This window comes from Trichomycterus rosablanca, chromosome 20, assembly GCF_030014385.1.
Source record: "Trichomycterus rosablanca isolate fTriRos1 chromosome 20, fTriRos1.hap1, whole genome shotgun sequence".
NCBI classification, from domain to species: Eukaryota; Metazoa; Chordata; class Actinopteri; order Siluriformes; family Trichomycteridae; genus Trichomycterus; species Trichomycterus rosablanca.
The window spans coordinates 11,148,455-11,210,759 of NC_086007.1; the positions used below are offsets into that span (position 1 = coordinate 11,148,455).

General features: G+C 41.9%; 1 protein-coding gene across 1 annotated transcript; it reads left to right on the forward strand.

The window, feature by feature from the left end:
- Positions 1-29,680: 29,680 nt before the first annotated feature.
- On the forward strand, positions 29,681-58,651 carry ssh2a (slingshot protein phosphatase 2a). The gene is made up of 14 exons (XM_063016721.1): positions 29,681-29,811; positions 43,426-43,538; positions 44,614-44,678; positions 44,764-44,885; positions 44,972-45,040; positions 45,141-45,206; positions 46,895-47,089; positions 50,640-50,733; positions 51,449-51,577; positions 51,704-51,750; positions 51,847-51,993; positions 52,107-52,307; positions 53,805-54,645; positions 57,029-58,651. Exons 1-14 carry the CDS (start codon positions 29,681-29,683, stop codon positions 58,169-58,171), a joined length of 3,363 nt encoding a protein of 1,120 aa, XP_062872791.1. The 3' UTR covers positions 58,172-58,651.
- Positions 58,652-62,305: the final 3,654 nt, after the last annotated feature.

Genomic DNA, 62,305 nt, shown 5'->3' on the forward strand with positions numbered 1-62,305 from the left:
TTTTGGTGTCTACTCTTTGCTCATATAAAAAGGGCTAGTTTGACTGCAGTCATTAAACAGTACAGTGGTATTCCTCAGGAAAATCAGAAATAAAGCATTATATACTTTATATTGAAGCAACTTTGTCCTTATGGTCAGATGTAATCCAAGAACCGACCACCAAAAACCTCTGACCATCTAGGCAATCTGTCCTCACAGCATCAAGGATTTGGGTTTTCTACCCAACCTTGGCGAGACCCCGCCGTTTAATGTACTTTTTTTTCTATTTTATTTATGCATTTTCTCCCATTTTGCAGTCGCCTCACCATCTGCTAATCAGGGTCCTTACACAGCGTTTGAAGACCCCGCCCACATAGTCTGGTCATCCCGCCCTGCAGGCACTGCCAATTATGCCCGCTAGATGGCGCCCAGCCGACCGGTGGCAGTGCCGAGTTTCGAAATCTCGGCGCTGGTGTGCAAGCGGAATATCCACCCATGCTGTTGGGTGGCACTGTGGCCTCACAACAAGAAGGTCCTGGGTTCGATCCCAAGGTGGGACAGACTGGGTCCTTTCTGTGTAAAGTTAGCATGTTCTCCCCGTGTCTGTGTGGGTTTCCTTCGGGAGCTCCGGTTTCCTCCCACAGTCCAAAGACTCTTTTTGGTTGGTGGACTATTCTCAGTCCAGCAGTGACAGTGAGGTGGTTAAAAACTCCAGCAGCACTGCTGTGTCCGATCCACTCATACCAGCACAACACACACTAACACACCACCACCATGTCGGTGTCACTGCAGTGCTGAGAATGACCCACCACCCAAATAATACCTGCTCTGTAGTGGTCCTGTGGGGGTCCTGACCATTGAAGAACAGCATGAAAGGGCTAACAAAGCATGCAGAGAAACAGATGGACTACAGTCAGTAATTGTAGAACTACAAAGTGCTTCTATATGGTAAGTGGAGCTGATAAAATGGACAGTGCGTGTAGAAACAAGGAGGTGGTTTTAATGTTATGGCTGATTGGTGTATGTAACATGATTGTAAACATGAGGTCAGGCATTGGTGTTGGATGAAAGGTAGTGATAAAAATGTTGACAATTTTTTTGAACCGTTAACCGCCCATCATTAGTCAACAGTTAATCGATTACAGCATCCGATTTCAAGTAAAACAGGTCAGTGAGTTTCATATCAACACACCTTTATGTAATAAAAAAGGCAGTCATGTAGAACAGTCAGATGAAAACAAACACCATGAGCAAAACCGGTTTAGCTTTCAGTATGTAGGTTTTATTAAGTAGCCGGTAGTAAACAGTTCATTACCAACTGAATATACGACTTATAAATAATTAAGATGTAGTCTGTACAATAAAGTTCAACCTTATTGTAGTTATTATTAGATTAAAAGCCAAACCAAACCCAACCTGAACAATCCAGATGTATGAGTTTAACATGCAGAGCTTCTGTTTGGGATTTTACTGTGAAATAATTTTGACGTTCATGATTTCAATACGTGCATTATAATTTTTTTCTGCTTAGGTTAGAACAGCAGTGCAATTTCCGGTGCAAGTTCACTGATAGCAAGTCTCAACTGACACTAGCGCCACTCTCTCAGTTCAAATAAAGCGTCAGCTGTGAATTTAAATGACTTTTTTAACCGACAACGTTAATCAAACAATCAGGTGGTGCAGTAAAACACACTAGCACACCAGAGCTGACATTTTAAACTCATCAGTTTGAAACTCAGCTTTGCCATCCGGCTGGTCTGGGTGCCTACATGAACAACGATTGGCTGCTTGTTCATACAGGGTGGGAAGCCGGATAGGGACTCTCTCATGGCTGATGCAGTTGCGACCTCTGCTGGCAGATTGGCTCTCCGTATACAAAGCTGATTCGTATATGAACTCGGCTAGCGCAGGTGAAAAAGATGCACACGTGTCGGAGGGGGCATGTGTTAGTTTCGTTCTCCTCAATCAGAGCAGGGATCAGCATCAGTAGAGAGGAAGCATAATGTAATCGGGCAATTGGATACGCTAAAGTCAGGAGAAAATAGGGATAAAATGCATAAACAAACAATAACTTTGTGGTATCAGTTAACCAGTTAATCATCCACATATTCATTTTATTTAATGTAATAAATGTTCATTAATTTTTATTTTGCTTCAGTGAGACATAGACATTCCAAAACAGGGCTGGGGCTGCTAGGTAAATCAAAGCTGACCATATCATTAAACATAGCAGGAATTGCAAAGGAAGAGGTTTGGGGTTTTAATTTAACGACTGGTGCGCTCACATTGTTTAATTACATCATTACTTGCTTGCTCGCATGTTGGCATCTGTTACACATTTTACTTCCTCATAAAGTTTGTTGCGTAACATGCAGCAGATTTTGCCTGTACAGATATTGGCCGCCTATATGCAACTTCTAGGCTTTGAAGTATATGTTTCAATATGGGACAGGGGAATCGGCCCCTCCCAGCTTTTTAAGAAGACTTAATTGGGCATTGGCTTTTAAGGCTGCGTCTCTCAGACGTAGGTCAAACTTTAGTACAAGTGCATCTTCATATTAGTACAGTGTACCTTTAATTTGGCTGTGATAGGAAATGTTTAAAGAACAGTTGATAGATAAAAAAGATAAGCTCCGGGTTTAAGGCTGTGGTTTCCAAAGTGAGAGGGGCTACTCAAGGGGGGCACAGCAAGGCAAATGACTGAGGCATGTTTAAGCACTGCTGGCAATGAATGCTGAAAATTTAAGATACTTAGTGTGCGTCACTTGTAACAATTTTTGACTGAATACAGTTGAGGGTTAGGGGCCTTGCTCAGTGATCCAACAGTGGCAACTTGGTGGTGGTAAGGCTTAAACATGCAACCTTTTGATTACTAGTCCAGTACCTTAACCACTGAGCTACCACTGCTCTTTTATTTAATTCCACTGTAAAGGTAGCAAGGTAGCAAAAGATGTACGTGTGTGTTAGGGGGGTGCAATGCTGAAAAAGTGGGAACCATTGCTTTAAGAGATGTTCACAAGTCACAAAAAACGAGTCCGAGTCAAGTCACGAGTCTTTAGGCTAGAGTCCGAGTCAAGTCACGAGTCAATATAATATATATAAAACACATATTGTAAATGTAGCTTAGAAATAAACAAATAACATGTAAGTTCAGATAAAAAACAACAACAGATTAGCAACTGTATTTTGCTGTTTTACTTAGTGCCTTAGTTCCTAGGTACCAGTTAAAAGCTCAAACTGATTCGTTTTGTTTTCATTGCAAAACAAAAGCACGCGATAAATCACGGCACAGTGGCCAAAATCCAAAACACAGCAAAAAAAAATCCATAACCACTGCTTAACTTAGCTTATGTTCTTCCAGATGCTATTAAATTTATAATCGTGTGTCCCATCAGTAATATAATCTGTTATTTTGTAAATGTGTGCTTATAAGTAAAAACCTCCAAACTTTTCTCGGTTGTGAAGTAAAACACGAACTCGTTAGAAAGCCAATCAAGCGTTTCATTGACACTCATCTGTGTGACGCTGCAAACTAAATAAATAAAAATAACAGCATTTCTTACTAACAATTAAAATCAGGTCTGATTGGTTCAGAAAGCGGTCTTCCAATCATTAGCGCCAATTTTGTAGGAGTGTTTCATTCACACCAGCTGTTCCAGTGAAGTGCACTACGTAGGGTATTGCACCATTTTAAGTGAGATTCATATTTAAAGGAGGGAGTAGGGAGTGACGCTGGAAGCTGGCTGGGACATTTACCCATTGCGTGCATTGCGGGTTAAGACGGCCGGAACGTTATTAGATGTCGGATCGGATGGATGGATATACACTGCCTGGCCAAAAAAAAGGTCACCACCTGGATTTAACTAAGCAAATAGGTAAGAGCCTCCCATGGATAATTACTGGATGGGTGATTATGTTTCAGCTGGCAACAAGTTATTTAACTCTAACTGATGCAGTGAGTAGCTTCTCATTTGTTAAACAACCATGTCGAATTGTCACATGTAACTAATGTTAACACATGCTGACTTTTATTGTATACAAGTCATTTTTTACGAGTCATGAGTCGAGTCCGAGTCATTTGAAACGAGTCAGAGTCGAGTCTGAAGTCACTGCGTGCGAGTCACAAACTCAAGTCCTCATCTCTGCTTTAAAACATGTGACTCCAGTCGTCACCTTTTTTAAAACTCCAGCTTATGTGACATCATTAGGTACCTTGTGGTTGCAGAAGGGCACAATATGCCATCCTCAGTACAAATGAGTTCATAGACACAAAAATGCTTGCGTTGCTTTTTTGATAGGGGACACAGGAATGCCATCCCTCTCCCCCAGAAAGTTTGGACTCAGGGTCATACATTGCTATTGCGTCATTGGTTATGGAACTCACAGTTGTAAGGCGAAGACTTTTAAGCCACTCTTTCTTCTGTGCTTTCTCTGGTACCTGTGACCAGGGAACAAATTCTACGAGATCTACGCTACCATATAAACGAATAGAGCTCAATACCCCAAAAAACGATGGGAACAAATTATATACACAAGATGCCGCCTAGGACACATCAAACTCACCCATACCTACCTACTAAGAGGAGACCAGGCCCCCACTTGCCCACTCTGTCAGACACATCCTCTATTCATGCCTAAAGATGAATAACACCAGAATAAAATTCTACCATACAACAACTACAGGGAAATCTTCGCCTTAGCCCCCACCCCCAAATTCTTAGAAGCACTAGCACTTAAAAACACCATATTAGTTATGAAGAAACAATTAAATTCTACACCCTCCTCATAGTCTAAACACTCTAACCACTATACACACACAAGTAAAGAAAGCAAATCGACCCCCTACTTTGATGTTTAAAGAATGAATTTATTATTCAGCCATGATAATAGCCATAGCAGCTGACATGGCTGTATTCTATTCAGGATCTTGGCTGGTACAATTCACCGGGCAAAAGGTGGGAAACACATCAGACACTTAACCAGTCCATCACAGTGCAGACACACACACACTGTTAGTATCTCCAATTAACCTGACTGCATGTCTTTGGACTGTGGGAGGAAACCTGAGCTCCCCACACAGACACGGGTAGAACATGCAAACTTCACTTCCAAGAACCTGGACTGCCCCACCAAGATATTGAACCCCCGACCTTCTTGCTGTGAGGTGACAGTGCTACCCACCGAGCCACTGTGCTTCCCTGACCTGGTTAATAAACATTATATAATAACTCAGACATCCATACAGAAACAGTCAGTTTACACTAGCTTATACTGCTTCTGCTGTGTGGTCAAGGCTCCTGTTCTAGCAGTGGATGATCTGGAGTGGTTAGCAGGTCTCTCCAAACGCGGTGCAGCTCTCTGAGACTCCGGCAACTATGCACATGTGGAATTGGCTGCATGATAGTCTCAGTTGTAATCAGGAGAAATTGGATACGACTAGATTGGGGAGAAATGGGTGGAAATTAATAAGTAAATAATTGAATTAAACAAATCACTATAGATGTTTTATTAGTGGAACAGAAGAGCGTACAGCAATGCCCAACAAAAACTAAACACAGCTATAAGGTTAATTAAAAATAGTTTTTGGACAGTCTGGAGAATGATTTTGCTAAGCAAAAACCACAACGTAGCTGACGAAGACGGACGGTAATCCATACCATCCCCCGGTCGTGCTAACCAGCCAAATGAATTTTACACCCACTTTAAAAGACAAAAGCCTCCACCCCTCCTTACTTGGTCTGACTAAAGACCGCGTTATGCTCGCTCCTCTCCCCTCGCCTCATGAAGCAATTACTGAGTGCAGCCAGGCCTATTGTCAAACAACTTCCCTCATAATCGAAAAGAACAATGTTTGCAGGCTATTCATGGCCAGAACACAAGAAAACAATAGGCCGAGATGGAATTTTGAAATTGCAATTCAAGATACTATGAGTCTGTCTGAAAACCTAGTGAGCTGCCTTGTTGCCTGCTGCCTAAGTAGAGAGGATTCTAATAAGACATAGACTTATAAGGCAGATTATTTGGATACACTACTTAGACAGTGATTAAGTCTCTGCAGTTTTGCTTACTAAGCTAACACAGTTAGCCTCGGGCTATTCAAACCAATGGGCTGAGGCGGCACAACCCGCTAGCATGCCAGCTAACATCTCCCTTTGGTACTGTCACTGACAAGCCCGAATTTGCAACTAAATCACACTTGTGCACCTTTGTACAAATTAAAAATCAATGAGAATTTATTTACAGTACATTCGTAAAGAACTTGTTTGTTGCTTTGCATTCGTTCACCATATTTCTAAATTTTTGAGAGGAAAGTTGTGCCGCAATGAATCCTGGGATTGCCTTCACCGCGAAGGAATCATCGGATGCTCCCTCATTATTCAGTCAGATTATAGCTTCGAAATAAGGCACCTCAATAGGCAGCATTTTAGGGCATCTAAGAATTCCTCTAAGAATTCTTCTTGCGTAAGATGATGTAAAATGCCGTCTGTGTAGAATGCTCACTAGGTTTGCATAACCTTTATTACATAATAAAAAACTGATTTTTATTAATAACTTAAATAGCATTTAAAGTATTCATCATATTAATAACTTCAATAGCTTTTAAAGTATTCATCATATTGCTCCAAAACAAGTTGTATTTTATTAAGTGTAACCCACATTACATACTACAACTCTTATACTGACACGTTTACCCTTTATTACATAATAAAAAACAGATCCAATGACTACCAGCCAAAATGACCAAAATGTAAAACCACATGAGGTACCACCACACTTAATGATTTAGGACAGTTTGTAGACAGTTAACCTCAGCACTATCAGTATCAATTTCTAGTCAATGACTAGAATAGAATTGACTTGTCTGGTTTTAGATAGATAGATGGATGGATGGATGGATTTAACTTTATTGGCATTGCTCAGTACAAGGCATCGAAATGCAGGTAGCATCTACCAGAAGTGCAAATAGTAGCATTGTGCACTACACTTACATATTTATAATTAATATAATAATTATAACTATAGCTGTTTACGTATATAGCATTACAGTGGCTCAGTGTGTAACACTGTTGCCTCACAGCAAGAAGCTCCTGGGTTTGATCCCCAAGTGGGGTGGTCTGGTTTTTTTTCTGTGTGGAGTTTGCATGTTCTCCCTGTGTCTGCGTGGGTTTCCTCTGGGAGCTCCAGTTTCCTCCCATAGTCCAAAGACATGCAAGTGAGGTGAATTGGAGATACAAAATTGTCCATGACTATGTTTGACATTAAAGACTTAAACAGATGAACGAGTAACTAACTACCTGTCCTGTCATGAATGTAACCATGTAGTGTAAAACATGACGTTAAAATCCTAATAAATAAATAAATCACTATATACATTATAGCAATAAGAATAAGAATGGGATCAGAATGTATGTATTACAATAATAATAATAATAATAGTAATAATAATAATAAAGATGTGCAAAATAAATAACGATACAACTATAACTATATAAAGACGCTGCTAAATGACTATACATATGTGGGTAAAGAATTGTGCAGATATGCACATGTATGACAGTTAAATAATAATAAATAATAGGTCCAGTGTGTAGTCCAGGGTGTTGGTGGTGTTAACGATGTAGTGTGGTGTTCAGTAAAGTAATTGAGGTATTTTAATTTAAGGTAATGTATGGTGCTCAAAATATTAGCAGTCAACACAGTCATGTGATTTCATTTTGCAGGGACCACTCGACCCCCCTCCTTATCAGTAACACAACTGATGTGGGGGCAACTCCATCCGAACAAGTGCCACCTGACTCCTAAAATAATCTTTTTCTGTATAGCAAACAACCAGGCAATGACATTATGTTTATGCTCTCTTTAGAACAGGCTTCAGAAGTGTTCAAGTAGTATAAATGCTTTGGGTGTTGGAAGTGGGGCAGTTTGGTAAAGTCACTCTCCAAAACAAAAGCATGCATTCAAACCTCCCACCCACCTTCACAGTAAATGGCTGGTAAAGATATGTGGAGGCGGGTTTGACCCTCTTTCTGTGATGGGTTAAATATTTCTAGGACATACAGTCCTTCAAACGGCCAAATACCTTCCTCTAAACAATACGATCATTGATAAAACCAGGCTATTCTGCTACCATTGCATTCAATATCTTTTTAATATATTTTGATAGACCTGTTTGTTGTCTGTGTGGCCAGACGGGATCTAGTAGCACAAATTTATGTCTGAGAAAAGTCCATAAAGATGTTGAGACTTCTCAACCTTTCCTGTTGTTATTCTAACAAACAATGGTTGTAGTAGCTCTGTGGTTAAGCTACTGGACTAGTGATCAGAAGGTTGCTGGATCCAGCTCTACCACCAAGTTAGGGGGTGGCATGGTGGCACGGTGGGTAGCACTGTTGCCTCACAGCAAGAAGGTCCTGGGTTCAGTTCCCAGATGGAACAGTCCGGGTCCTTTCTGTATGGAGTTTACACGTTCTTCCCGTGTCTCTGTGGGTTTTCTCTGGGAGCTCTGGTTTCCTCCCACAGTCCAAATACATGCAAGTGAGGTGAATTGGAGATACTAAATTGTCCATGACTGTGTTTGACTTTAAAGACTTAAACTGATGAATCTTGGGTAACCAGAAACTACATGTCATGTCATGAATGTAACCAAAGCACATAAAACATGACGTTAAAATACTAATAAGTGAATTTAAATTTGTAATAGTTCTGATGTTCATTATTTAAATAATATATAAAGCATTAAAAGTTTTCCTGTTGGGGTTAGAACTGTAGCGCTCTTCACATTTGTACTCACACGTAGCACATGCCATCGAGGCTGGGTGCAGGTGAGTCTCTAGATACGCTGTCATTTCAATTTCAAGTCTCAGCTGTTAGGAATGAATTTAAATGACACTTTTAACTGACAGCGTTAACTGAACAATGAATTCTTTGGCGGTTATCAGTTATCATTAACATTCCTAGTTTGCACTGACTTTAAGCATAATACATTTACATTTTCAGCATTTAGCAGACGCTTTTATCCAAAGCGACTTACACAATGAGCGGAACACGATGAGCAATTGAGAGTTAAGGGCCTTGCTCAGGGACCCAACAGTGGCAACTTGATGGTGGCGGGGCTTGAACCGGCAACCTTCTGTTTACTAGTCCAGGACCTTAACCACTGAGCTATCACTGGCCCTGATACTCTGACATGTTTTTCCAGACGCCTACACTGTGTAGCAGAGCAGGTTTGGCTTTGCAAAATTAGCTTATTTATAACGTACAGTAGTTTAACTCCACGCTGTTTATTACCTACCAATGTGTTTCAGAACCATGTGCCTTTAAAGGAGTCTCCTCTTTTTGCCCCTGCATTCTGCACAGGCGTCTCTTCCACCAATCAGGGTCCTTACACAGCGTATGAAGATCCCACCCCACACATAGTCCGGTCGTCCCGCCCTAGCAGATACGGCAGGCCAATTAGTATCTGCTGCAGGTACTGCCAATTATACCCGCCAGATGGCGCTCAGCCGACCGGTGGCAACGCTGAGTTTCGAACTGAGGAGTTCAGAATCTCGGCGCTGGTGTACTAGCAGAATATCCGCCATATGAGACCTATTTTGTCCACCATATGCGGCAATACTGCTTTTGCACTGGCTGTAATAATGTTTCTGATGAAGTGTTATGCACTGCACAGATTTGCCACACTGCTGTTCATTTTTTGTCAAATTCATTATATGACATAGTCAAACTAAAGCACAGACATGGTGGACAGATAGAGAATATACAGTGTATCACAAAAGTGAGTACACCCCTCACATTTCTGCAAATATTTCATTATATCTTTTCATGGGACAACACTATAGACATGAAACTTGGATATAACTTAGAGTAGTCAGTGTACAGCTTGTATAGCAGTGTAGATTTACTGTCTTCTGAAAATAACTCAACACACAGCCATTAATGTCTAAATAGCTGGCAACATAAGTGAGTACACCCCACAGTGAACATGTCCAAATTGTGCCCAAATGTGTCGTTGTCCCTCCCTGGTGTCATGTGTCAAGGTCCCAGGTGTAAATGGGGAGCAGGGCTGTTAAATTTGGTGTTTTCTCTCATACTGGCCACTGTATATCCAACATGGCACCTCATGGCAAAGAACTCTCTGAGGATGTGAGAAATAGAATTGTTGCTCTCCACAAAGATGGCCTGGGCTATAAGAAGATTGCTAACACCCTGAAACTGAGCTACAGCATGGTGGCCAAGGTCATACAGCGGTTTTCCAGGACAGGTTCCACTCGGAACAGGCTTCGCCAGGGTCGACCAAAGAAGTTGAGTCCACGTGTTCGGCGTCATATCCAGAGGTTGGCTTTAAAAAATAGACACATGAGTGCTGCCAGCATTGCTGCAGAGGTTGAAGACGTGGGAGGTCAGCCTGTCAGTACAAGCACAAGAAAGCCCGCAAACAGTTTGCTGAAGACAAGCAGTCCAAGAACATGGATTTCTGGAATGCCCTGTGGTCTGACGAGACCAAGATAAACTTGTTTGGCTCAGATGGTGTCCAGCATGTGTGGCGGCGCCCTGGTGAGAAGTACCAAGACAACTGTATCTTGCCTACAGTCAAGCATGGTGGTGGTAGCATCATGGTCTTGGGCTGCATAAGTGTTGCTGGCACTGGGGAGCTGCAGTTCATTGAGGGAAACATGAATTCCAACATGTACTGTGACATTCTGAAACAGAGCATGATCCCCTCCCTTCGAAAACTGGGCCTCATGGCAGTTTTCCAACAGGATAACGACCCCAAACACAAGCTCCAAGATGACAACTGCCTTGCTGAGGAAGCTGAAGGTAAAGGTGATGGACTAAACCCAATTGAGCACCTGTGGCGCATCCTCAAGTGGAAGGTGGAGGAGTTCAAGGTGTCTAACATCCACCAGCTCCGTGATGTCATCATGGAGGAGTGGAAGAGGATTCCAGTAGCAACCTGAGCAGCTCTGGTGAATTCCATGCCCAGGAGGGTTAAGGCAGTGCTAGATAATAATGGTGGTCACACAAAATATTGACACTTTGGGCACAATTTGGACATGTTCACTGTGGGGTGTACTCACTTACAGGGGTTGGACAATGAAACTGAAACACCTGGTTTTAGACCACAATAATTTATTAGTATGGTGTAGGACCTCCTTTTGCGGCCAATACAGCGTCAATTCGTCTTGGAAATGACATATACAAGTCCTGCACAGTGGTCAGAGGGATTTTAAGCCATTCTTCTTGCAGGATAGTGGCCAGGTCACTACGTGATGCTGGTGGAGGAAAACGTTTCCTGACTCGCTTCTCCAAAACACCCCAAAGTGGCTCAATAATATTTAGATCTGGTGACTGTGCAGGCCATGGGAGATGTTCAACTTCACTTTCATGTTCATCAAACCAATCTTTCACCAGTCTTGCTGTGTGTATTGGTGCATTGTCATCCTGATACACGGCACCGCCTTCAGGATACAATGTTTGAACCATTGGATGCACATGGTCCTCCAGAATGGTTCGGTAGTCCTTGGCAGTGACGCGCCCATCTAGCACAAGTATTGGGCCAAGGGAATGCCATGATATGGCAGCCCAAACCATCACTGATCCATCCCCATGCTTCACTCTGGGTATGCAACAGTCTGGGTGGTACGCTTCTTTGGGGCTTCTCCACACCGTAACTCTCCCGGATGTGGGGAAAACAGTAAAGGTGGACTCATCAGAGAACAATACATGTTTCACATTGTCCACAGCCCAAGATTTGCGCTCCTTGCAGCATTGAGACGTTTGGCATTGGCACGAGTGACCAAAGGTTTGGCTATAGCAGCCCGGCCGTGTATATCGACCCTGTGGAGCTCCCGACGGACAGTTCTGGTGGAAACAGGAGAGTTGAGGTGCACATTTAATTCTGCCGTGATTTGGGCAGCCGTGGTTTTATGTTTTTTGGATACAATCCGGGTTAGCACCCGAACATCCCTTTCAGACAGCTTCCTCTTGCGTCCACAGTTAATCCTGTTGGATGTGGTTTGTCCTTCTTGGTGGTATGCTGACATTACCCTGGATACCGTGGCTCTTGATACATCACAAAGACTTGCTGTCTTGGTCACAGATGCGCCAGCAAGACGTGCACCAACAATTTGTCCTCTTTTGAACTCTGGTATGTCACCCATAATGTTGTGTGCATTGCAATATTTTGAGCAAAACTGTGCTCTTACCCTGCTAATTGAACCTTCACACTCTGCTCTTACTGGTGCAATGTGCAATTAATGAAGATTGGCCACCAGACTGGTCCAATTTAGCCATGAAACCTCCCACACTAAAATGACAGGTGTTTCAGTTTCATTGTCCAACCCCTGTATGTTGCCAGCCATTTAGACATTAATGGCTGTGTGTTGAGTTATTTTCAGAAGACAGTAAATCTACACTGCTATACAAGCTGTACACGGACTACTCTAGGTTATATCCAAGTTTTATTTCTATAGTGTTGTCCCATGAAAAGATATAATACAATATTTGCAGAAATGTGAGGGGTGTTTTATTTCTGTTACAATTTCACCAGTTAGTCACAGAAAAATTTATGTGTAATATTTCCATGTTTACAGTAGTGCAGTTTGCATTATTAGTTACAGCCTGGGGAAATTTATTAGTAATGTTACCACCTCACCTTTATACTTCTAGTTTGTCATTTGTGTGTAAAGTTAGATTCAGACTATAAATCTGAATAAAAAATGTTTTGATTTAGAAACCTGCGCCTACTGATTATTTATTTATTAGGATTTTAACGTCATGTTTTACACTTTGGTTACACTCATGACAGAAACGTTACAGTTACTCATTACACAAGATTCATCAGGTCACAATTTTAATATTAAACACAGTCATGGACAATTTTGTATCTACAATTCATCTGACTGCATGTCTTTGGACTGTGGGAGGAAACCCGAGCTCCCGGAGGAAACCCACACAGACACGGGGAGAACATGCAAACTCCACACAGAAAGGAATGTTGAATGTTTGTGCTGGTTTCTATTGACTGTCCTAGTGATTATTATTTTGAAGACGGACACATATCTGTTCTTTCCCCGACTTTGTTCCAGCTGACACTAAATTTGAGGCCAGAGAAAACAAAAAGCCATGAGTTAGAAAGTGGAATCTGAGAGAAAATGAGCAGCGAGCGAGACCCGTTTTAAAAGGTTAGAAGTCAATATTAGAAATAGAGATGTCAGTTATTATGGCGTGTGGCTGAGCAGGTTCTTCTGGACCTTTGTGTATGAATGAGTCTCTGGCTCAGATAGCTCCTCGTTCTCCCAGGGCTGGGCATGGTAGCCAAAACAAGCTGGTTCATGCCGGGCTGTTTTCTAATTTCAACCCTGTTCTTGCACCTGGCAGGTGCTTTTCTTAGACTCTCATCGCCAAACCCTGTAGTGACCGTTCACATGAGCTTTGGGGTGCGTTGAAGTTAGGAATGGTGTAAGGGAATAGTTCAACACAGATGTATTTCGATTAGATGTGATTAGCTCTAGTGCAAAACTAAATGTTTGAGTTTATAGTTCTTGAATCTTTTAGACCAATAAAACCAAAACCTCACCTGTAATGCCTTGTTCACACTACACAATGTTTGCCCAGATTTTCATAATATCATTAAACGATTTGAGGAATCGGGAGGAATTTCAGTGCGTAAAGTCCAAGGGCACAGGCTTAAGCTGAACGTCCGTGATCTTCGATCCCTCAGACGGCGCTGCCTCAAGAACCGCCACTCAACAATAGCTGATATAACCACATGGGCAAGGGATTACTTTGGCAAACCTTTGTCAAGCACTACAATACAGAGTTACATGCACAATTAAACATGCACTTAAAACTTTCGGTAAGGTAGGACAACTCGACAGAGCACCGGCTCCGAGGCAAATCGGCATTCGCTTGGGGCTCGAAAATCGGCTCTCGATCAGTATGTGTGATCTTTTCAACAACTCGATCGCTCGCAGACTTAAGAAATATCTAGCCTGCTAAATATCTGGACCTGTCAGCGATTCAAAATCCTATAGTGTGAAAAGTGTTGCGATCAGGTTGTGACCGTTGTGAACGCAAGATACAGAAGGGAAACATGGGGAGGAGATGTAAATATGTGGAACAGTGGTATAATATAGTTTCTATCAGAATACATCAGCACACACACAAGCTTTACACTATTTGTGACTTATCGTCCACATCAAACCATAGTACCAACAATGCATTGCAAAAAAATACTTAACTCCAACTCTCTGCAGAATAGACAATCACTGCTGGCCACGTAGCCAAATCCATTCCTTCACCCAGATGAATATATTTTTTGCTCTTACATACCATATCTTGCATGTCAGCGCTTAAACAACTTTGATCGCTCGCTTCTTGTTGACGTGCATTTTTGGACATGGTATTTTTACCCCACTTTTTACCTCTCGTGTGTATTTCCATGACGAAAGGTAGTTTATGCCAAGTTCACACTACATGACTTTCAAGTTGTTCAGATGGCTGTACAGTTCACACTACACAACTGGATCTCTTGTAATCGGGAGTCTTTTAAGTCGTTGTTTTTTTCACACTACATGACTGATCGGCGATAGGGGGTCACATACTACACCATCTATCTTGTTTCCCAAACTACATTTTTGTCTCAAAAACACACATGAGAAGTGACAAGGGGTTTAGTGATGCCATCCAAAAGTGCATGTCAACAATAAGCGAGCGATTTATGTGTTAACAGACAGGATGATAACAGAAGACTTTCGGTTGGAAATTGGAACTTGGCTGTCAGTTTTTTTATTACATTTTCCATGTTTAAGGTAGAACATCAGAAAACCTGGGTCAAAAATGTACATACTAAAATGGATAAGGGCAGTTGTAGCTTAGTGGTTAAGGTACTGGATTAGTAATCAGAGGGCTGCTGGTTCAAGACCCACCACTGCCAGGTTGCCATTGTTGGGCCCTTAAGCAAGGTCCTTAATTGCTTAGATTGTATACTGTCACATCACTGTAAGTTAGGGATGTAACCATGCACCACGAGACAGTTAAAAATCGGTGCACGTGCCACGATTCGAATCGGTTATTCATTTAAAATTAATTGATATTCACTTTAAACTGCAGAGGGCACTGGCGCTATTCACCTCGCCTGGTTGACGGCACTTCACAAAGTTGCCAGGTAGGGGATTTTCCAGCCAAATGTATTTATGTGAGGATACTTTCTTTATTTGTACTATTCATTTATTTATATAATGTTGGATTTGTTTTAAAATTTCATTTCAGTTTTTTTACACAATAAGCATTATTTGGCATAGTTTGTACCTACCTCCGAAATAAAAGGGCATTCATTATTTAGATACATAAAAGATAAGCACAAATACAGTATTTTATTTATTTTTTAAAAGAGAAATAATACAAGGAAACTTTGTCATCATTTGTCTTCAATTTCATTTTGTTTAAAAAAAAAATTATATTGTGAACCCAGTATCGTGAATCGTATCAAATCGTGGGTGGAGTGTATCGTTACATCCCTACTGTAAGTTGCTTTGGATAAAAGTGTCTGCTAAATGCCATAAATGTAAATGGATAAAGATATAAAGAAATCTTAGCAATAAGTGAAAGCACATGTTTTATAATGTATTCACACAAATCTCTAAACACCAGTTCTACTAGAAAAAGCACCAATGAACTAAATAAAAACAAGACAAAAACATAGAAATCTTGATCTGTTCAATTTTCTCTCAAAGCTGTTTCGCTATTCTGACCGTGAGAGTAGTTACAAAGCTAGTCTTTCACTGTGGGTTCAACCAAGGACACGAGCGCCGACTTAATACCATCAAGTCTTTCAGTTTAGTCTCGTTGACACAGCATTATGGATGGTGTGCTGGATCCTTTCTCCAGTTTCATTCCTACCCGGAGATCAGCCGGGCTGATAACTGTTACGATCCGTTAGTGGGCGACTTTCCAAACTACTTCTAGAATGTTGCATTGATAAAATCTTCAACTAAGGGTTTAATGAAATGGAATAACAGTCAAAAATACAGAAAGAAAGCTGTCGTACTGGGGCTGAACATAAACCCTGGTGTTGCATAGAAAGTGCCTAAATCATCATGTGATGTCCCCAGTTTATTAAGTCTTGTATAGCAGGTTTTTTTTCAAGCGACCCACATTTTGTCCATGAATTTTACCATGACCCAGGCAACACAAACAATACATCAATATAAAACACAAAACTAAATATACTTTATGAATGAAAATTGTGGCAATCTGGTCCCACAGTGGTTTACAACAGTAATCCCCAACTTTTTATGCCCCATGGACCGGTTTCATATAAGATATAATTTCACGGGCCGGCGGGGGCAGGAGGATTTAAAATAAAATTATATGACCAGCACAATAAAAAAAACACAAAGTGCATAACAATACTACTCACCAATGATGGAAAATCAGTGGGAACCCTGAGCTTTTTTCGACGCAACGAAACGCTCCTACGTAGGGGCTTTAACATCCGAAGTCTACTCCGTAACTTTGTTTTAGTTGCCGTCACTGCAGAAAATCCCGCTTCACAAAGATTGGATGTGGAAATGGTGTTTTCATTGCTTTTATAGCGATCTCTAATTTGTTCTTTCTGTGAGGCCCGGTAATAAATGACCGGTCCGTGGCCCGGTGGTTGGGGACCACTGGTTTACAAGATGTAATGTAAAGCCTCCACAAGGGGGCATTCATGGACAAGGTTATTTTGTTTTCATGTACCTTATAAAATTAGTTAATTTTTCTTATTACTTTTTTCTGTTACCCATTTCATTTGGGTCGGGACCCGGTCGGGACCCACCCAAGGGTCATGGCCCAGAGTTTGAAAAACCCTATTGTATAGGATCATTAAGCAGCTCCAACATTAGGAGAAAATCAGTTCTTTTTCCAGTTATGCAATATTTAAACTAGAACCTTACACATGTCAATGCCAAAACAAATCTTAAGGGTCCCAACCATTCACTCATTCAGTTTCAAGACAGCAGAATCAAAACTCCATCAAACCCATTCACACATCTTTAATGCTTAATTACTTAAGACATAGCAAGAGCGTCATGTATGTAACCATTTTATGGCTATGAAAGCCCTTTCAGAATTAAGCCTTTACCTAGGCTGAGATTTTTAGCGTAACTAAGCGTAACTTTCGCACGTTGTTCTAGTGACCACCTGTAAATGAGCCCACCATAAATAAACACAGCACTCGGTTGGGAGTTTTCCAGACTCAGTTACCTGTGTCGTGTTTTTAGCTGCATTAGACTTCGACATCTTGGACATTTTGTCTAACCGATTGCTAGTGTAACCGAGCGTCTTTAGAGTTTGCTGAGTTTATAAAGTAAAAAATAAACTGTACATAAACATACTGTGTGGAGCATAATACTTTACTGGCTTGTTCTTTTGAGGCGCAGCACAGAGATGATCACGTGTGTAGAGAAGCAAACTTTTCTATTGATTATAGAATCCCCAAAGGGACAAAATGCACTTAATACATAAACACATACGTCAAACATTGTCAGCAGAAGAGTCTGTTACACTAACTTAATTGCTGCATGATTGCTAGGACCACCTTATATTGCCTATTGCGCCTCATATTTCATGTTAAACGCTAAACACAAACCTTTAACAGCAAATTGCAAATTTCGCTCTTTTTTTTATGCACATTTTCCTCCCGATTTAGCTCACTCAGTTTTGTCTTCCGCTGCTGAGAGATATCAGATTGCATCCGAGTAGAGCACGTCGCTGTACACGCCTCTTCCAACACGTGCACAGCCCTGCTCTTCTCGCCCGTGCATTCTGCACAGGCTTCTCTTTCGCCAATCAGGGTCCTTACACAGCGTATGAAGACCCTCCCACCCACACATAGTCCGGCCCCCACACTGCAGATACGGTGGCCAATTAGTATCTGCTGCAGGCACTGCTAATTATGCCCGCTAGATGGCGCCCAGCCGACCGGTGGCAACACCGAGTTTCGAACTGAGGATTTCAGAAACTCGGTGCTGGTGTGCAAGCGGAATATCCCACTGCACCACCTGGGCGCCATGGAAACGGCTCATTTCACTGTCCGTGACACGATTTTCACAGTCGTGAATTAGGTAGGTATTAAGAAATACCAACAGACGTGCTACCTGGGGCAGCAGGGTAATGCAGCTGGTGGAGTAGGTGCGGCACAGCAATGTAAGTCCTGGTGACATGGGTTTAAGCCTCGCTTCAGGTCATTGTCTGTAAGGAGTGGTGCATATTTTCCTGTGTCTGTGTGGGTTTACTCCATGTACTCCTTATTTAACCTCCCAAACATTGATTGGTCATCCTAAATTGTGCCTAGCCTGAATGGGCAAGTGAATAGTGTCCTGTCCAGGGTGCATTCCAGCCTTGCAACCAGTATTAGCACTTGACCCACTATGACATTGACCATTATCAGGCGGGAAGTAAAAATAAATGCCTGCTTACTACCTACTATAATATTAAAGTTTCAGATGTGAAATTAACCTAACAGAACGGTCCAGTCCTGTGACTAAATCTGCTGTGACTGGACCTGTGTCTCTGTTGTTGTATGTCGCTGTTTAGACTAGGTTTCCTGCTCCAAGTTTAGGAAACAGCTGGCCCTTCAGTGCAGGATGGTCGTGTGTATGGAGCAATTTGGGGAGTATCCAGAATCTAGAAAGAGTTCACGACCTTGCCCAAGCCCTCACATGCGATCTCAAAACTGTTGCACAACATGGACGAGCAGTTTGTAAACACAACATGACAACAGCACGGCTTACATTACACACCAGGAAGAGAAAAGTCTTGATGGAAAATGTCAGATATAAACATGTGCACGCTAAAGATTACACAAGAGTTGTTATACGTGAGTGTTGACTGATAAATAAGCAGGTCATGCACGGAATCTGGTAAGATATAGAACTTCTTGTGCTCGAAGAGAAGGAGCTGGCTATGTCTAAACAACTGGGTGTGATGAAATCAGCTATGTAGACTTCTTCCACCAATACCTACATATTCAAGTCTGCCTGGTAACTATATATATATTAAAACCACCTCCTTGTTTCTACACTCACTGTCCATTTCACCAGCTCCATTTATCATATAGAAGCACTTTGTAGTGCTACAATTACTGACTGTAGTCCATCTGGTTCTCTGCATGCTTTGTTAGCCCCCTTTCATGCTGTTCTTCAATGGTCAGGACCACTACAGAGTAGGTATTATTTAGGTGGTGGATGATTCTCAGCACTGCAGTGACACTGACATGGTGGTGGTGTGTTAGTGTGTGTGGTGCTGGTATGAGTGGATCAGACACAGCAATGCTGCTGGAGTTTTTAAACACCTCACTGTCACTGCTGGACTGAGAATAGTCCACCAACCAAAAATATCCAGCCAACAGCGCCCCATGGACAGCGTCCTGTGACCACTGATGAAGGTCTAGAAGATGACCAACTCAAACAGCAGCAATAGATGAGCGATCGTCTCTGACTTTACATCTACAAGGTGGACCAACTAGGTAGGAGTGTCTAATGGAGTGGACAGTGAGTGGACACGGTATTTAAAAACTCCAGCAGCGCTGCTGTGTCTGATCCACTCATACCAGCACAACACACACTAACACACCACCACCATGTCAGTGTCACTGCAGTAGTGCTGGGAATGATCCACCACCTAAATAATACCTGCTCTGTGGTGGTCCTGTAGGGGTCCTGACCATTAAAGAACAGAGTGAAAGCAGGTTAAATAAGCATGCAGAGAAACTGATGGACTACAGTCAGTAATTGTAGAACTACAAAGTGCTTCTATATGGTAAGTGGAGCTGATAAAATGAACAGTGATGTAAAAACAAGGAGGTGGTTTTAATGTATTATTTATTTTTATATTAATAACTATATTATATGGGGTTTTTTTAACGCCAGATGCCCTTCTTGATGCAGCAATCCTATTTTTCCCTGGGCTAGTGTAATTTATTGCTGCACCACCCCAGCACCTTGTTTGTTTATGTTGCAGCTATTTAAGTATTTAATAACACTGAAAATGTGTTATTTTAAATGTTAAATGCAACAAAGGAAGAGAGCTAAAAAAATTATAATTTGCTGAAAAATAATTAATATAATTCAAATTTTAAGTTGACGGTTATAAATTAGGCCCTACCTAATTCACGGCCATAAAAATCATGTCACAGACTGTAAAATGAGCCGTTTCTCATGTAATATGCTATTTGCTGTGAAATCCAAAATTTAAGGTTTGTGTTTGTGTTAAATATGCAATATGAGGCGGTCCTATCAATCACACAGCAATCAAGTTAGTTTAACTTTTCTGTGGTGTAATGTGCTGACAATGTTTGATGAATGTGTTTAATTATTCAGTGCATTTTGTCCCTTTGGAGATTCCATAATCAATGAAAAAGTGTGCTTCTCTACACACGTGATCATCTCTATGTAGTCTGTGCTGCTCCTCAAAAGAACAAGCCAGTAAAGTATTATGCTCCCCATAGTTTGTTTATGTACAGTTTATTTCTTTCTTTATAAACTCAGCAAACTCTAAAGATGGTTTCATTAGCAATCTGTATGTCTAAGAATGTCGAAGTGTAAAGCAGCTAAACACACAACTCAGATAACTAAGTGGAAAACTCCCAACCAATTCTGTGGATGTGGGGGGAAAACTGTGGACATGAACAAAAACTGACAGCACTAAAATAAAATGACATTTTGAAGAGAATTGCACTGTTTAGAAACCCTGTTTTGGGGTCTTTATCACATAGCAGCTAAATGATAAGTGCAGCGTCATTCTCCCTCAGTCCTGACTGATATCCATCAGAGCCAGACTCCGCACTGAGCTAAAACACAAGATAGTAACTACACATTTCACCCCATCTGGGAAATCGTTTAATTAACACTCCAGCTCCTTATTAAACAGGCGACATTTGGAGAGGTCCCTTAAGATAGAAATTAGCCATAGTTACTGTTCGTCAACAGTGCCAAATTAAGTGTTCCGGGATCAGGGGGTAAATACACTGATCAGCCATAACATTAAAACCACCTCCTTGTTTCTACACTCACTGTCCATTTTATCAGCTCCACTTACCATATAGAAGCACTTTGAAGTTCTACAATTACTGACTGTACTCCATCTGTTTCTCTACATACTTTTTAGCCTGCTTTCATGCTGTTCTTCAATGGTCAGGACCCCCACAGAGCAGGTATAATTTAGGTGGTGGATCATTCTCAGCACTGTAGTGACAATGACATGGTGGTGGTGTGTTAGTGTGTGTTGTGCTGGTGTGATTGGATGAGACACAGCAGCGCTGCTGGAGTTTTTAAATACCGTGTCCACTCACTGTCCACTCTATTAGACACTCCTACCTAGTTGGTCCACCTTGTAGATGTAAACTCAGAGATGATCGCTCATCTATCGCTGCTGTTTGAGTTGGTCATCTTCTAGACCTTCATCAGTAATCACAGGACGCTGACCACTACTACCGCTGCACTATTCTCAATCCAGCAGTGACAGTGAGGTGTTTAAAAACTCCATCAGCATTGCTGTGTCTTATCCACTCATACCAGCACAACACACACTAACACACCACCACCATGTCAGTGTCACTGCAGTGCTGAGAATGATCCACCACCTAAATAATACCTGCTCTGTGGTGGTCCTGTGGGGGTCCTGACCATTGAAGAACAGCATGGAAGGGGGCTAACAAAGCATGCAGAGAAATAGATGGACTACAGTCAGTAATTGTAGAACTACAAAGTGCTCCTATATGGTAAGTGGAGCTGATAAAATGGACAGTGAGTGTAGAAACAAGGAGGTGGTTTTAATGTTATGGCTGATCGGTGTAATTTATTAAAATTCTGGTTAAGGTACTGGACTAGTAATCAAAAGGTCACTGGTTCAAGCCCCACCACTGCCAGGTTGCCACTTTTAGGCCCCTGATCAAGGCCCTTAAGCCTCAATTGTTTAGACAGTATACTGGCACAGTACTGTAAGTCGCTTTGGATGAAAGCGTCTGCTAAATGCCAAAAATGTAAATCAGCTGTAAAACGAGTAAAGGTTTTATACCCCCATCTCTATAAAACACATCCTAATAGACCGGCCCAGATTCCTCCAAGAATGTCAGAAACTGTCCATACCTAATACAATGAAACCAAAGCACAGAATCCTTAAACTTACAATTAAAGACCAACAGAACAGCATAATGTCTGCACAAGGACTATAGACTGAACCTTTTAAAGGGAATTGTAAACCTTTCAAGCCATGAACAGAACCCGTGGGTTAACACAGCATTAAACATGTGAGTACAGCATTACAAACCCAACGTTTCGGGAACTCGAGCAAAGCCGAGCAGGAAGACACTAATCCACTGGGGCTTTTGCACTTTTCCACTTTAAGGAAGTCTGAATGTTTTCAGCAGTGATTACGGAGTAGATTGCTTATCTTAAGCAAGTTCTATAAATTTTTCTGTCTCTATATTTGGCTGGTTTTGGGATCATTAGCAAACAATCTCACATTCGAGAAACGGACAGATCAAGATGAGCTAAGCTTTTAGAGCTTGTTTATTTTGGCTAAATTTAAGAGAACCTATTTCCTTATTTTCTTACAGTCGTTAGGTCCTGCTCACTTGCCAAGCACTGTTTGACTCAGTTTTTATGGTGGTATACTTGCATGTGTGGTGTAAACAGACTCACAGTCCGGCCGTCTTGTGACTTCAGACACAATCATTTCCAGGCAGGATCCCTTGTCCTTTTTTTTGGTTGTTTATAGATCAACAAAGCCAGTTTCAGTGTCTGCACTGCTGCTAAGCCTGTGTTTTAGTCAGGCTTATCTGCTCCACACAGTCTGTGAGCACTTTTTAGGTTCGACTTTATTAAATGGTTTGGCCTGCATGAAATGTTGAATATAATTTAAGCACAAATTTTACTGTATTCTGGTGAAAATACCTCAGAAACATATTGTTCAACAATAACAAAGAACAAGACACTAAACACCTTGTTGGTAATGTTTTATAGCTTTATAGCTCTATAGTCTTGTGTGTGTGTGTGTGTGTGTGTGTATAGAAGGCATCCGGATTCAATCCTCGTTTCCGCTCAGTCTGTGAAGAGCTCTGCATGTTGTTCCCATGTCTGTTCAGCATTCTACTGGGGATTGTGGTCTCCTTCCACCACCCAAAAAAAAGTTGGATTGGCTACAATGTATTACCTCTACGAGTGACTGAATGTACATGTTATGCTCTCCTGCAGTACTGCACAGTTCTTTTACACAACATATTTACATTCATGGCATTTAGCAGACGCTTTTATTCAAAGCACCTTGCACTTATGACTGAAAACGATTTTAGCCATTGAGGGTTAAGGGCCTTGCTCAGGGGCCCAACAGTGGCAACTTGGTGGTGGTGGGGCTTCAACTGGCAACCTTCTGATTACTAGTTTAGTAACTCAACCACTGAGCTACCACTGCCCCATTTCTAACACAAAAAGCTTTTTTAGTTGCAACTAATATATAAGTTGATTTATAACTTTTTTGGGTGGGGCACCCTAGTCCCCATAGAGGATGAAATGCCCCTGAGGATTAGTCTTGTTTTATAACATCCTGTTAAAAGCTTTCAAATGCTACTTTTTAAAAAGAATGTATTATTGTGATAAAAGCAATTTACAGATGTGTAGCGCACTAGTGTGTACTAGTACACTTATGTAAATAAAAGTATGAAAACTTTATGGTGCATAAAATCAATGATAAAAATAAATTATGTGCATCTAACTAAATGATAACAGTTTTGGAAAGGTCAATTTCCTCCGAGTCTGTAGAGTTGACACCTTTGGGATGAATTGGAACGTCAATTGTGAGCCCAGGCTTACTCATCCAGGATTAGTGTCTGACCTCCCAAAAGCTCTTCTGACTGAATGGGCACAACTTCTAAGATATTGTAGAAAATGATCCCAGGCTGAACTCCTCGGTTCTAAACTCGGCATTGCCACCGGTTGGATGGGCGCCATCTAGCAGACATAACTGACAGTGCCTGCAGCAGACACGTCTCTGCTAAGGCGGGATGCCCGGACTATGTGGGTGGGGTCTTCAAACGCTGTGTAAGGACCCTGATTAGTAGATAGAGAGGCGCCTGTGCAGAATGCATGGGTGAAAAAGGGTTCCGCAAAGGTCTGCGCACAGGTCGGAGGAGGCGTGAGCAGCAATATATCCACCTCAACTGCCATCAGGGATCCCCCAGCAGCGGAAGACAAATTGACTACACTAAATTGGGAAAAAATGGAAAATGATCCCAACATACTGAAGGCTCCTACATGAGGAGCACTTTGTATTCATGCCCAGGGTTTAAAATAGGATGGTTCAGCAGTCTGAGAATCGGGTTTGGATCTTAGTGGTGCTATCGGCCACCCTGGCATCTACACGGTCATGTTTGGCAATGTTGGAGGGGGCAGGGATGGCCGTAGCCCTGCCATGGATTGGGTATTCCTGCTTTGTGCCCAGTGTTTCTTGACGGAACAGGACCCGCCTCGACTCTGTCAAGGAAGAAGCGGTTTCCACTCGTTTCCACTCAGTCTGTGAGGAGCTCTGCATGTTGTTCCCGTGTCTATGCAGATTTCCTCTGGGGATTCTGGTTTCCTTCCACAACCCAAAAAAGTCTGAAGCTGGATTGGCTACTGTCGACTCTGTCAAGGAAAAAGCGGTTGAGGAAAATGAAATAAAATGGAATTATGTTTAGGTGCTTATACAGTGAGTGGACCCTTGTGTTACGAACGGTTTACCATACGAACATTTTGGGTTACGAACGATCTTTTTCAACGTAAAGTACGAACAAATTTCGGATTACGAACCGATATTCGCGAAACACGCGACGTCACGAACAAGTTGACGCCAACCGTCTCTCTCTCTCTCTCTCTCTCTTTATATATATATACAGTATATATATATATATATATATATATATATATATATATATATATATATATATATATATATATATATATATATACTGTATATATATATATTTATATATATATATATATATATACAGTGTATCACAAAAGTGAGTACACCCCTCACATTTCTGCAGATATTTAAGTAGATCTTTTCATGGGACAACACTGACAAAATGACACTTTCACACAATGAAAAGTAGTCTGTGTGCAGCTTATATAACAGTGTAAATTTATTCTTCCCTCAAAATAACTCAATATACAGCCATTAATGTCTAAACCACCGGCAACAAAAGTGAGTACACCCCTAAGTGAAAGTTCCTGAAGTGTCAATATTTTGTGTGGCCACCATTATTTTCCAGAACTGCCTTAACTCTCCTGGGCATGGAGTTTACCAGAGCTTCACAGGTTGCCACTGGAATGCTTTTCCACTCCTCCATGACGACATCACGGAGCTGGCGGATATTCGAGACTTTGCGCTCCTCCACCTTCCGCTTGAGGATGCCCCAAAGATGTTCTATTGGGTTTAGGTCTGGAGACATGCTTGGCCAGTCCATCACCTTTACCCTCAGCCTCTTCAATAAAGCAGTGGTCGTCTTAGAGGTGTGTTTGGGGTCATTATCATGCTGGAACACTGCCCTGCGACCCAGTTTCCGGAGGGAGGGGATCATGCTCTGCTTCAGTATTTCACAGTACATATTGGAGTTCATGTGTCCCTCAATGAAATGTAACTCCCCAACACCTGCTGCACTCATGCAGCCCCAGACCATGGCATTCCCACCACCATGCTTGACTGTAGGCATGACACACTTTTCTTTGTACTCCTCACCTGATTGCCGCCACACATGCTTGAGACCATCTGAACCAAACAAATTAATCTTGGTCTCATCAGACCATAGGACATGGTTCCGGTAATCCATGTCCTTTGTTGACATGTCTTCAGCAAACTGTTTGCGGGCTTTCTTGTGTAGACACTTCAGAAAAGGCTTCCTTCTGGGGTGACAGCCATGCAGACCAATTTGATGTAGTGTGCGGCGTATGGTCTGAGCACTGACAGGCTGACCCCCCACCTTTTCAATCTCTGCAGCAATGCTGACCGCACTCCTGCGCCTATCTTTCAAAGACAGCAGTTGGATGTGACGCTGAGCACGTGCACTCAGCTTCTTTGGACGACCAACGCGAGGTCTGTTCTGAGTGGACCCTGCTCTTTTAAAACGCTGGATGATCTTGGCCACTGTGCTGCAGCTCAGTTTCAGGGTGTTGGCAATCTTCTTGTAGCCTTGGCCATCTTCATGTAGCGCAACAATTCGTCTTTTAAGATCCTCAGAGAGTTCTTTGCCATGAGGTGCCATGTTGGAACTTTCAGTGACCAGTATGAGAGAGTGTGAGAGCTGTACTACTAAATTGAACACACCTGCTCCCTATGCACACCTGAGACCTAGTAACACTAACAAATCACATGACATTTTGGAGGGAAAATGACAAGCAGTGCTCAATTTGGACATTTAGGGGTGTAGTCTCTTAGGGTTGTACTCACTTTTGTTGCCGGTGGTTTAGACATTAATGGCTGTATATTGAGTTATTTTGAGGGAAGAATAAATTTACACTGTTATATAAGCTGCACACAGACTACTTTTCATTGTGTGAAAGTGTCATTTTGTCAGTGTTGTCCCATGAAAAGATATACTTAAATATCTGCAGAAATGTGAGGGGTGTACTCACTTTTGTGATACACTGTATATATATATATACAGTGTATCAAATAAGTGAGTACACCCCTCACATTTCTGCAAATATTTTATTATATCTTTTCATGGAACAACACTACAGAAATAAAACTTGGATATAACTTAGAGTAGTCAGTGTACAACTTGTATAGCAGTGTAGATTTACTGTCTTCTGAAAATAACTCAACACACAGCCATTAATGTCTAAATGGCTGGCAACATAAGTGAATACACCCCACAGTGAACATGTCCAAATTGTGCCCAAAGTGTCAATATTTTGTGTGACCACCATTATTATCCAGCACTGCCTTAACCCTCCTGGGCATGGAATTCACCAGAGCTGCACAGGTTGCTACTGGAATCCTCTTCCACTCCTCCATGATGACATCACGGAGCTGGTGGATGTTAGACACCTTGAACTCCTCCACCTTCCACTTGAGGATGCGCCACAGGTGCTCAATTGGGTTTAGTCCATCACCTTTACCTTCAGCTTCCTCAGCAAGGCAGTTGTCATCTTGGAGGTTGTGTTTGGGGTCGTTATCCTGTTGGAAAACTGCCATGAGGCCCAGTTTTCGAAGGGAGGGGATCATGCTCTGTTTCAGAATGTCACAGTACATGTTGGAATTCATGTTTCCCTCAATGAACTGCAGCTCCCCAGTGCCAGCAACACTCATGCAGCCCAAGACCATGATGCTACCACCACCATGCTTGACTGTAGGCAAGATACAGTTGTCTTGGTACTTCTCACCAGGGCGCCACCACACATGCTGGACACCATCTGAGCCAAACAAGTTTATCTTGGTCTCGTCAGACCACAGGGCATTCCAGTAATCCATGTTCTTGGACTGCTTGTCTTCAGCAAACTGTTTGCGGGCTTTCTTGTGCGTCAGCTTCCTTCTGGGATGACGACCATGCAGACCGAGTTGATGCAGTGTGCGGCGTATGGTCTGAGCACTGACAGGCTGACCTCCCACGTCTTCAACCTCTGCAGCAATGCTGGCAGCACTCGTGTCTATTTTTTAAAGCCAACCTCTGGATATGACGCCGAACACGTGGACTCAACTTCTTTGGTCGACCCTGGCGAAGCCTGTTCCGAGTGGAACCTGTCCTGGAAAACCGCTGTATGACCTTGGCCACCATGCTGTAGCTCAGTTTCAGGGTGTTAGCAATCTTCTTATAGCCCAGGCCATCTTTGTGGAGAGCAACAATTCTATTTCTCACATCCTCAGAGAGTTCTTTGCCATGAGGTGCCATGTTGAATATCCAGTGGCCAGTATGAGAGAATTGTACCCAAAACACCAAATTTAACAGCCCTGCTCCCCATTTACACCTGGGACCTTGACACATGACACCAGGGAGGGACAACGACACATTTGGGCACAATTTGGACATGTTCACTGTGGGGTGTACTCACTTATGTTGCCAGCTATTTAGACATTAATGGCTGTGTGTTGAGTTATTTTCAGAAGACAGTAAATCTACACTGCTATACAAGCTGTACACTGACTACTCTAAGTTATATCCAAGTTTCATGTCTATAGTGTTGTCCCATGAAAAGATATAATGAAATATTTGCAGAAATGTGAGGGGTGTACTCACTTTTGTGATACACTGTATATACAGTGAGCGGACAGCGGACGGTGTTTTCTTTATATTTTGTACAATTAAATATTAAACTGGCCTTAAAGAAGGTGAAGAGGAAGCGTAGTGGTGAGACAATGAACAAATCTATTACTATGTTGTATAATTACTCCTTCCAGTAGCTGTCACTGTGTATCAGGCAGAGGGGGCAGTGAGTGAGAGAGAAGAAGGAATTCGGCTCAGTAAAGTATTCTTTCTTTTGTCAATTACACCTACAAAATACAACACTATTGAAATAAAGAAGGAAATAATAGAGAAATATGAGAGTTATTGTTGTTTCTGGTAGATAAATTTTAATTTTTTTTAAAAAAGAAGGAAATTTATTATGGTGTATAGTAAAGCACACGTACTGTACTGAAATGTGATGTATGTGTTTTATGTACAGTACTACTGTGTATTGTTGTTTATTATTGGTTATTAGAGGAATGTCTATTATATAATTTAAGATTTAAGGGAAAATATACTTGTATTTATAACAAAAAAGACAGTTTAAGACATGAGGTTAGGTAAGGGGGTGGTTTGGGGAGGTCTGTCACGGATTCATTCTATTTACATTATTTCCTATGGGAAAAATAGGTTTAACTAACCTATTTAAGGTTAGTTAAATAGCCGTAGCCTAGTGGTTAAGGCACAGGACTAGTAATCCAAAGGTTGCTGGTTCAAGCCCCACCACTGCTAGGTTGCTGCTGTTGGGCCCTTGAGCAAGGCCCTTAACCCTCAGTTGCTCAGACTGTATACTGTAACTGTAATGTAAGTCGCTTTGGATAAAGGCGTCTGCTAAATGCTGAAAATGTCAAATGTAAACATTTTGACTTAAGAACAGCCCCTCGGAACCAATTAAATTCGTAAGTCAAGGGTCCACTGTGTACTTTGTGCATTCTGTGGTCGAAGCGACGCTGTCGTTGCTGAGGATCCTGTATAGTCGTATGTGTGTAGGACCTTGTAGTGAGCCCCGCTTAGAGCACATGTCGCTTCTCTGCTCCTCCCCCCAGGTTAACCGAGTGCAGCTCCAGTACTGAGCATCAAAAGCGCTCAGCTCACCGTCAAGTTCCTCACAGACTTCAACCGACTGACTGGAACTATTTAAAACTTTAACTTTTTATTTATTTCTGTTTCTTGAAGGATACGACTTGCTTTTTTTTAGCAGCAATATGTACTTTACATTTTAACTATTAAACATTTGTTAATTAAAGGAGGTTTTAATTCGGAAAAACAGTTTCTCAGGCAGGCAACGGCTGTGAATGTAGCACAGGTTTATCGCTTCTGGAGCTCGCCTTTGGTTGTCTTCGACTCCATATTGTATTGTTTTCTTATCTTGGACAAAATTCATGAAGAAAAGTCATGACATAAAGGAGTGAGTGAAGTTTTGAGACTATCCGGACAGTGTGTGAGTGAGCGGCCATGACCCCGGGAGAAAGCCGGGCTGTACCGGAGAACTCGGCGGCCGCTGCTGTGTGTTCACGCTGCGCTGCTAAAATCATGCCCTACTTCACTGACAACGCCGTGGCTTCTCACAACCAGATAAACCAGCTGTAAGTTTTCATTTATTAGCTTTTATAACATTTTAAATGTATTAATAACATGCATGTGTCGTGTCAGCTCGGTTTTAGTGACTCTTTCCTCAGGCTGCGCTTTTAAAGTTCCAGCGTGAACTCTTGAAGTGGAGAAGTCACGTGGTGCTGTTTTGGCATAGCTTAAAATGCACTAATGCTTAAAATAATCGGTCAGGGTCGCTGGAGGTCGTGTAGGTTCATTTGTTCACTCACATATATTTACATGCTCACATATTCACTCGTGAGGGCAATGTAGAGCAGCCAAACCATCTTTTGCATGTTTGCTGTTAGAGGAAACCCACAAAAGCCCTAAGACACTGACCAGAGGCAAGGACTGAACCCAGACCCTCAGGACCCATGTTACTGTGCACCACTGACTAAATGACATCAGTGTATTTCTGTCATGCAGGAAAGTACTGTATTCAGTTTCATTAAACACATGCCAACATAAACCACGATTGGTATTGGTCAGCCTTTCTAGTATTTCTTTTTTTTGGTTTAAGCCCCAATGCCAGGTTGCCACTGTTATTTTAACTATGCACTTATACTCGGTCAGGGTCGCTGGAGGTCATGTAGGTGCACACGCTCGCCTAATCATTTATTCACTTACATATATTTACATGCTCTCATATTCACTCTTGAGAACAATGTAGAGCAGCCAAACCATCTTTTGCATGTTTGCTGTTAGAGGAAACAAAAGCCCTAACAGACACTGGCCAGAGGCAAGGACTGAACCCAGACCCTCAGGACCCATGTTGCTGTGCACCACTGTGCAAGATAAGGAGACTAAATGACATCAGTGTATTTGTATCATGCAGGAAAGTACTGTATTCAGCTTCATAAAACACATGCCGACATAAACCACGATTGGCATTGGTCAGCCTTTCTAGTATTTCTTTTTTTGGTTTAAGCCCCAATGCCAGGTTGCCACTGTTGGGTCCTTGAGCATGGCTTTTAACCCTCAATTGCTCAAATTGGAGACTATATGTTTGAAAGTTTGTAAGTCACTTTGGATAAAAGCATCTGCTAAATGCTGCGAATGTAAAATTTAAATGTGGATTATGATCGATTATATCAGGTGACTTATATTAGGTGATCCTTTGGGACTTCACCTTTGGTCTTTGAATGTTTTTAGGGCCCTTGAGCAAGGCACTTAACCCTCAATTGTTTGGACTGTATACTGTAAGTCGCTTTGGACATTAATAAATTAATAATAGCCAAACAAGACCCTTTTAGGACATTGGTTTGCCCCTAATTATTTCAACATTTTGTTTTGGGGTTCAGGTCAATGGTTCTTAACCTACAGCAAATGGACAGTTTGCAGCCTTTGGTACATGGTGGTCATACTTTAAACCTGTTACTACTATATAAGTTTTTGTTCTCACCAACGTCTGTCTTCCCTGCTGACAGGTTAAAGCCCATGGCCCCAGATCCTCCCGAACAAGCTAAAACATCAGTCTTGGCATAGTTGGCTTGGCATAGCTAGTTTGGCTATGAGACTATCTACGTGCAGGTCTGAGTTAGTGTGATGGATTGGTGCCAGCATGAATTTCCACCTTGTGTGCATACCTTGTATCCAGAAAGTGATCTGTATTATTATTATTAGTCCCGTCACAGTTATACTTTAAACACAACAGTTGTCACTACTGTATGTAAGTTCAAATTATTTCATCTAGAATTGTCTCTAAAAATAACCCTTGAGGAATTTTAGTTGTACTTTTTCGTCAAGCAAATCAGGAAACTCTTGCTTCCTGGCAGCACACTGCCTGAAGTGGTATTTCATAAAATGTGGGGCAAGCTTAAGATTGTGAAATGTGGAAATGACTGTGATGTGATTCACCTGCACGTCAGTATCGGTAAAGTTTACTGGATATTTCTCACAATGACTTAAGAAATATTATTCTACAATGAGAACATTGCACGTTTTTAATAGTAGGTTTGAGCAATTTATCCCCATTTTTACAATACATGACATTTAAAGAAAGAAAGAAAGATATCCTTTATTTGACATATATACATATACAGATGTACAGTACAATGAAATTCTTTCTTCGCATATCCCAGCTGGTGTTGGAAGCTGGGGTCAGAGCGCAGGGTCAGCCAACTTACGGCGCCCCTGGAGCAGACAGGGTTAAGGGCCTTGCTCAAGGACCCAACAGTGGCTACATAGCAGAGCCTGGATTTGAACCGCCAATCTTCCGGTTGATAGCCCAAAGCTCTACCCACTAGGCTACCACAGGCCAGTATATCAGTCAGTACAGCCTTATCAAAAAATTAGTTCTGTGTGTGATTGTGGTGGTTTATGACACGTTAAATCACACCAGCAAGATTTCTAGTATACATTAAATCATGAGTTACCTAGAAAATGTTTTTATAGACTTGGAGACACTATTTTGGAAAAGCTTTATTTAACAGAAGAGTTTATGTTTATGCAACTTTTGAACTGCAGCTGCTTTAAAAACTAGCAGCACAACTAGTTACGCTAAATTTTCTTGAAAGCAACTCAATAGATGTTGTAGTTTTGACTGCTTTGTAGTCCTGGCTTAATGTTTATTGTGTTGAATGTCAGGTGTTTTCCAAATCGTTCTTATACCAATTCAGCCTTTATGGCCATTGTTGGTATAATAGCTATAATTAATTTTAGAAGGCACATAATAATATATTGCCTACATAAAGAAGGGATTATAACATTTATATAGTCACTTGTTACAGGTGTAACAGGTTGTAAAATCTCTGTCTGTCTACCTGTCGATTAACATGAAATCATACACCGACTAGGCATAACATTATGACCACTGACAGGTGAAGTGAATAACACTGATTATCTCTTCATCACGGCACCTGTTAGTAGATGGGGATATATTAGGCAGCAAGTGAACAATAAATCCTCAAAGTTGATGTGTTAGAAGCAGGAAAAATGGGCAAGTGCAAGGATTTGAGCGAGTTTGAGCAAGGGCCAAATTGTGATGGCTAGACGCCTGGGTCAGAGCATCTCCAAAACTGCAGCTCTTGTGGGGTGTTCCTGGTCTGCAGTGGTCAGTATCTATTAAAGTGGACAGGGTCATGGGTGGCCAAGGCTAATTGATGCACGTGGGGAGCGAAGGCTGGCCCGTGTGGTTCGATCCAACAGACGAGCTACTGTAGCTCAAATTGCTGAAGAAGGTAATGCTGGTTCTGATAGAAAGGTGTCAGAATACACAGTGCATCACAGTTGCAGGGCTGTTTTGGCAGCAAAAGGGGGACCAACACGATATTAGGAAGGTGGTCATAATGTTATGCCTAGTCAGTGTATAATGCATTATAGTTTTTCATTCTATCTTGCTGATGTTTTCTACTTAATGGTACATGAAATGAGTATGCTGTTGTGTATTCAGCACTCTGGTTGGTATTCTAGTTTGGTGCATTCTTGGCTTGCTTACTCTAATAATTTAAACTGTAGCCTGTAGCAGCTGTAGCGTAGTGGTTAAGGTGTTGGACCAGTAATCTAGCCCCACCTTTGCTAGGTTGCCCCTGCTGGGCTCGTAGATGGTGTACTGTCACAGCAGTGAGTCGCTTTGGATAAAGGTGTCTGCTAAATACTGAAACTGTAATGTAAACGTGAACTGTTGATAAACTGGACATGTACAGTTTTTTATTCTAGTCTGTGCATTGTGTAACAAGTATGTGGAAACGAGATGTGATTACCTGTCAACATGTAGAAATGAACTCACAACCAGCTTCCCGCCCACAAATGTACAATAAACCTTTGCACCCGAGCAGCAGGTTCCTTAGATTTTGCATGTACTTTTCGCGTGTCACGAGATTGCACTTACATGATTTGCATATACTGTATAAAAAATTCATTTTCGTTAGACAGTGTTTAATATGATGCGTCATTTACACATGAGATACAGATTGTTGTGAAGATTTTAGGGAAATTATGTGATGCGTTGATAGGTTGCTTAGTTTTCAGCCTTACATTGGGCGACAACAAGGAAGTCTTCAGTCTCCGACAGAAACATCATCTGATTAAAGTCAATATGGTTATAATGTTCTCTTTTGTTCCTGGTGTTAAATTACCCATAGACTTGGGTGGTTTTTTAAAGTGTCTTTTTCGACTGTTGTTGTGCTACAGTTTACCTTCCTCACTAAATATTTACACTAATTTTAAAGTCAAACAGACGTAAAAGTCTCGCCCTACCACCTACACTAAACCCAACCCCCCAATCAATAAAAAATATTGTACTGTACATATTCTTGCATGGCCTAAGCTGGTTATGTGCTTACTACTCAGTACTTTCATCAAAAACAGAAGAAACATAAATAAATAAATACATACAGTGAAGCCCGAAATTATTCATACCCCTGGCAAATTTTGACTTAAAGTTACTTTTATTCAACCAGCAATTTTTTTTTTGGACCGGAAATGACACAGGCGTCTCCCAGAAGATAATAAGACGATGTACAAGAGGCATCATTATGGAAAAAAATATTTCTCAGCTTTTATTTACATTTGAACAAAAAGTGGCATGTCCAAAATTATTCATACCCTTCTCAATAATTAATAGAAAAGCCTTTATTGGCTATTACAGCAATCAAACGCTTCCTATAATTGCTGACCAGCTTTTTGCATGTCTCCACTGGTATTTTTGCCCATTCATCTTTAGCGATGAGCTCCAACTCTTTCAGGTTGGAGGGTCTCCTTGCCATCACCCTGATCTTTAGCTCCCTCCACAGATTCTCAATTGGATTCAAGTCAGGACTCTGGCTGGGCCACTGCAAAATGTTAATGTTTTTGTCCGCTAACCATTTCTTCACCACTTTTGCTGTGTGTTTTGGGTCGTTGTCGTGCTGAAATGTCCACTGGTGCCCAAGGCCAAGTTTCTCTGCAGACTGCCTGATGTTGTTGTTGAGAATCTTGATGTATTGATCTTTTTTCATGATGCCGTTTACTGTGATTAGGTTCCCTGGTCCATTGGCTGAAAAACACCCCCAAATCATTAGGTTCCCACCACCATGTTTGACAGTGGGGATGGTGTTCTTAGGGTTGAAGGCTTCTCCTTTTTTACGCCAAATGAAGGATACATCATTGTGGCCAAACAATTCAATTTTTGTTTCATCTGACCATAAAACAGAAGACCAGAAGTCTTCTTCTTTGTCCAGATGAGCATTTGCAAAGGCCAAGCGAGCTTTTGTGTGCCTTTTCTGGAGAAGTGGCGTCCTCCTTGGTCTGCGTCCGTGGAACCCAGCAGTGTGCAGTGTCCGTTGGACTGTCTGCCTTGAGACGTTGCCACCAGCAGAGCCCAGATTCACCAGGATGGCCTTGGTGGTGATCCTTGGATTCTTTTTCACCTCTCTCACTATCCTCCTGGCCAGCACAGGTGTCACTTTTGGCTTCCGACCACGTCCTCTGAGATTTTCCACAGTGCGGAATGTCTTGTATTTTTTAATAATACTTTGCACTGTAGCCACTGGAACTTGAAAACATTTAGATATGGCCTTATAGCCCTTTCCTGACTTGTGAGCTGCCACAATGCACAGCCGCAGGTCCTTAGTGAGCTCCTTTGTCTTAGCCATGACTGTCCACAAACCAACTGCAGAGAGTTGCTGTTTTTCACCTGTTGAGTTGATTAAAACAGCTGTTCCCAATGAATCAGGGTAATTAGGATGCTTTAGAACAGCTTGGACTATTTGGAATGGTATAGAACTTTGGATTTTCCCATAGACTGTGACAGTTTGCAAAGGGTATGAATAATTTTGGACATGCCACTTTTTGTTCAAATGTAAATAAAAGCTGGGAAATATTTTTTTCCATAATGATGCCTCTTGTACATCGTCTTATTATCTTCTGGAAGACACCTGTGTCATTTCTGGTCAAAAAAAAAATTGCTGGTTGAATAAAAGTAACTTTAAGTCAAAATTTGCCAGGGGTATGAATAATTTCGGGCTTCACTGTATGTATGTAGTTTTACATATATATTTATGTTTACATGTAGTCTGTTTTTCCTTTCTTATTCTAACACTTGTGCAGTTAAAGATAAAGGCTGTAGCTAAGTCAGATGTAACAGGAGCACATTGTCTGCATCACATTGTCAAAGTGTTGGATAAAATTCCTGCATTTACCCTAGTAGTGTCATTTACCCTAGTTTCCTCCTCAATGTCTGACCAAACTGCACAAAAAACAAGTAGAACTTCACAACACATCTGTTATTAATGGTCAAACTGTTTGCCAAAGCTACAAGCATCTTTGCTGTTTTTTTTAAAGGTTATAACCATCTAGTGTTAAAAAAATACATAATCTAACCACTAAACTCTCAGGCTATCAGGTCTAAGTCTTAGCTGTGCTGTCGACCTGGCCAGGCGTCCAACAGACAAGTGGCTGTGTCTAAGGGAGGGAGGTAATCTAGGTTCCTAATTGCTCTTGCAAATGTAACTTGGCTGGTCAGGACGCATGCTGTAACGATGGAGAGGTCACCAAGTAGCAAAGCATGTCCCTATGTACATGGTACAGAGAGCCTCTGATAAAAATGATCCAGTTAGCAATAGAATAAGACTAAAAGGATCAGTAATTGGTATTCAATGACTTTTCAGGCAGATTTAACAGTTTACCTAAGGTTTGCGGGCGGGTAAGCAGGTGGGGCGGTCCGAGTCCTTTCTGTGTGGAGTTTGCATGTTCTCCCCGTGTCTGCATGGGTTTCCCCCTGGGTGCTTTGGTGTCCTCCCACAGTCCAAAGACATGCAAGTGAGGTGAATTGGAGATACAAAACTGTCCATGACTGTTTGATATAACCTTGTGAACTGATGAACCTTGTGTGATGAGTAACTACCGTTCGCGTCATGAATGTAACCAAAGTGTAAAACATGACGTTAAAACCCTAATAAATAAACAAACAAACCTAAGGTTTGCACTGTCGGCTCAGTAATCACGATGATGCTTTCAGGATTTTCAGTTTTAGACTCCTTGCATAAAACGACCAAAAGCGAGTGATGCTGCGGTGTTAAACTGTTGTTTGTTTTTACATGCAAATGAGCATGTGTACTCTAGTCTGTACCAAATGCTGCCTGTTTAATTTCTAGGAAACTTGGCGCCAAGTTTGGTTCTCTGTTGCTGGTAAACAATCCAATCAAACCAGTGAGGAAATAATCCTGAGCTCTCAGAGATTGTGCCGATATTGACAGAATAAGCACTAGAGATGGGACGATCGATCGGCTACGAATCGGTATCGGCCGATTTTTAATAAAAATATGCGATCGACGATATTTCCTAAAAGTAGCCGATCCGATCGTGTGATATATAAAGACCATGTTAAGTTAACAGCTCAGTGGATTGATCCAGACTTTGAGCTACGAAGCACCAACCATCACATCACCATTCATCAACAATCGTACAGAAACCATCGTGAAAGCTCTTACGATGTAATTTTGCTGATTGTAATATTTACTTTAAAAAGATAATTCAACCCGGTCACATCTGAGTCGATTCTATCGGCACGTTACATAAACTCCTGGTTCACTTTGGTAAATCGTAAGCGGTTCTTACTTGTGATGTACTAGATCAGAACAGAAGACGTTACAGAGCCGATGGCAAAAGTTTATTCATTACCAAATTCGTTAGTTCAGGATCATCTGCTGAACTTTTAAAAAACTTTTAGCTCCTTAGACGGAACGAGTCTGACGGTCGGTTACAGATCTGTGGTAATAGCAGTTTAATTAAGCTTTTTAATTAAGCTTTTTAATGTAAGAGAGTCACACAACATGTTCTGTAGTAGCTGGTGTTTATTTAAAACCACGACATTTAATTAATAACAGTAAACACGGAGAGATAACTGAGAAGAGAAACTTACGCTTCACATAAAAACGAATCAACTCATGAATCAATGAATCACTTATAGCGATACTGTGAACTCTGCGTCTCTGTAACTGTAACTGCGTCTCTTCTAAAGGCACAAACACACACACACGCACACATGCGCTGCTCCGGTTTATCCTTACTGTGAGGCTCTTTTTAAGTTTATTTACTGCTAATCCCCCCCCCGATCGAAATCGGCTATCGGCCGATGTCCCTGAAAGGAGATCGGAATCGGTGCCAAAAACCCTGATCGGTCCATCTCTAATAAGCACTGTTTCTTCAGCATTGTTCTGATCAGGTGTGGTGTGTAGGCACATAAGGATCAAAGAATAGAACTCTGTGTAAATGTGTGTCAGCAGGACGTTAACGTTTAACTGGTGATCGCAGCAGGTTTCCCAGCAAGGAAGTGCTGTGTGGAAACATAAAATGTAGAAGCGTTGCGCTGGCCCTACCTTCCTGTTTCTCTTATTCTTGCTCGTACATCTGTTTTTCCCAGCAGAGCTAAAAAGAATACAAGCAGGGCAAGTCTGTGGGTGTGTTGTCATACTGGCTGCTGAATTGGGAAGTTTGTTTTAGACTGATATTGTGTCATTGCCCAAAGTATTTGGACACCTGGTTGATGTCCATGAGCTTATTGGACATCCTATTTTAAAAACATCCTCTATGTGATCTTTTAGCCATAACAAAAGGCTCTTGTCTGAGACTTTGGTGTATGGCTGTGGGAGTTTGTGCCTGTTTAGTCAAAATAGAGTGGAGCATGTTAGACTCCATACTGTTACTAAAAAGCTTTACTGTTTGTAGTTATAATGTATAACAGTTCAGTTTAAGGTTTAAATAATGTCAAAGCATTTTCACATTCATGTTTGTGCTCAGAACAAACATGGCACAGAGGGTGCAGGGTGCAGGTGAGTCACTAGCTCCACTCTCTATCCAAATTAAGTCTTGGCCGTTGGGAATGAATTTAAATTACAATTTTAACCGTCAGCATTAACTGAACAATTTCTTTGTCGGTTATTGGTTAACCAGTTCATCATTAACATTTCTTTATTAAATGCTTTAAATGAGGGGGGTCGGTGGTGTAGTGTGTATTTTGGACATAATTAAACACTGCAATCTGAAAGCTCAAAGACTGTCATCTAACAAGGGTGCTTGGATGGTGCAGAGATAGTCCATTACCCCCTGGATCTAGGGTTCAGCCCCTCTGTGGTGCTATTCGCCAGTCAGGCATATACATACAGACATGATTGGCTATGTCGTTGGTGGTTTTGGTGGCCGAGGCCCGGCGATGGATTGGTGTCCTATCTGGGGTGTGTTACCTCATTCATTCGGGAAACCAAACCCACCGCATCCCTGACCAGGATAAAGGTGTAAATTGTAAACACAAGTCTATTTTAAATAAGACAGTATAAATTTGGAGTTACCGTAAGGTTTATGTTTATTTTATCTACACATGGCTTAGTTCCAAACCATTCTTACATTCTACATTACTGCGGTCACGTTAAACCTAGTCCAGACGTGATATAAAAATATTGAGAAATAATCATTTTGTTGGTTTTGTATCGTGTATGGTATCTGTTGTGTACCACAAAAGTGCCATGTGGTTGTCAAGCTGTTGTGTAAACTTATTTTAATTTGACGCAAACAACTGTGAGTCATGTTATTGGCCCATAAACGAAAAGACAGCTTAATACAGTCTGTGCGCCATGTTTGTCTGCTTAGCATTATCATATGCCTTTTTGTAGATTTTCGGTCTGTTTGACCTCCATTGTTACTGTAGTGTAATACTTTGTAGTGTCTCTGAATTTGAAATTGGGTTTTTCCTCCAGCCTCTCTTGACTTACATGCCGCCCTGACATGATTTTCTGTCTATAACTGTACAGTAGTTGGTATTCATTGTAATGCACATAGCCAGTCCGTTTTTTTTTTAGAGGTGACAGAATGCAGCTGAGCGCTCTCTCTCTGGCCTGAACTCCTACGGCTTTTGGTTAGGCCAAGACCCGGCACTATATTTATCCCCTCCCTAGTGGGAGTGTGACTAATAAGGGCAGTGACTAGTGAGGGTCAGGCATCTCTTTGACTGTGTGTTTTGGCCCCTTACATAGCGATGGCTGTGTCCGTGCCCTAACAAGTCCTACCCAGCTTGGGATGCCAGACACCGGCCCTCCCACTCCGTACCTCCCTTTTAGACTCATCTTCCTAAGCCGCATAGGACGAGTGCAGGCAGGCTGGTTCGTTCGTCTGTCTGACCCATCAGGCCTGTCTTTCCCTTTTTTACATAGCGGATGTATGTGTGTATGCCCTTACAAGTCTGTCTCTGTGAAGTGTCAGTGGCTGGAATTGGTGTGTACCCCCAATGCCCTCTCCTCTCCTGGCACAGAGATAGATCTGACTTTGAAACCCACTGACCCTGTCATCAGAAGCAGCTGTGCACCGGGTCGCATTCTCCACACCTCAATGGAAAATATTTCTAATGATGCACCCCGAGTGCAGAGCTTTCTAACAGTAGCTACTTAATATATCAAGGGTGGCAGGATTGGGGAGTGGGGGGAGGGGGGTCATAAACATGCAATTTAGTGCTGCATACGACTTTAGTGCTTGTCATAATTTGCACTTAAATACATTTGGACATAAAGTCTGGTCACGTTTACAGTAGCACTAGGACTGAAGTCTATCAATAGTCTAGGTTCATTCATGCCATTTTTAACTATATTTAGCTGTGTACATTTATCTGCAAGTCTGCAAGTTTATCTGACCCTCCACTGTAAAGTGCATGTGAATGTCAAATTGATTTATTAATGACAGGACTAGACAATTAATGTATTTATTGGTAACTGACTCACAAATGGCTGCCCAAAACATAGAAAAATGTTAATGAATTCAATTTAACAAATTGTAATTTTAACCAGCTAGCCAGTTGATTACGTACAGTAAGCAATTAGAAGTTAGTAACATATCACCACGAAATTGTCATGGTATAGCACACTACCAAGGGATACATAAGCAACTAGAACATATAAAATGAAAGTAGCAGCTTGATGGACCAGGTTATTGTAAATGCTAACGACTGTTGGATCAGTGTCCTTTTTAAAGCACTTTATCCTCCAGCCAGGTATGAATAAAAAAAAAAAAACGTTCAGGCCAGGCATATAATTTGCAAGTCACTGGCACCTAGACCACTAGTCTGGCCATTTTTGTATAACTGTCAATATGAGAAAATAGCAAGAAATAAAACCATGATGCACTCAGCATAAGCAGAAGTTATCAGCCCAGTTCTCTTCCAACACCTACCATTCAGTTTTAAATGTTTAAATAGGGACATTGCATCAAAATTGCACTTGTGACTGACCAAGATAGCTAGCTAGTATTCTAAACCGATATCAAGTAAGGCTGCGTATGGATGCAATCTGTTTATGATTGGCTGTGTTTGCGTTTAAGCCTGATCCTGATGGATTGGCACCCTGTACGGGGTGCACTACTTAGTTGCGCCCAGTGATTTTCGGGGAAACTGAACTCGCTGCAATCCTAATTAGAATAAAGCGCTGATAATGCATGTTTATGTTAGCGCTTGCAATGAACAAGCTACCGTCTAAAACTACGTTCTAAAAGCTCACATTGTTTATGTTCATCTTATTGTTCTACATTACTGCCGTTTTCACTGTTATGGCATTGTTCATTAAATAGGGCGGCACGGTGGCTAAGTGTGTAGCACTGTCACCTCACAGCAAGAAGGTCCTGCGTTCGATCCCCAGGTGGGGCGGTCCGGGTCCTTTCTGTGTGGAGTTTGCATGTTCTCCCCGTGTCTGCGTGGGTTTACTCCGGGTGCTCCGGTTTCCTCCCACAGTCCAAAGACGTGCAAGTGAGGTAAATTGGAGATACTAAATTGTCCGTGTTCGATATAACCTTGTGAACTGATGAACCTTGTGTAACGAGTAACTACCGTTCCTGTCATGAATGTAACCGAAGTGTAAAACATGACGTTAAAATCCTAATAAACAAACAAACATGTTCATTGAATAAGAAATAATGACGTTATAATCTTGTCTGTAATTGGTGTGAAGAAATTGGTTGTATTTGGATTCTAAGTTATAAAGACACAATGCGTAGTGTATTGATTTGACATCCAGTTTAGACATGCAGCATAATTGAAAATATTCACAGATCTGGTGGTTTTGAAGGTAACACAGATCTCTATGTAGACCTGTTTTATTATTTTACATACTAATCTACCTAAAATAGTACCTTGATTTTTTTACATTTTGTGTAAAATGACCACACACACATATAACTAATGTTCTACCTATTGCAATTTTAAAAAATCGTTTGTAGATAGCCATAGTGATGATATATAGCATGACATCTTGCATCATGAGATTGATGCTATTTTCAGCCCTGCTACATACTGTAAAAAGTACTTTACGGTATCTTTCTGCCTCCTGTCGGCTCTTGTGTCTTCTAACAGCACTCAGCCCACCGGTTCTCAGGTTATTAGAGCCAGATGTAGAATTAAAAGTGGGAAGGGAGGAAGCTGATGAAATTTTAGTGTGAAATGAGTAAAGAGGATGAGGAAACAGCTGGGTCAGGGGTGAGTAAGTTCTGGGAAGCGAGCTTGTGTTTTTCTTTGGTTTTGTGTTCTCTCTTTTGCAAATGTCAGCATTATATCTCTGAGCTAGTCAGATTCTGAGAGGGCTGGCAGATTCCTTTTCCCCATCCACAGCAATAGCAGTGCTGTTTAAAGTGGTTGAAGTGCTTTTACTCGCTGCTAAGGAGCTGTGAGGAGACCACTGGGGAGGGTCAGGCTGCGTTTACTAACTGCTATTGGAGTGGTAAAGGTGGGGCTGAACAATCAGCTCCAAAATGGTAGCCCTTGAAGGTCCTATTTATGTTCCCCGCTCTGTTATTGAGGTCTGCGTCAGTACTGAATTCACACCCTGGGTGTCTGCGCGCCGGGGTTTCTGTCTGTCTGGCTGTCTGCCGGTCTGTCTGTGTGTAGTCTTATAATGAGTTTAAGGTGTTTTATGGAGGGTTTACTGTAAAGAAATGCCCGTCTGCTTTGCGATCCAAACCAAGTGCACTCACTAACGGTGCATTCTGGGTCTTGTGTAAGGGACAGCAGATCACAGTGCAGCACTTTTGGGCTTGGAAGCTGGTCTTGTTTAGGCAGAAAATGTTCGGACAGACAGAGGAAGAACGAACTTCCTCTGTCTGTCCGAACATCTGAGTCTCTTGCTGTCTTTAAAAAGCGATTGAAAACCCACCTTTTTACTAAACACTTAGGCTGACTTGTACTTATTTACTAACACTTTATTCCAATCTTTTCCATTTCAAAAAACAAAAACAAAAAAGCCACTTTGGTTCTAACAGGTTTTAGCAGATTTGGGTTCTTCGACTGTTGTTTACCTAAACTTGAGAAATGAAATGTTCACTATAGAAGTACTTCTGTAAGTCGCTCTGGATAAGAGCGTCTGCTAAATGCTGAAAATGTAAAATGTAAATGTATATTAGAAGAAAAACAAATCCATGCAGTTGAAAATGACAGACAATATGAAACGGTGATTTTGAATACATCCATTTCTGATGCGTTAACATTTTTTAATGCCCAGTTGGAATCTGAAATGTGCAAGAATATTTTAAACACTAACTTATTTTTCTAACATCAGTGTAAGTAATCATCTTGTCATCTTGTAATCATCTTCAATCCCTCTCCTGCCTTGACGTCCAGTTTAATAATTTTGCTTATTCTCTCTCTCTTTTTTTTTTTTTTTTAGTATCAACGAGAATTTTCTCACAGTCAAAGGTGCTGCCCTCTTCTTACCCTGTGGAAATGGTTCCCCCAACTCCTCCTTGCCCCGCATCACACAGCGGAGGAACAAGCACACGGGTATGGTATACAAACATTGATCGAGTTACACATTCACTATCATGTACAGCCACGAGCCAAAAACATTAGAACCACCCACCTAGTATGCTGTCAAAACAGCTCTAAATCGCAGAGACATTGATTACACAAGACATCTGAAGGAGTCCTGTGGTGTCTCGTAGTCGAACTTCAACATCTGGATTTTGCAAGGTTAATCATTTTACAGTACATCCTGGTGCCATTTCTTCCGCTAGTAAATGATGCAAACATGCTCAGCCTTCCACATAATCTTTGAGAAAATAGGTTTTGTTGGTTCAGTGGTCAATCCTCTTCCATTGTTCCAATGTACAGTTCTGATAGCTGCTTGCCCATTGTGGACAGGAGTTCACATGGGCACTACCCTGTGACTATGCAGCCCCATACTCAGAAGAGCTTGATGCACTGTCTGTTGGGACATATTCACCTCAGCGTCAGGATTAAAATAATCTCAGTCAACCAGCGACCTGTCTGAGGTTCACATTTTTTTCCTCCCCGGTGGGTAGCACTGTCGCATCACAGCAAGAAAGTCTTGGGTTCAATTCCCAGGTGAAGCTGTTAGTGCTGTGCAAGTGCAGTGCAAGTGAGGTGAATTGGAGATGCAAAATTGTTCATGACTGTGTTTGACATTAAACATGAACTGATGACTGTAACCAAAGTGTGTAAAACACATTAAAATCCTAATAAATAAACAAATTGCTCCCTAGACCACTGTCTGTGTGTACCCACCCCGGGCTGCCTGTGATCACCCCTTGCTGGTATAGATACTTCAACCAAGGTGTCCTGCCATAACAATTAAGCTCACGCTCAGGTCTTTATGCCTGATCATATCTGCAATATTTAACATGTAAACTTTGTGTCACTACCATCAGCCCGTTATTTAAAGTTTCCTGCACACATGTAACGAAATAGTCTTTTTGACAGGGTGTAATATTATCATTCATAGATAAACTTATTTCTCAAGCCTTTTCCAATATTTAAGCAGTTCTACAAGTGGAAATGTGAGAAATGTTGGCAATTCTTGACAAGAAATGTAACAAGCCCTTTTGTTCCTGTCCAGGCGACCTCCAGCAACACCTACAGACCATGTTCACACTACTGCGGCCCGAGGACACCATCCGCCTGGTAGCTACCACCTTCAATTCCACCAGCTCAAACTAAACAGGAATGGACTCTATTCTCAAACTTACTCTGCTTCTCTTTGTTTAAGGCGGTGCGACTGGAGAGTGCATACCCTCAGTGTACACGCTATATGGTAGTGGTGTCCACCAATGGTAGGCAGGACACAGAAGAGAGTGTGGTTCTTGGCATGGACTTCACCAGCTCAGATTGGTCAGTTTTATTTATGCGAGCCTTACTTATTCTGTCATGAGTCATGGGGCTGTGCTTAATACTCTGTGCATCTGTGTGTCCTGCAGCAACCAGTGCACAGTTGGGCTGGTCCTGCCATTGTGGAGTGACACTCTGATTCACTTGGATGGAGACGGGTAAGGTGGCACATAATCAGTATTTCCTGTGCAATTACTGTAGTTTCAGTTCAGGTTTACATCCAGTTCTAACCCAGAGTGTGTGTGTGTTATTTAACAGGGGCTTCAGTGTGTCCACTGCCAACAGAAATCATATATTTAAACCTGTGTCCGTACAGGCCATGTGGTGAGTAGGGTTATGGAAGACAATCACACTTCATAATCATCAACCTTATGTAGTTTGGGCAATTTTGTGTTCCATCGAACAGGTCAATTGAAACAAAGTAAGATCATATATAAAGTGTTTTTATAATGCCAAAGAAACTACTACAAATAACATACATATTTACCTTCACTAAAAACAACAGGAGCCACGTGAACATTCATAAGTATGCAGTTGGAAGCATCCCAGTGTCCTTTTGCCATTCTCTAACAGCCAGTAATGACTATGTAGGCTTGCATTTCCCATCCCAGATTGAAGAAAATACATTATATTCATTGCTTTTGGCTGTTACTTTTATTTAGATTGCACACGATGAACTAAATGAATGGGCTACCAACTCTGTCATTAATATTTTGACTACATGTAGTATGCAATATGAAGGTCCTGGGTTTGATTCCCAGTTGAAGCGATCGGGTCCTTTCTGTGTGAAGTTTGCATCTTCTCCCCATGTCTGTGTGGATTTCCTCCAACACCTCAGACATGCAATCAGGTTAACTGGAGAACCAAAATTGTCGGTGCCTCTGTTTGACATTAGGTACTAGGACTGATGAATCTTGTGTGACCAGTAACTACCTGTCCTGTCATGAATGTAACCAAAGTGTGTAAAACAATACAAATAATACAAATACAAATGATTACAAAACAACTAATACAAATAACAAAAAAATGCTCAGCATTAGAGACTTGTTTTGGTACCCAAGTTTTATTTTGTACCCTAAGCACATGATATGTTAGAAGCACAAGAAGCCAAAATGTTACATAATATCTGAGCTGTGTTCTTATATTACCTTGGTTAAAGCAAACAAGCAGGCAAGCTTTATCTAATAAACTTAATCAAATTCATCCAAGTTAGAATGGATTTGGATCTCAGGATTCAAGCATTTATCATTAAAGATGTACAGTGTATTATGAAAAAGCCAAGGAGTTCATAAAAGAAGGACAACATGTGGTGTATTGATTACAGCAAAGCTTCTGACTTGAAAAGGAAAGAATTTTAGATACATGAGGAAGAGGATGGCTGGCAACAAGATGGAAAAATATAATAAGAGTAACAATGAACATTGAAGATCCAAACAGAAGACAAGACATTCTGGAGAATCGCTATCCATATGATCACCAAGAGTCAGTCTTAATAGCACTTAGATTGCACTTAATAGTTATTAGAGTGACGTACTGGACTGAAACTGTGGATTGTTATCTGATAAGACGTGTATTTCTGTTTAACCGACTTCCTGCTGTGAATGTGCTTGATCTCGACTGACAGCCGTCATCCACATATATGCGTATCCAATTAAAATATTTTTAAGCTTCCTGCCACCAGGCCTTATATAACTTATAAAAGTTTTTATAACTTGTATAAAGAAAGACCGTTACTGTAAAGAAACCGGGTCCGTATCAGTATTACCACATACATAAAATTTTGGAATCAGATTGGAAGTGGAGACAATAAGATTGGGATCACTATTCTTTTAAGATGAGATCTCAGGATCACACAGCCATAGCAGAAAGTATTTATTTCATTTACTAGTCAAGATATGTGTATTCACAACATTTATACATTTGTTTAGACTTACATTAAATAACTAAGTATCAAGTATCAATATAGATGTTGGAGATACTGATCTCTCTCTCTTTATCTCTTTGTTTTACAGGTCATCACTGCAGTCATTACACAAAGCATGTGAAGTAGCACGGTGCCATAATTACTACCCTGGCAGTCTCTTCCTGACATGGGTTAGTTATTATCAGACCAGGATCACCTCTGAACAGCACTGCGTCAATGAGTGGAACGCCATGCGGGACGTGCAATCACACAGATCCGACTCGCCTGTACTCTTCACTGATATGTGAGTACACACGCACACACGTACACCCCACAGAGTAAACATATTGTAGAAAAAAAAAAGTTTGGTCTTGTACGTTGCGATCACATTGTGGACATTTCAAGATTACTATTGTTCACTACTCTTAATAAGCAGGGTTGCCAAATTACAGCCATGTAAATGCAGACATGAAATTAGGTATATTTGCTTTTCAACTTACCTTTTTAGCTGACCATGGCTGTCTTATAGTGGCTTTAATTAAAGGAGATGCTTGGCAACCCACAGCCCACAAGCCTACAGTTTAGATTGAATCTTTTTTGATGCTGGCATGTCCCTTCATGCTCAGCTCTGACCGCTATCATCTCGCTTCTTTTGTTTCATTTGCTTTTTTTACTCAGTGTAGTTGCATTGCTGACTTCATTTTAGTTTTGCCAATTGTGTGCCAGCTTGCATTTTAAATTCTTACAATTTTACTGCTGCTGCTTTTGTGAAGGCAGGATTAAGGTCATGCCACCTTAAAAATGATTTTCTGTAGTACCAAACTGCAGTAGATCATTAGCTATGATTCTAAGTAAAAGTTCAGGAATAAATTCTAATAATTATGTAAATAAATGTTAAACACTACATTAAAAAATGACCATGATTGTAAAAAAAATGATAATAGAGCTATAATTAGGGGAGATGTAATTACGGTCTGTGCACATTTTAAAATAGCTCCCTGGTTGCAAAAAATGAACACTGTGTCTATGTTCCCGAAAGCATGTTGCTGTTTTTGTTAAGTCAGATGGTTTACTCAGAAAGTGGCAACTGGTCCTTATGGAAGAAACACCAAACATTTCACCTTTCACATCAATCCGGGTTTGCGACACATCTTGTCTTGTTCCCAAAGTATATAAGCACACACACACACACACATACTTGTGTGTAGCAAAAGGCACAAACAACATCTTTCGATCATCTCATGACCCTCTCATGCCCTGCCAAAAAAAGGTGACCAGCAAAACAAGGTTTATTAAAAGTCAATCCATGCTGCATTGCTTCTAGAACATGGCTTTACCATTTTCATTCCATGCCGGTGTCATTAAGGGGATTTCCACCTCTGGAGTTATTCCCACGTGCTTGTGTTTTTATCTTGTAACCCATACAGAAGCGACCCAGGGCTTTAAATAGCTGCTCTCGGAATTGGATAGATTTACAATCGGAAAAACTGCGGGACGGATAGGTAGAAGAGCGACAGATAGAAGCAGGTGCTTAAAAAAGAATCTGGCAGTGTAACTATGGACATCAACTGTTCATCGGCTAAACCAAATGACCTTCTGGATTGGAAGGAAGTCAGAAGGTGGTTTATTTTCTTCGAGAGACGAGGCTCTCGGGTTCTGCTGAAGCAGCTTTGCCTATATGAAGATCATTTATACTTACAACTTGGAAACACTGGGACTAAAATAAATAAATATACATCTGTCAAGCATACAATATCAAACTTCTTCAGAAGTGATATACTGGTCTTTGTGTGGGAGTTCTGTTTTGTTTGAGTTTGGGTTTTAAATATGTATAGAAGCAAAGGTCAGATTATATATACAGCGAAATATCTAGTCTAGACATGTCTATTAATACCAAAATGCAAGCCGAAACAATAGTGGCGGTTCTCTTCTTTTTTCTTTTATTAATCATCTGCAGTAATGAATTCATTCTGTAACAGTTGACATGGTGTTTGGTCTGTATTTTTATACATACTCATATAAGGTAGATTATTTATATATATATATATATAGATATTTTAATCTAGTTAGCAAGATACTTGTGGCTCAGTCGGGTTAAATTCTCAGTCAGCAAACTGTTACAATGATCACTTCTCTAGTCTGTCTGTTCATCCAGTGGTGAGGGCGGCCCGATGGCCCTGTGGGTGGGTAGCACTATCACCTCACAGCAAGAAGGTCCTGGGTTTGATTCCCAAGTGGAACGGTCCGGGTCCTTTCTGTGTGGAGTTCGCATGTTCTCACCGTGTCCATGTGGGTTTCCTTCAGGAGTTCCAGTTTCCTCCCACGGTCCAAAAAGTTGCAAGGGTTGTGAATTGGAAATACAAAATTGTCCATAGCTGTTTGACATTAAAACCTTAAGTGGATGAATCTTGTGTAACCTGTCCGGTCATGAATGTAACCAACATGACGTAAAAATACTAATAAAAACTGACAGTTCAAACATTTCTTACTCAGGTGGCACAGCGGGATATTCCACTAGCACACCAGCGCCAAGATTCTGAACTCCTCGGTTCGAAACTCTGCTTTGCCACAGGTCGGCTGGGCGCCATCTAGCGGACATGATTGACAGTGTCTGCAGCAGACACGGTTCTGCTAGGGTGGGATGACCGGACTATGTGGGTGGGATCTTCAAACGCTGTGTAAGGACCCTGATTGGCAGATAGAGAGGCGCCTGTGCAGAGTGCATGGGTGAAAAAGGGTTCCGCAAAGGACTGCACGCGGGTCAGAGGAGGCGTGAGCAGCAGTGTACCCACCTCGACTGCAATCAGGGATCCCCCAGCAGCGGAAGTCAAATTAACTATGCTAAAGTGGAAAAAAAAATAGTTTCTTACTCAAAGTTGTAGAAACCTAACTCAGTGTGGCTTTTTCCTGTATTTTCCTTTCCCAAAAATGACCACCAAGCACAAACACACTCACAATTGGCTTTTTACATGGCTTAACATGGCTGTTTTGTAGAAATAGTTTGGTAAAAATGAAATCAAGTCAGTGTTACATGTTAAACGTTTCTGACCCTACTGCATTTTGGAAATGATTGCAGTATTTAAACAGTTGTTTAGTCTTGGTGAGCAAAGAGAAACCTTTTGGTCTCAGTTAAATAGACATGAAAGATCATTCCACCCAAAAAGGATACAAATGTAAACACAATATTGTAGCGTCACCGCTAGGGGGCCGCCACGGGCTTTACCCAGAAGCCCTTGCGGCCATGCTGTCCGTACTTACCGTGGCCGTGTAGCCCAGTGTTGGGGCTGGGGTGGCTACGGTGAGGGCTGGATAGGCAGCCTTTATGTTTGTCTGTTGTATGAATGTCTGTGTGTATGAATGAGTGTCTGTCCTAATCCACTGAGTGAACTGCCAAGGGCAGCTCACTCGCAGCCCCGACGCTCTCCTTCCTACTCGCCGGCGCCACAATATAAATTGTTTAAAGTCACCTTTCGTTACATGAACTATGTCTTATGCCTTTTTGTTTGCTTATTCATTAGAAACCCCTGAAAAACAGTTTGTATCATTATTTATCTTTAACTTTAACAGGAATGACAGTGTATAGCAATACCTAACATACTAACATACTAAAACACTTGACAAGGGCTATAGACTGATGTAAAAATTACCTACCCTTACAGTCGTGAATATAACCATTGTGTAAGCACATGTAAATAAATAAACACATAATTTATTTTTAGTAACTAGTGTATGCCGATCGGGTACCTGGAGTTCAAGGCAGAAATATGCCTGGGCAGGGCACCAAACTCTTGCATATCTATTTGTATAAACTTAGAGGCTGACCCTTGTTTTACCTTTAATTCTTTTTTTTGCAGACCAACAGAAAGAGAGCGCACAGAACGGCTCATTAAGACACGTCTGAGAGAGATCATGATGCAGAAGGACTTGGAGAATGTTACGTCTAAAGAGGTAGGCAGGTTATTTTAAAGAAACACTTTCTTTGAGCTTGTGTGGCGTAATCGTAAGAGCCATCTGAGTTCCAAGGGTTCGAATCCTAGACTGGGCTCACAAATATAGAAGGCGCATGGTATTATGTAAACCTAGTTACTGGGGGGGGGGACACATCAGTGTAACCCTAGTGCCAATCTCAAGCCTGAATAAATAGGAGGGTTGCAACAGGAAGGGCATCCGGCTTCAAAACTGTGCCAAGTCAACCCAATGTGTAGCGACCCCTAATGGGAGCAGCCGAAAACTTCATGAAATATGTCCTGACATTTTTACCAAAGTAAAAACACAACCAGAGAGACGTATTGATTAGGTGGTCTATACCAGATGCCACATTGAACACACATTTTACACACTCGTATCTTGTAAGGGGGGAAGCTCCTCCACTCTGTGATACCTGCCATATACCTATTTTTGTCAAACATTTACTAACTGAATGCCCTAAATACTTACATGAATGACAATATATAGCAATACATATATAACCATTGTGTAAGCACAGCGTAAAACATCGAACTAAATAAATACACTTTCTGTAGGCCAACACCTTAGGGTAACACCTTAGCAGCTTAGGGTTTGCACTTTAGGTGTTGTAACCAGACTCACATGAGTATTGCACATGAGCTGCCTCTGTAGTGTGTGTGTGTTTTTCCTGCTCATAAGTTCTTGTTTCTCTCAGATTCGTTCCGAGCTGGAGATGCAGATGGTGTGTAACCTGCGGGAGTTCAAAGAGTTCATCGATAACGAGATGATCGTCATACTGGGCCAGATGGACAGCCCAACAGAAATATTTGACCACGTCTTCTTGGTAAGATCATAACTCTCCCTCTCTTCTCCCACCTCACCGTTGTTAAAATAATAATAATCATTATATTACATTGTACTACTTGAGCTCAGAATCGTGACGTAAAATGTTTGGCTCTGTCTGATCCAGGGTTCGGAGTGGAATGCGTCTAATCTGGACGAGCTCCAAAGCAGTGGGTAAGCGCTTCGGTTCGGGCATCTGATTTAAATCAACACAGCCAGTCAGTTTTGTAAACTTTTTGTTCACATTCTTTCTGACGTCTTGTTCCACAGAGTACGTTACATCCTGAACGTGACGCGAGAGATTGATAACTTCTTCCCTGGACTCTTCGAGTACCACAACATCCGTGTGTATGATGAAGAGGCCACTAACCTGCTAGAGTACTGGAACGATACCTACAAGTTTATCTCCAAAGCCAAGTGAGAGCTCAGCTTTATAAAAGGCTTTAAAAAACAAACATTTGTAACTATAGTATGATATCTGCTTCTATCCATCTAAAGGTAGGTACTTGTTGTATTTGATTCATGAACAGGAAAGCAGGGGTAAAGTGTCTGGTGCACTGTAAGATGGGCGTGAGTCGTTCAGCTTCCACTGTGATTGCATACGCCATGAAGGAGTACGGCTGGGACCTGGATCGAGCGTACGAGCACGTCAAAGAGCGTCGCACTGTCACCAAACCCAACCCTTCTTTTATGAAGCAGCTAGAGGAGTACCAGGGCATCCTGCTGGCCAGGTACTGGTGCATGCATAGACATGTTGAACCTTGGATTACAATAAATTCCCAAAATGTTCTGCTTCCATGCCACTTCTGTGCACTTTGGGTCTGTTCAAAAACCTAGTGAGCTGCCTAAATAGGCAGCTGCCTAAGTAAAGAGGATTCTAATGAGACATCAAACTCATAAGGCGGATTATTTAGACACACAACTTGGCGAGTACGGCGATTACATCACTGCAGTTTTCGCTTACTAAGCTAACACAGTTAGCCTCAGGCCGTTCAAACCAATGGGCTGAGTGGCACAACCCGCTAGCATGCCAGCTAACATCTCCCTCCGTGTAAATGGCTAAACTGTTAAGTCCTGACAAGCCCGAATTTATAATAAATGACACTTGTAGACTATTATAGAATTGAAATTCTATGAGAACTCATTCGTTGCTCTGCATTTCAACATTTTTTGTGAGAAAAGTGGAATGCTGGGACTGCCTTTACCCCTAAGGAAGCATCGGATGCCCCCTCATTATTCAGTCAGATTATCGCATCAAAATAAGGCACCTCAGTAGGCAGCATTTTAAGGCAGCTTAGAATTTAGACAGCCTTTTTCTCGGGAGAGCGCATTGAATGCCGTAAAATTCATCTATGTAGAGAGCTCACTAGGTTCTCGGACAGACCCTTTGATTCATACCCATTATGTTTGTATGCCCTCTTACGTGTGTGTGTGTGTGTGTGTGTGTGTGTGGTTTGAAAAAGAATCCTCATATAATACTCATTTATTAATTGAACTGCTTCGTTCTAGTCATGGTTTCAGTGGGAGGCAGGAATACACCCTAGACAGGGTGACGTTTCACTGCAGGCCACCATGCACACGCTCACTTAGTCACGTCCACTATTCTATTATTGCTCATGTGGCACAGCGGTCCATTATGTTAGCCCATCACTGCCGAGATTCTGTTCTAATCTCACCAGCACTGCCCCAAAATAATTGGGCTCTGGAAGTCCCTCTGGCCTTTACACAATGCCCTGATTTGTGCAATATATTGTTGAGAGGGTGAGGTTCCTTTCAGCAGACAGAATAAAGGGTGTTGTTGCATCGTTTGTAATATAAAACGATTTATTGAATGGCAAAATAAAAGACGAGCTGGACGTCCTACTTACCTTGTATTCTGTATCAGTCTTTCTTACAGCCACACCTCTGTTAGTTATCCCAGCCAACCCTGTTACACACACCTGGTCACACAGTAAGGCAACGTGAACTTTTAGTTTGGTCCTAAAAAAGATGCTAAGGGCTGGGTTTGATATTTTTTCTGCTTATAGAACAATATAAGGTAACAATAGCACCTGCTCTTCAGTACTCTGAGCGTATTGGGTCTAAATGACGCAGGAGTTTTGTAGGTGTACCTGTCCGGCCACATTCCTTTGTAGTACACCTGTGCATGAAATTCTTTATTGTGCGCATCAGCATTGACGTTTCTTCTTTGTTATCAGTTTTTGATGTGTTTTTCTTCCTGTGTCCAGCAAACAGAGGCACAATAAGCTGTGGCGATCGCACTCTGACAGCGACTTATCAGAGCAGCAGGAGCCTGCGTGCAAGAGCCCACGTACACTGGGCCGATCTGACCCACACAACCAACAGCACAAGCCCAACATCGCTCGGTCCATCCATAACGTGCTTCAGAACATCAACGGCTCACAGTCCGGCACAGACGACTCACATATCGAGCTCTCCATTCGCTTCTCCACTGAGGAAAACCTCAATTCAGAATCGCCTACAACCGCTGTAGTGCCAGAGCAGACCTTACCCGAAAGCTCCTCTCTGAAAATATCAGTGCCTGTGCCCATCACTCACTCTCAATCTTCTCCACCCCCAGCTTCCTCCACTACAGAACCATCTCCACCTGCACCCAAGCCAAAAACGGACTCAAAAACTGACATTGAGCTGGGTCAGGGTGTACCCGCACCCAGTGACTCTTGGAAAAACTCTCAGTCATTCAGGAACTGCAACTTGGCACTGCATTTAAATACTGTGAATCATTTAAACGAGACAGATAACACTTTAGCATCTCCAGGATCTCCCATGTCTATCAGTCCCTCAGAAGCTCCCCAAGAACCAGAAAGTCTATCTAGGAGAGGCTCTGAGAGCTGCTGTAGTGGAGAGACCATTCAAAACACAGCAAACGCCAACTGGTCCAGCCTCAGCACCGATAGCATCGACTTCTTCAGTGCCAGAGAGAAGTTTCAGGGCTTGTCTCAGGATGGCCAGACCAACTCAGTTTGTGAAGAAGTGACTCCATGCTCAAGTCCCTCCAGAAGCACCAGTCTGTGTCTGGAAGAGCCCAGTGTGCCAGCGGTCGAGGAGGTAATATTAACACTGTACTAACGTGTTATCCTTAGATGATATTTGGATTTGACATTTAAAAGTCAAGCTTTGAAAAGTCAAGGCCCCTGTAATGTTGTTTACTGGCCTCCAAAATGAGAAGGGTCCTGTATAGGTGCAAAATGTGCTTTTCCAACAGCCTATTTATTTTTTTATTTATGCATTTTCCCCGCTTTTTCTCCCAATTTAATATAGCCAATCCACTGCTGGGGCCCCAATGGCGTCAGGCTAAATCTGCCTGACGCACACATTGGAAGTCCATCAATCCCAATTCTTTTTTTTACCCATACTTTGGTGGATTTGCGTGCAAGGTCTGCTTTGTTTACGCACCGATCTCTGCGCTCCTCCACTTTCTGTACAGGCTTCCTAGGCAATCAAGGTCCTTACACAGAATTGATTACCCCACCCAGCAGACTGAAGGCCAATTTTGTCTGCTGCAGGCATTAGCCAGTTGTGCCTGCTAGAGGGCGCCCAGCCGGCCGGTACCAGAGCCGAGGTTTGAACCCGGGAGCTCAGAATCACATTTTATTTTTTTTAAAAAAGAGCTGTATTTGAATAAACTGTCAATACTGTCTGTCAATATAGTGTATTTCTTTCAAGTTTACTATGCAGTGGCACAGTCTGCAGAATGCACACAAAGGCACCAGCAAGAGCCCAGTCTTACCCTGAATGAGGCACACAACACTAAATCATGTAAAAGCAGTGTTGGACTGTTGCCTGCTTATGCTAGAGTGATACAATATTGATAGAAATTAGGGATACGATATACTTATTGTAAGTCTGACAAATCTGGTAATGTAATTGTGATGACTGCTAAACCTGAGTGAGTGAAAGGCAGAGGTGAAACTTGTTCTAATAACACACTGAAATGAAATCTGAATCCCTTTCCATTCACTTTTGCCTGTTTCTGCAAACATTATCATTTTTACATGTGGCTTTATATTCTTATAGCTGTTAATTTTGGACTGTAAAAAGCAGTGGTCACTGTTTTAAGGTTGACGTGCTTTCTACAGAAGTGCGTTACACTTGAACAATCTGATAGCTCCTGGCATATCTTATCAGATTGAATCGTTATCACTAAATATCACATTATCTTTGTTCAAAATGAAAGGTATATTACTGTTTGAACTGCTGTTCAGCTCTGAAAGCATACTTTATATTCAGCCGTAACTTTGTTTTATCACATTTTCTGTTATTTGACCAACAACCATAATTCTGTGTTCTCATTAGAGGTGCATAAATGTGACTTTTTATGCCTGGTTTGCCATTTTTAAAGCCGGAAGGTTTTTCTTTTTTTCTCTTTGGTGAGCCAAGCAAAAAATTAAAAAACACCATCACATTTTAGTCATCTTTGGTTGCAACATTAAATTATTTTTTAATAGTCCAGATTGGCATTACAGATTCTGAAGTAAAAATCAAAACAAAAGTTGTAAAATGCTTTTACACTTTATATTGTCGTTTTAAATTCTGTTTATCTTTGTAAACAAATGATAACTCAAAAAGTAAAAGGTTTGTAAACGAAATAGACCATATGGCATAAAGTGTCTAGACACCCATCCTAAAAGAGTTCAGGGCCTAATGCATATTAACAAACCCTGTTTGGCAATATCATGTAGCTTTTTTCTTACATTATTAGGATAATCAGTGACAAACTATGACAACTGACAGTACAAAAGAATTGTTTAATAATAAGTTATTCTTAGCTGCTTGTTACAATACTTGTTGTCAGAGTTCAGTGGGAGCTGGATGTGTGTGTTAGGACGTGTTAAAATTATCCTAGCCCACTACTGCTGAGATCCAGGGTTCTAATGTCAGCAGTGCTATCCACCAGTTGGATATCTACAGGATATCTACGGACAGGATTGGCTGTGTCTGAGGGGGGTAGGCACTAGTTGGTGCGCTTTCAGAAAAAACAGTTATGCAGGCCATAATTACCCAATTATAATAATAACTGTAGTAACCGAATCAAATCGCTGAGTAGCACTGTCGCCTCACAGCAAGAAGGTCCTGGGCTCGATCCCCAACTGTCCGGTCCAGGTCCTCTCTGTGTCAAGTTTGCATGTTCTCCCCATGTCTGTGTGAGTTTACTCCGGGTTCTCTGGTTTCCTCCCACAGTCTAAAAACGTGCAAGCGAGGTGAATTGGAGATTAAACCTTGAAGTGATGAATCTTGTGTAACCAGTAATTACATGTCCGGTCATGAATGTAACCAAAGTGTGTAAAACATGACATTAAAATCCTAATAAAATAAAGAATCACCTTTTAAAATGAATAATAGGAACTGTTTTTGTCGTTAAAGGCTTTTAAATTTCTTATAGCATCATTAAGGCATTGTTCTAATCCTCCCTTCATTCTCTTTGTTTCAGACTTTATCTCATCCAGAAAGCTCCTGTGTGCCTGTAGCATCTCCCACAGCAGAGCCAAACACCGACTTCCCGGACAATACCATGTCTGTCCATCACGTGGTGTCTGACCTGGACAAGCCTCAGGATCAAACTACACTTGAAGATCGGCAGGTGAAAAAAGAGAACGAGGTGAACGAGGATGAAACGTCACTATCTTCTCATTTTAATTCACATGAAGGCTTAGATGATGGTCAGAAGCAGGAGATAAGCCTTCCTCACTCTGCACTTCAGCCCCCTTGCACAGAAAGTGCAGAAGAGCAGGAGTCCTCATCTCCACCAGGAGGCGCCGTGACCTCATCCTGCACTGACACTAGCAAACACGAAGTACGCGGCGACGACGCCCGGCCGCTGGACGACGACGACTCCGGGATAATCCCAGACCCATCCCTTGACACGGCGACGGTTAACCCGAGTTTAGATCCCAGCTCGTCCTCGTCTTCACTTCTGTGGCTGGAAAGCGACACCGAGGAGGCGGCCCCAAGACCGCGGGACCTGCACAAGATCCAGGAGACGCTGCGGGAGCTGCAGGCTTTCCTGTACGAGGCAGGGGGCACGGAGGCGCGTCTGAACCACAGCAGGCAGCTGCAGAACACGCACAGCTCTGCGGAGTCGCAGCCCCGTGCCCCCGCCGTGTGGCAGAGAGCCATGGAGATGGAGGCACGCATCAGACAGGCCGGCCTCACTCCTCCCTCGCTCATGAAACGCTCAGCCTCGCTGGCTAAACTCGACCAGCTCGAGCTGTCCACGCATGACCTGAACGACTGGGACTTCCGCTCAGAGCTGCCCTCCCCTTCCTCTTCGTCTTCCTCCTCATCACGTTCTCATTCTTACTCTCACGCTCTCTCCGACAGCCACGACGAGGCGCACAAGAAGCAAAGAGTTCTACCTCAAATCCCCTCAGACACAGATAGGACTGAAACCTCCTCTACAACCCCGCAGAACGGGCACGGAGGTGGCACCGGACCCCCTACGCATGACTCTGATCCTCCCGTCGTCTCCGTCTGCACACGGGAGCAGCAACACGCCAAGACGCATCCCGTACGCCGGCAACGCAAATCCGCGGACAAGAAAAAGACGGTCACCGTGCTGTACAATACCATGTGACCCATTAGGAAGGGTTTGTTGATGTGTGTCTGTACGTCTTTTGTAGCCCCTAGGTGTCACTCAGACTTCAGAATTTGATGGCTGGGGTCCCAGGGGTCACACGGAAGCTAAAACTAAAACTGTGAGTGTGTCCTACTGTATCTGATGTGTAATGTTATTAATGAGTGTATGGAAATATGTGCCCAAAATCCAGCTGATTTTAAAAATGACTGGAAATAAAAGGGCCTGTTTTCAAAACATGCACTTTACTTGTTTTTATTTTAATATTGTTATTATAGTTGTTCTTTTTAGTCTTGTTTTTATTGGGTATTTTGCACTGATTTGAGAAGTAGCCTCTCCATATGTATGTTTGTATGTGTGTATGTATGTGTGTGTATGTCTGTAACAGCGTGCTGACCTGTTCTTTTTGCTGGAACACCAAAAACACTTGATAATGTTGTTTTTTTACCCAATGGCTATAAATAAATTGCATACATTTTAGCTATTTTTGTTAGCAGTTATTTCATCACCCTTAGCTCTTCAACTGTTGTGTGGCGTTTGCATGTTCTCCCCATGTCTGTGTGGGTTTCCTTCGGGCGCTCTGGTTTCCTGCCACACTCCAAAAAACATGCAATTGAGGTGAATTAGAGATCCAAAATTGTCCGTGACGGTGTTTGACATTGAACATAACCTGATAAGTCATGTGTAACCTGTAATTACCTGTCCTGTTATGAATGTAACCAAAGTGTAAAACATCACGGTAAAAGGCTCATAAATATTGTTTAGTGTAGGGAGCAGTGCCACCATGTGGACAGAAGTGGAACTCAATTCATTCATAGTGTACGAAGTGGATGTACAGTACTTTTCAACCCTCTATTTATTACTGTACGTTATACTGTTTACCAGTCTGCAGGGCTACAATTAAGATCTAGGAAATGTTACAACCCCAAATCAGAAAAAATTGGGACAGTATGGAAAATGCAAATAACAATTTTGTTTAATAGCAAACAGGAGGAACCTGAGATATTTCATGTTTTATCTGGTCACCTTCATTTCATTTGTTAATAAGCATCCATTCCTGCATTTCAGGGACTGCAAGACATTCCAAAAAAGTTGGGACGGTAAAGCATTTACCACTTTGTAATGTTGCCGTTCCATCTTACAACACTTAAGACGTTTTGGCACCAGGGGTTTTAAGAGATTAAGTGGTTCAGGTGTTCCTGCAAATGTCTCTTAAGGTGTGCAGGGTTGTCATAGTCGCAATTTTGATTTTAAAAAAATTCCATACTGTCCCAACTTTGTCTGAATTGGGTGTGTATAATATGACAGAATATGAATAAGAAATATGACGTGGTACAGTAAACGGTTCTGGGCACGAATCAGACATTTGCAGACTTGTAGTGTGATCTGATAGAATAGAAAGGGTAGGTCAACAGTTACGGTACTGGACTTGTGATCAGAAGGTTGCCAGTTCACTCCCCTCAATTGTGCAGTTGCCACTTTTGGGCTCTTGAGCAATTGTTTTATGGTTTTTGGTCATTACTGTAATTTGCAAAATCCCTTAAATGATCAGACAGATCAGCTAAAACAAATTCCAAGGTTGCTTGAGCACATTTAAGCAAGAGTTCTTATGATGACACTGTGTCCTTTTTTAGTCCGGTCTATTTCCACCCAGCAGACTAGAGGCCAATTTTGTAGAAGACCGGTAGAAGAGCTGGTGTGGTGCCTGCAGTCTTTAGATGCTCATTTGGGTTCTTTGGTGACCCCCTGGAGGAGTCGTCGATGCATTTTTGGCAAAATATTGGCCACTCTTGGTGAGGTTCAAAACTGTGTCATGTTTTCTTTGTTTGTGAATAATGGCTCTCACTGTGGATCGGTGGAGTCCGTTATGGATCCAAGCTTGTAGAGGTGGATCCGAAAAGACCTGCAGCTGTTATTGCTGACAAATAGGTGTCTACAAAGAATAAAGGGTCTAATACACCGGGATCAGGGAATGCTGAGGACTGAAGGGGCAGGTCTTCACAGGAAGCCGAGCAAGGCACTGCCAATTTTTTTAAAACTATAGACATTTTCACTTTGTCATTATGGGCTTTATGTGTGGATCAGTGGGTAAAATATGTTAATTATCTACATTAATTTATATTTTCGGCATTTAGGAGACCAAAAGCAACTTACAGTACTGTGACTGTATAGTGTCTAAGCAATTGAGGGTTAAGGGTCTTGCTCAAAGGCCCAACAGTGGCTTGAACCAGTGACCTTATGATTACTAGTCCCACACCTTATGCCTAGTTCACGCTACATGATTTTTGCCCTGATTTTCACTTTGCCATCTCGGGAGCAACTTGGCGTTTGCTCGGCGATTGAAACTCGGCTTTCAATTGCTATGTATGAACTACTCAAAGAGAGATATTCAGCTTGTCGAATATCTGGATCTGAGTTGCCCGACTGGCAATAAGTGCTATGTCGAACAGCCAATGAGAACGCAAGATACAGGGTGAGAGGAAACGCAGGGGAGAAGTTGTAAAAAGGTGGGAATATAAAAATATTTATTAACTTCCAACTCACTATAGAACAATCCATGCTGTTCCTATATTTCCTACTTGTTTTACGCTGCACATCTTTGAACTTTGATTGCTCACTACTTGTTGACGTGCATTTTTGGACGTGGTATCATTAAAGCTCTCGTCACTTCTCGCGTTTGTTTTCGTGACAAAACATAGTTTGGAAGACCAGAGAAGCTCGTCTGCGATTCCAGTTGGTGATGGTGTAGTGTGAAACCCCCTATCGCCGATCGGTCGTGTAGTGTGAAATACACAACGACTTGAAAGACTCCCGGTGACGAGAGATCCAGTTGTGTAGTGTGAACTGAACTGTACAGTGACCTGACTACTTGGAAAGTCGTGTAGTGTGAACTTGGCATTAACCGCTAGGCTACAACTGTCACCTGTCAAGGTGTCTGAATACTTTCTAATTCTACTGTAAACCCCTCTGTTCTGGGACACTGATACTGTCTGTACTGTTTGAACATGTTCTCTCTCGCTCTCTCTCTCTCTCTCTCTCTCTCTCTCTCTCTCTCTCTCTCTCTCTCTCTCTGTGTTTAATGTTATTCTTTATTGGTGACTCACTGTGTGGCTGAGGCTCTCGGTAAGCTGCTGATCTATACTGGGATCGTCAGAGCAGCACTGACTGCAGTGCTTTCCCAAACATCCCAAAATAGCAGGAAAGAAACAGACTTTTTTTTAGGGCCGATGCTTTTCACACGCCTCTTCATGCTGCCACTGTTGAACGAAGCTTTATGTGAGTGTCACTGAGAGACGGGCATGGGCATAAAACAACATGTTTAAATCTTTAATGCATTAATACAGTCTAAAAGATTGTAAACAGGACTAACAAATCAGATCATTAGTGATAGTAGTAGATCATTCACTCTAATGGTGTTGGATCTTGTGGTGTTGGAGGTCAGTGCTTGGAGCTGGACAATCCAGTGGTTCAGTGGCAAATTGGTAAAACCATTTTCTAAGGAACCACACTTTGTATTCGAGGGTATAGCCATGGTGAAATAGGAAGGGACCTTCCCCATTGGAAATACACCGATCAGCCATAAAATTAAAACCACCCTTGTTTCTACACTCACTGTCCATTTTATCAGCTCCACTTACTATATGAAAGCACTTTGTAGTTCTACAATTACTGACTGTAGTCCATCTGTTTCTCTGCATGCTTTGTTAGCCCCCCTTCATGCTGTTCTTCAATGGTCAGGAACCCCAACAGGACCACTACAGAGCGGGTATTATTTGGGAAGTGGATCATTCTCAGCACTGCAGTGACACTGACTGGTGGTGTGTCACTGGTGGTGTGTTAGTGTGTGTTGTGCTGGTATGAGTGGATAAGACAGAGCAGAGCTGCTGGAGTTTTTAAATACCGTGTCCACTCACTGTCCACTCTATTAGACCCTCCTACCTAGTTGGTCCACCTTGTAGATGTAAAGTCAGAGACGATCGCTCATCTATTGCTGCTGTTTGAGTTGGTCATCTTCTAGACCTTCATCAGTGGTGGCAGGACGGTGCCTACGGGGCGCTGTTGGCTGGATATTTGTGGTTGGTGGACTATTCTCAGTCCAGCAGTGACAGTGAGGTGTTTATAAACTCCAGCAGC

Bases quoted from the DNA above. Each gene is read 5' to 3' on its own strand.
- ssh2a (XM_063016721.1), top strand. From the start codon at position 29,681: ATGACCCCGGGAGAAAGCCGGGCTGTACCGGAGAACTCGGCGGCCGCT. The intron at 44,886-44,971 runs GTCAGTTTTATT...TGTGTCCTGCAG, and splicing joins GACTTCACCAGCTCAGATTG to CAACCAGTGCACAGTTGGGC. The intron at 54,646-57,028 runs GTAATATTAACA...TCTTTGTTTCAG, and splicing joins GTGTGCCAGCGGTCGAGGAG to ACTTTATCTCATCCAGAAAG.